The sequence below is a fragment of the Rhipicephalus microplus genome, chromosome X, assembly GCF_043290135.1.
Source record: "Rhipicephalus microplus isolate Deutch F79 chromosome X, USDA_Rmic, whole genome shotgun sequence".
Classification (NCBI taxonomy): Eukaryota; Metazoa; Arthropoda; class Arachnida; order Ixodida; family Ixodidae; genus Rhipicephalus; species Rhipicephalus microplus.
This window is the reverse complement of record NC_134710.1, coordinates 112,869,912-112,942,000: the sequence shown is the minus strand read 5'-3', so window position 1 is coordinate 112,942,000 and position 72,089 is coordinate 112,869,912. Positions and strand designations below refer to the sequence as shown.

Here is a 72,089-nt window from a genome sequence, read left to right as displayed (position 1 = left end):
TTTCCCACTAAAACACGTACTCCTGATTGTGTGTTTCCTACCGTATCTGTGCGTTTTGTGCGGAAGACGAGGCGAGAAAATAAGCGCTCAGGCATGACAAGCCACCCGCCTTCACCGTCACACGTTCCCTATCGCCATGCGGTGAAATGCATCGCTACTCACCGACTTCACGTTTGGGTTCAATCCGTAGGAGCCGGCCACGAGCTTTACTATTTCGGCGCTTCCGAATTTGGCGGCCCAGTGAAGAGCAGTCTGAAAGGAAAGGGAAATAAGTTAAAAATGACTAAACATTACAAGTGCACGTGTGTTTCATGTTGAGGAGCGCGAGGGATACATAACACAATTCCATAACTGCAACAACGAATAGGCGAACTTCTGCAAGCGTCCCCCCTCCCCCGCTCCCTCGCAGACACACACCGCGAACCGTGTCCTAGAAGTTGGAAATAACGAAGGCGCGCGGCGGTGGTACCATATATAATAGCCACTAATTGATACTACATCATCTCTGCTTGCAAAAATAACCCTGGCTCAATAGTGCTATCAACGGAATGTCGATTGTCTCGCGAACGGCGACCTATACGCGTGAAACGATCAGTTCTGGTATTCATTGTATACACCCTATTCGGCTCTGTATTGTGCACCCTATTCGGCTATGGACACCGTATTGTGTACTCTAGTTGGATCCACAATACGCGGTACGCACCAGGTCGTGAACATTTACTGAATTCATTTGACTTCGAATCGGTGACAAACTACACCTTGAATGAGGTCCGCTGACGAACGTATTGAATGATGCTTATCAGCGGGGATATTGTACAAAAAAAAAACGTAAATTAAGTTTTGGCATTTTGAGAACGAAAACAATATGGTTTTGAGGCACTCCGAAGAGGTGAGTGATTACAGATGAATTCTGACCGCCTGCGGTTGTTTAACCTAGATACAAGTACACGGGTGCTTTTGCATTAGCCGCATCGAAATTCGGCAGTCATGGCCGAGAATCAAACCCACGGTCATGAGATTAACCAGAAAAAACTCGTGGAAGTCAACATAGTTAAGCAGCATGGACCTCAGCGAAACACACACACACACACACACACACACACACACACACACACACACACACACACACACACACACACACACACACACACACACACACACACACACACAGTTCTAGAAATAAATATGCAAAAATGATGCCCATTGTGCTGATTTTGGTCGCATAACTATCTAGCGTGCTCGCAATCGTAGCGTCCAGTATGACTGTTTCATAGATGTGATCATCGCCATGCGTGTGACGGCCTGCACTGTCTCACTCATATAACGTGGAATCTCGCATGCAGTGCTTGAGCGTCACACCATTCACGTGGTTTATGTGAATGTAAACTGTGAGAGACGGCGAGTTCGCGAAAACAATGTTTATACTTGTCGAGAAAAGCATCAAACAAATAGACGTGTATATGTGGAAAAGCGAAACGCTTAAAACAGCAGTGCGGCTACGTATCTATCTTTTTTTTTTTTTTTCGAATCTAGCGCACGCGATTACCGATGTGACATGATCCACGCGACTATTCGGTACGACAGTGTACTTTTTTTTTCACAAACGAAACCAAGACGACTCAATTGCTCGCTTTATTGCACTATTTCTGCTATTCTAACACGTATTTTTTTCCCCTTTAGATGTAGATCTAAAATGTGTACGCGCTTAAAACCAGGCAAAAACGGCATCAACTCATTTTTTCGACTTGTCCTAACGTAACACTACCAGCGCGTCATTATCGGACGCGCTATAGTATCATGCAAATACGAGAAATAATGATCTTGTACAAACTACGCGGACAGCCCGTTTTCCAATTTCGTAGAGAGGGATTACAGATTGCACATGACGGGCACAGGAGCCCGAAAGGAAAACAACATGTCCCGTAGCACATCAATGGTTGTAGTTCGCCTGGCAAAGCACAAGGTATTTTCCTCGCGCGAGAACATCGTGCATATACCGTTGCTCGTCGTGTCAGCGTCGTGTGCAACGCCCACACGATGCGAGCGGCGGCGCGACGCATCTGTCACGGGCGAGCACGACCTGCACGAGGCGCAGGGCCGCATTACCATGTACAACCCCTTTGCTCCGCATATATGTCGACACTGATTATTATATAGCGAGAGGGTTTGCAGGTATACGTCGCTAATATTTCGCAAAACTGCTTCAGACAACAGTCACTGACCCCATTACACTCGCACGAAGAAACTGCGGCAAATGACGAAAAATAAATGAAAGTGCGGCTAGATGTGGGTATGCCGACGGCAAAGTTAATAGCCCGGCGAAAGAACCCGACTTCAGTATTTCAGTGTTAGCAAGCACCCTTTTGAATCTGTGCAAGAGCATGTGCAAATAAGTCATTAGTCGCATTACTAACACAGCAGACAGCCCACTCGTGAAAATGAAATTCACCGAAAAAAAAAAAGAGAGATGAGGTGTATAGCGCACACGGCGGATATTCATGAATCGTGACAGGGAATCGACTGGTCTCACAAAAGCGAAATGAGCACAATCTTGACTATTGCAGTATACTATATAACGCTTGGGGCTAAAACTTGAAAAATGAAACACGAAAAATGTTGACCACGCGAAGCGCCACGGAACGGAGATGCTAGGCGTAACACTAAGAGAATGAATGGATCACAGAACAAGGGCAACCGACATGTTATGCGGCGAAAATGACAGAATAATCCACGCATGATCTCCACTGAATGTTTATGCGACGCGCTGAGCGTGTACAGTTTTGCCGCAGGACAGTGTATATATAGCCGCGGCCTTCTTTGACACTCTTTTCGGGTGGCATCGCCACGGCGTTTCATCTCAGCGTTCGTCAGTGTCTCGAACGCGCCTCGCATCAAATTTTCGCAGTTGCAATTTCCTTGATTTATGCAAAGGTCGATGTAGGCTTAAAGCATGCACTGTCCCACAGTCATTTTCTAGGTCGTGTCGAACATTCGCTCCGCCATACTGAGATCCTACGAAAATTTCGCCAGATGTACTGACCAATGACAACGATGACAAAGACGACGACAACGAGAGAGAACAGCGAAGACGATTACGGTGGCGTGAGAGCACATGGTTTACTGACGTCCAACACAACCAACAGCCGTGCTCGCAAGAAGAACGCTGTGAATAACCACTGCATCATGCACAGCAATGCCACGTTAAATACGTAAAGGCACCACTGAAACTGTCACCGGACGACGGTTATATTCTAGTCGAATATTGATTATATATATATATATATTGTGGGCATTTGTTACTTGCATTGTCCTCATCCCTGCATGATCGCAATCACCATCATCCGCTTGTCTCTTTGTCCTCATTGCCACTCTCGTGTTCCTGTCACAAATGGTAAATGAAGTACTCCGCGCTTCTGGAACTACTCACAAGACAGCTTCAAGCTACCACCCTCAGACAAATGGTCTCACAGAAAGATTTCACCGAACCCTTGCAGACATGACAGCCGTTTACGTCCAACCCGACCACAAAAACTGGGATACTCTTTTACCATTCCTGACATTCGCTTACAACACCGCCGTTCAGCGAACAACTTGCTACTCACCGTTTTACCTCGTGTACGGACGCACCCCGACTACCTTTCTCGACGTCTCCTTCTTTAGCAGCCATGGGACTTCGTGTCAGTCTTCTAGCGAAGAATACATTTCCCGCCTGGCTCAGTCTCGCCATCAGGCTCGCATCAATACTGAAGCGAGACAGCACGAGCGAAAGATCACCTATGACGAATCCCACCGCGTTGTGTCTTTCCAACCTGGTGACGAGGTGCTGCTTTTGACACCTATTCGCACTCCTGGTCTCTGTGACAAATTCCAACCACGCTTCATCGGCCCATACATTGTTTTAGAACAGACTTCTCCAGTTAATTATCGTGTGACACCACTCGTCGCCCCAACAGACCGCCGCTACCGCAGCACAGAGATTGTCCACGTTTGTCGCATGAAACCTTTCACGCGACGTTCCCCGTCACTTTGACTTACGGCGGCCAGGATGTCCGCTTCCAAGTGGGGGGAAGTAGTGTGGGCATTTGTTACTTGCATTGTCCTCATCCCTGCATGATCGCAATCACCATCATCCGCTTGTCTCTTTGTCCTCATTGCCACTCTGGTTCATATCATCATCGTCATCGTCTGTGTACTGGCTCTGCCCGTTCGTTTTGCGAGGTCTTTCCTCAATTAAACGCTGTCGCAACCCAGACTACCAAGACTTCATAATATATATATATATATATATATATATATATATATATATATATATATATATATAGACACATACAGAATTTTAGGGGCGAAGCTCCTTATAGCGGCACCCGTTCGCTCCTCGTAGCCGTTGTAGTATGTAACAAGTATAACATTTTAACCTCCAAGGTGGTACCGGTGAGAGATTTCTTCTGTGCGTAGTTGAACAATAAAAAATAGTGCTCAATGTACATGCCAATAGCTGCTAATGGGAAATGAGAGACAGGAGCATTCGGCTTTTAGTTAACACGAACGCTGCGATCCCCATTAGCGGCCATTGGCATGTACATTGAGCCCTACCTGACAAGAAAGGGTTGCTATGTTATACTTGCTGGGCGTAACCTCCTTGGTTTTAGAAAGGTTTAGCGAGCGTTGGGCCGCCGTGCCATGAATACCATGAACTCGAGGTGGTTGAAGGTGGGAAGTAGACCCGAAGCGCAAGCCGTAAGAAAGTGTGGGTGTGCCACCTCTCGTTTAGTCCTTGGAATGTCCGCTGGATGGCGGTGCTTCTATGTGGGCAATATATGATGAAAATATGCGAGATGGTGGTACTTGGAGTGTTGAATAGATGGTCGAACGGACACACAGACAGATGCATGGCTCGACGCATGAACGGACGCAGGGGCGGATGCATGGACGAACGCAGGGGCGGATGCATGGACGAACGCAGGGGCGGATGCATGGACGAACGCAGGGGCGGATGCATGGACGAACGCAGGGGCGGATGCACGAACAGACGCACGCACGGACGGGCGGATGGACGCATGAACGGTCACACAGACGGACGCATGGACGGATGGAAGCAAGAACGAATGGACGGACGAATGCTTCGCCCCACTTTCCATCATTCACTCCGTGGATATGCTGCCAATTTTTTTATTTACTACAACGTTAAGAAACTGAGAACGTTTACAGTACGTGGAGACTTTATCGATAAACCAAAGTTCAGTGTTGGCTGTAACGTGTTACTTTTTTTTCAGTAATTTCGTAACGTACCGGTTAGCATTTCGTAACTGTCACGGGTAACATACAGTTGCGTTCAATATGACTTAACGCGACAGCAGGTGGTCTTTCGAACTAAAAAGATTCCGCATGATTTCAACTTGGCCTCACTTTCACAGTCAAATATTTTCTTACTGGGTATTCGAAGCCGTGCGCAACGCTCGAAAGGCCATGTGCTCCCATGTTGCAATTAAGCCCTATTGAGTGCGACTGTACTTACATTAACATTTTTGGTAACGTGAGGTGTCGCGTGGCTTCTTATTTATGATTTATTCAAATTATCTCGTTAGTCTCACACTGAGCTCTTTCTGCTCGTGTGCGCCGCATTTCGAGAGCTATCCTTTAGCCGCATGCAGCGGCAGACCATTATTGGACTGCAAGGCATAGGCAATAGGAATATAATCTAATACGTCCACATCCATCAACCACCTAACTACTACTTACCGCAGGTGAAGACGTATTCAATAATAGACGAGGCAAGCTGTCCGACGACAGCTTTGAATTAGCTGTTGCTTGAATTCTTTACGTGGTAGTTGTCAGCAATTTGTCCGTATAACACTAAAGCGCTGCTTATCAGTTGTTTTCACAATAAAAGTTGCTTCTATCTGCTTCTAGCTGCGGGTACACATTTCTGGTTATTGAAATGCTCAGCATGCGAGACTGACCTAGAACGCTTTCTCATAAACAATCGAAAAACTACGCGGCGATTATATATATTAAAAGGTAATAATGCTGCACACACTTTTTCCCGGGTCCATGCAATTTAATAATTTTTTTTTAATTTCTACCAGATCTGCGTTACGATTTGCAGTAGGAGGACGCCATCAAAATTACTCTAAACTTGTTGAGAGATCAGTGACGTTTTTCTTTCGAAGAGCATTAATGATCAAATCTCATTTTATGTTTCCTGTCCCTTTCGAAAATGGCTTCACCATGTGCCATGAAGAACTCGTTGTTGGGCTAGTTGGTAGAACATTAAAAAAATAATTTGAGCGCAAACACACGACACATTGACGCACACACCCAGGTATCAAACACGCACAGCGCTCACTTGCAAGGGATTTATTCATAGCACGAAGGTTTGATTATATATACACGGGGCACATGCGCGCATAAACATGTTAGGTTCAAAAAAAATCTACTGGTTTTTTTATATTTAAATTAGGGCACTGCGACTACTAGCCCAGCGCGTCCTCGATGTCAATGGAGCCAGGTTTCTAGGTATAGATAGACACGCTAACTCAGCATTGGCCACAAGTGGGGTAGCTAGACTCGACCCCGCCTCAATAAAACGGAGTCGGGCGCACGCGCGCTGCCTGCGACGGCTTAAATATTCGGAACGACGCTCCAGCGACCTGAGGCCGACGAGCACCGAGGAGGCTGGCCTCCAGCGCGGTTCACCTGACGTCCCGGCGATGTCCGCGGCATCATTCGCAGCAGCGCCGCTCCCACGACCCGCCAATACCCGAGCTGGGCCTGTCAGACGACGAGGCATCACGGCGAGAAGAGCGCGATCGCGGCGCCTGCGAGTCTATCGGGTGCGACCCGGCGCCAAAACAAATCGACGGCCAGCGCGCCGCTGACCACCCTTTCGAGAGAATAACGACCGCAGACGGGCGTCTCACGAACTAGTACGCGCCGCGGCAGTCGACAACTGGAGAACACGAAAACCAGCGTGTGGTCGGACCGAGTTCGTTTTTCCTCTTATCACGACCACGTCAAAGCTCACGGCTGCAGCCCAGGAGGGGGGGGGGGGGGACGAGGGAACAGTACGACCGGTGTAACAACCACGGGAATCGAGCCATGTCTGCAGCCCGACACCGCGATACAACTTCCTCTTTTTCAAGTGCGCGCGCCCCGTGGCCTTCTCCCCTCGCGCGGCGAGCACACAACATGGCAACACGAACGACAGTGTCAGATACGCGTCGCAACCCATTAAAGGTACCATTTTACAGCGCCGGCACTCCTTAGAGCTCAATGAAGGAAAATGAAAAGAAAGCGATATAAAATATATGTGGAGAGGGCCAGATGTACACATGACAGCTGCCTATAGACGAAAGCGCCAAAAAGACGCGGCGTTTATAAGCACACGTGTAACACAGGCCTACAGCAACGATGTGGCGACATATCGCGACAGTTCAACGCAGGAAACTGATCCGTTATGCTGTCGCAAAGTACGGCCGAGCGAAAAAAAATGCTCGTATGCAGTCTGCGCGCTTCTCGATCTCCTATCTTCCCGGCAAAAATATAATAATAGTAAACTAAAGAAAAAAAGAGGCACACGCGGCCATCAAAATAAACAGCCAGAGCGGACAGCCAGAGGGGAAAACCCTGTGGCAACAGCTTTTTCAAACTTTACCCGAGTCGGCAAGCGTCAGTGGTGCAGGCTTTAATAACGTATATAATACGCCGGGATCGAGCAACGCTGGCAAGAAAGCGGGAGACGGTGGCGGGAATAACAGAGAGAAGAAAAAAAGAAAGTCGACACTGCAGGACGGAGGTTTACAACGCAAACACGGCAGCTTGCGCCACTCAAACAGCCTCGGCGGCCTCCTCACACTCAGACGAGTGCGCAAAACTCCAGAACAAGTCATCTCGAGCCGGCAAGTAATCACAAGGCTGCGCCGACAAGTGCGCTAGGTGTCGATATAATCTTACAAGCGCGGGGCCATGAGCACGGAGAGGAGAGACGCCACATACGAAATAACCAAAACCTATCAGTCTTCGTACCTTTTTAATTTGCTCTTTTACACTGCCACCCTCCATCCCGCGCACTCGGCAAACTTGCACACGGCCATTTGCTGCGCACCGTTCTCTTAGCTGTGTTTTTTCTTTGCTATAGCTAGGGTGCGAACAGTTTCTTCCGGCGGGCAGGTTTTGGTGCAGCTGCTGCCTCACAGTACCCCCCCCCCCTTACAACTATAGCTGCTTACTCGCTTTCTTTCTCGAAGACTGCACTGCAATATCGCACGACTCTGCCCTGTTTACACCACCACTACCGTTTATTTCGTTTTCGATATCAAACCGGCATAAATTAGAAAAGAATGTACTCGCTTCACACGCGATGTAAACTCAAACCGAAAACTCCGCAGAGTTATATACACACCGTTCCTTGCAACTGCTGCGTCGGTTTACTTTACTAAGCGTTGTGCGTCCGTGCGCTTGTTTACGTTTTCTTTTTCTTTAGATTACAGCACTGAGGACACAGAAATATTTACCGGACGTAGGCCCGCCTGGACTAAAATATGTACGTCCCGCACAATCCAATACAGGACTGGTTCGCGTATTCAGATTTGGGACTTGAACGGCTGAGCTAAACGCAGACAAGCACCTCGGGCATTCTAGCTATAGTGTCCAGCGTTACTTTATCCGGACTTGTGATTTCAAGTTAATGTGCGTTTCTGAATACGACTGCCGGGGTGCCTATGAGCGTGGGTTGCTCCGCAGGCTGTTGCGAGGTGCCGGAATGACAGGGTGCATTACTGAAGCATACAGCCTCCGAGGACGCATATTCACTTTAATTCGGCAACGTTCACGGTACGTAATGCAGTGACTTTTTGATTCCCATAGAAAAAACGAAAAAAAAAACACCACCTCTTGCACATGACGTCGTCGGCGCCGTCAATAAGCGCAGAGGCGGGGGGAAGGTGGGGAGAACAGCAAAGAGAAATGCGCTGTACGAAGAAGAGGAGTTTCTCGGCACCGTTTCCTTTTTTCTGATCAACGCTAAACCCGTCTCGGCTCAGCAGCTGCCGTTGCACAAACACTCATCTTAACAATAACGTTCAGGCCAACGAGCGGCGCACACAAATTAACTGCAGCGAGGGAAACGAGGCCTTTCATGGCGGAAACGACGCGGCGGCGGAGCCGAGAGAATGGGCGTGCGATGAGAAGCGTAGACGCCCATCTCCACGAGGCATTAGCCCGCCGACGAACCGCGGTGAAAGCACGAGGGCGATCGCCGCCAGCAAAAAGAGTACCAACGCGAACAGCCGTGGACTAACGGTGGAACCAGCGTGTGTTCGCGCGCGCATGGAAGAGAGTGGTGTCAGGAAGCGGAGCTGCACGCAACAAAAGGCAGCTCTATTCTGCGCTCGTTCACAAGCGCCACGCGCGCTCCAGACGCCGATTAGCGCCTCAAAAGGCCTATCAAGACGGGAGAGTAAACAAGCGACAGGCAAACAACAGAAAGATGAAGAAGAAGCAAGACTTGAGGGGCACGAATTTTCCGCGCAACTTCGCCTTCATGCTTGGCTCGAGGGAGCCAAACAACATCCCGGAGGGCGCAAGCTGAGAATAAAAAAGGAACAGCCGCGAAGGAAGGCGCCCAGGCGGGAAACAAACACTAGCGACAGCTGGTGGACTGCGATTCGCGTAGATATAGAGATGGATGGATATCAAAAGTGATATTTTTAACGCGCGCCATCGAGCGCCGAACGGCCGGTGCGCGCGCCCTTGTGAGCGGGGTTGTGGGCCTGCTTGCAGCGATGCCTTTAATAACAGCAAATAACGGCTCAGCCATGTCGCGGCAGGAGGAAGGTGAGGGAGGCGCAGGAAAGGGCTCCGTCCGCGTGCCACTCACAACACAAAACGGGGCACACACTGGGCCCCGGGCGATGGGCTCCACCCCACGTCCGCTGCGCCGAGGGCCGGCAGAAGAAGATATTGGAATCCCGCAGCTCGGCTTGTTCCCAAGGCTGCGTCTCGGCGGTCGGGTTCAGGGCCCACTTCTCGCACGCACAACAGCGCGCGCGGAAACGAGCAAAGACGCGTCCAGACACGGGCTCGGCCTGCCGACCGAGCAAGCCCGCAGCGCGGCGGTGCATATGCATGCAAATGAAGAGCCACCGGACAAACGGCGCGTCCTGCTGACGCGCGACCACAAACTTTCCCGCCCACGGGGCAGCACTGCACAAATGCGGGGGAAGACACGAAGAGATCAGAAGAGCCACGGCCGGTTCCATGCTTTTCCGAATTGCACAAGACGTGCAAAGGCGGCAAAGACCAGACTTTCGCCTCATACAAGGGGCCACATACTTTGCACCAGAGTGCAAGTGCTCTACAATAACGGCTACGTTAATTGCACAAGCCCAGACATGTTAGCTACTTACGGTAAAACGATAATTGGGTACGCAATATAAAAAAAATTTGATCACTAAGCTAAGGATTAGAGTTCAGCTCCATAGTCGGCAGTCGCACCCTGAAGCATCACACGCGTATATATGCGTCAATACATTCAAAATATTTTCATTCGAACAGCGACACGCCAATGTGAACTTTCTACGAGGTTAATTGTACACAAACGTCTATACGCGAAAAAAAAATGAAAACGATATGTTGAAATGCAAGAGAGTAAATAGGTCAAACTCGCAGCCGTTTACTGCCACCCTCCCTTTCTTGCTGTTCTCCCGATGAGAGGACTTTTCTACGGTTGCAGGCATTACACCCACAGCGGGCAAAAGACATACAAGCCCCAACAGGGAGGCTCAACGCCAAGAATACGAGAAGTATCGCGCTCGGAGAACGCAAGGGGCCGGGTGTCCGCGGGTGTCGGGAGAACAAACGCGCGGCCGTAGCTTACACGCTGTCAAAACTGGAAACAAGCTGTCCGAGGGACAAGCAATCAGTTCGTAAATTGTCCCGCGCCCGAAACAGAAATGGTAATGCAGGCAGGGCCAGATGACGTACAGCGTGCGCCACGCAGTCAGGCAACAGCAGAAGGAGGAATGCCGGCGCTCACGGCCAGTGCTCGCAGCCGAGCACAACTTATGCGTCCGCATGCCACCGAAACGCGTGCCGGACATTCCGCGATATCGACACACCGGGGACAACCAAGCCTCGACAGCGGGCGAAAACAGGGGGGGGGGGGGGGGTCACAAGCAGCCTCTCCGGTTAATGAACCGGCCGAGAGCAAAACCACGGATGAGGGGGGGCAGCACCTGCAACATGGGCCGCAGCAGCACGTCGAGCAATCTCTCCGGCTTGTACCACGCATGTACGAGGAGCTCTCTGCCCTGGGTTCGGGGTCGTTCCTATACCCTAGTGGTCACGGAGAAAAATCCCCCCCCCCCTCCGTGTATACACGACCTCGGGCAGCTCACCTGGTGAACGAGCGGGACGCGCCAGAAGCCAACATGCACCACCGGGAAAAGAACAAAAAAAGAGCACTCACAGCCCGCAGCTGATGTGCGCGGTCGCGTCGTAATGTTTTTTTTTTTTTTTAAGCAGCATATCCGCCATCTTAGCGAGAGGCGTTACAGTCTTTTGGATACACTTTGCGTGCACTTCTCGAGCAGCAATGGTTGAGCTTATTGCAAAAATCATGTTGTAGTTAAATTAATTAGTAAGGATATCACAGGACAAGGCCACAGACCATCGAACATACTGTCAAACGGACGTCCTGGACATATGGTGATATATAGAAAAATACCAGAAATTATGGACAGGTCAACATAAATAATAATAAAGTAAATTGATTATCCTTAACACTAAACTGAATGTGTAAGTTAGTGGTAATACTATGTAATGAAACACGCGCGAAAATCAGAAGCATTTGAGTAAGCAAAGGGACAAGAAGTATTGACAATAACAATCAAACAGATAAGCGAGAGATAGAAAAAAATCTAAGAAACTCAATGCAGTAATTATGATATAGGTATGATAGTTAATTTAAAAAGTCAAACGCGTGGCATATAATGAGTGAACAGGGCGCGATTACTTAATTTTAAAAGGTAATAAATTCAATATTCTTGTTCCAGAAAAGAGGTTTGTGACATTGCCGTAATTCGCCCTTACGGCAGGCAAAAGGAGGTTATTGCAGCAAATGCTGCTGTTAAAAAAAAATGTGTTCAGCATCAATGCATGCAATGTAGGCGGCGTATATACGTGAAGAGCCTAAATATAACTATGAATAGTTTCTAACCCAATAAAAGTCGCAGCGAGATAATGTTACCTTAAGAAAACGGTGCACATGACCTACAGAGTAAAATCAAATTGAGTGGTCGAGTCCACCTGAGAGAATAGTTTTGAAGTCGGCGCAGAGGTTTAACATGCGTAGAATACGTGTAGGCTAAAAGGACATACACCATACTAAATATGAGACCGAAAATAAGAACATATACTATTGAGTGCACCATGCGAGGTGCAAAAAAAAGAAAGAAATAAAACAGTGACAATTGAATCCGAAAGGCGAAGCCCTGATAGCCATAGCAAAGCAACAGCTGCAAAAATTTTTGCAGTTTTATCGGCCCTGTAAGGTGTGGTGAACATTCACGCACAGTATAATGCGCACACAGGCACACACGAACACATCTCAATCTATAAGCGCAAAGAATGCATTTCACAACGATGGCGCGATGACCAGCTCCAACAGAAATTGTGTGCAAACGAGTTGTGTATCCTCGCTCCTTCGAAATAACCCGAGCTGCAACTTTAGAGGCACGTGGAGTTCCGGGAATGCCGGCGGAGCCAGTGCTGTGACTATCAGTGGCGCTATGACTAAAATGCGTAAGTGGATAGGCAATACCAATGCCCACCACTTGCAATGCTTAGTGACTACAGTTGGGGCATCGAGTGGGGAAAAAAAATATCAATGTGGGGCATTCTCGAGAGTCGAAGTTGATTACGATGCAAATAAAAAGTGGCGAGATGCGACTCAGTCACAGCATCACCTTAACCTGAATCAAGGCGCGCGCCCCTCCAGCATTTCCGCCTCCATAGAAAACGCCACAATAAACTATATGTACGCATAGCTGTGTATAGACGTACGCGAACTCTGAAGAACGAAAACACGCCCCGCGCCGTTGAAATGTGAATTCGAGTGCCCCTTGAAAGAAGCGGAGAGTCCTCGCGATACTCACATACTGTCGGTCGCCGAGGTCCAGCAGGGTCGAGAGGCATTCCGCAAACGTAGCACGGTGTTCCACAGCGGGGAGCACGAACAGCCACGGCCACAGCAGCAGCAGCAGAGCCGGAGGGAGGGCATGCAGGGGTTGGGAGAGAGGTGCGCGCACACGGGCGTCGGTACAAAAAAGAAATAGGCGCTGTGCTGCCTACCGGGGCTGCAGAAATTAGGCGCCTTCTAACCACCACCACCCCCAAAAAGAAAAAAAACGCGCCCTACGTGGTGCAAGCATTCGAAAACAGCGCCCGACGCCGTCAACCAGCGGTGGACGGCTTGCATGCGAGCACACACACCAGTTTGAAGGCACTGCGCCGTGTCGCCCAAGCGGCAGACAGAAATTAGGTGTCATTTTCCGTTTTGTTTCAAGAAACACTACTACTACATCAGTTGAAGAGTAGTCATTGTGCGTGCCGCAGCCAACGGTTCCGACCAGAGGACTAGGCCCACGGCTGAACTATACGGCCAGATCACTGCCACCGCAAACGAGACGCTGCAGGGCATTAGCGGCAAGTCTATAGAATTCACACGTGCACGGGTATTACAACAATATAGGAATTATACTGGCCTCAGGTATAAAGAACGGACGAATAACATGAGAACACCTCGACTGCGTGTGCGGTACGCAGGCCCCACCCATGACGACAGTGCTATGTTACAACAACCGCTTTGGAAAGCTAACGAAATATTATTGGTATTATGGATGCTAAACGACACCTAAGTGCGACTTGCGGGCGAGGACGTACGGTGACGTTCGTTTATGCTACAACGAGCACACGAGCCATCAAGTTAGCGGTTTAGAAGACACAAAAGTCACACCGCGAACGCGTTGAAAATCGTGTTGACAAGCAACCTTTTATAAGAGTACTGACACGAAGTATAGAAATTTTCGTACTAACGCTAAAAAGAAAACCGCTGGTGTGGATACCCATTTAAAAAAAAAAGCGTTATGGGGCCTCGGAACACACTTGAATATATTATAGAAAACACCACTTTAAAACAAGAAAAAAAAAAGAAAAAAAAATCATCTGTAGTTTTGATATCTAGTGGGTCGTTTCACAGCGACGTGTCAATGCAGTCGTCTGACGTAGGTCTTGGTCGTGTGTAAATTGCAACTGGAGACGTACTAGCAGCAGTACTGCCAGCCGCTCTCAGTTTCGCGTGAATAGCAATGAGTAGAGGGAAGACTCTGAAAGCGATGTAGGCAGCACGCAGACGCACAGTTCGCAAATGCCGTTCACTAACTGCGTTGGCTCGTAATGGTAACGACCATTGTGGTGGCGATAATTTGCAAATGCTGGTGAACAAAATTTGAAAAAAAAAAGAACCTAAAATATTTGACGCATGTGCACTGACTGCTGTGCGCGGATAGGTAACAGTGCATGCCAAACAAACGAAAAAAAAATGTCCCTTTTCAGATGCCTCAAAATCAAACAAATACTCCTTTAGGGGCAGTGAATTATCGCCATGGGGTCGTTTTGTGAGCTAAGGGCTCAGGCAGAACGCAGACATTTCGTGCGCCAAAGCCGTTCACGAAGCATTTCAGGCCCCGACCGCATATACAACTTATAAAACGCTACTTAACTTTATTCTGCACTCTGCCAAGTTCACTATACGCAATACCCACAACAGAAGCTGTTTCTCTAAAAGTGCGATCAGAATTTATAGTAAGTGAAATTAAAGCAACAGTTATTTCCCAGCTTCGATATCGTCAGCATATCCGCTTCCTCTAAGCTAAGACAAAAAAAATTATTTCGCACAACCACCTTCCAGCCTGAGGAGCGAGTTAACAAGGTTACCAGGGAACCGAGTTAGACATTGCCAGGAAGGCGACAAGGGTAATGGCCGGAAGCCAACGATAATAGAGAAAGCAGGCGGCGTCACGCTTGTAAAGGCATATGCTACATGAGATCGGCAACGAAATGCCACAAAGAATCATTTTGCCCATATTTTGCTTCGACGCTTTGCAACAAAGTAAACTTCACGCGGAGTTCGCCCCTCGTCACATTGGCAAGCAACGCAAACGCGACGGATACTTCTTTAACATGGCAGAAAGAGGCAGGTGTACTCACGCCCTTCGTACGGCGATCCAACAGGACACGTGGTCAACAGGCAGGGGAGGTGAGGGATGGGGAGGAAAATGAAGATGAACTGTTAAACACGATCAAGACGCAAAAAACAAAAAAACATCTAGCATTAGCCCAATGCCATCGTATTTACACGCTCCACTAGCATTCGTTGAGTATGCAAGAAAAATGAAAGCATTTTAAACACGAGCCTGGTAATTTTTAATACAAGTCTGGAATACAATTTTAACCACGCAGAGTTTTTTTTTTTTAATGCGGCCCTAAATGTAAGCGTACGAGGTTCTCCCTTCTCTTTTTTTTTTAATTTTTAGTTGCACCCTTACCGACATACTGGCGCCGAGGCCGATATGGAACCCGCGACCTAGCAGAGAACTCACTCTTTCGAATAAGTAAATCGTAATATGTACTTAAAGTGATCAGTGAGTCGGCGATGTTTTGTTCACTCGTAAGTCGAGATGTAGTATTTCCTACGCCAATAACGTCCACTTCTAATCTGGATAAGTAAATCTGTGCTACCTGCCGCCGGCGATTAAACTATCTTTTTTTTTTCATGATAAGTAAAATAACGAATAAATATAACAGACATCGCAGCCTCAACTTAACTCTATAGTATACGCTAAAACGCCACCAATACCTGTCTTGTTCCCTTGTTCTATTGAACTAACGTATTTCACGTGTTATCTTGCTACCATGCCACAACGCACACTGCTTGTCTATTTTTTGTTTGTGCAATATTTTTTATCTTTACATGGCAACATCCGATTAATTTTTTTTTCACGCTTCCTGGTCAATGCGCGTAGTGTACTTTGTGTGTTTTGCATTAGACTAGCATTGCCGGTTTTATTGTATATTCATGTAGCTATTTACTATTATTATTACTGCTGCTTTGCGAATCGTGGGCCGTGTTACTGATTGCGTGCGCTTGTGTGTCGTGACAATCTGTAAGCTTACTGAATTATTGCTTCCCTGTGTACCGCGGACCGTGTTACTGGTCGCGTGTAAACTTTGTGTTCAAACTCTGCACTGTAACACTCCTGCCCTGGCTGCCAAAAAGTGGCTGGCAGTATTGAATAAATAAAAAAAAATACCTCGTCGCCGTCTCAAAATATAAACTCCTGTTATAAGCTTTATAACGCTTTAACATAAGTATGCTGCACTTACCGATGTGAAGTCCTTTCGAAAGTGTAGAGAGAACGGCACATGGAAAGAAAAAAGAAATCAAAACCGACTTAAATGCAATCACACCATGCAACGCCCAAATAATGAATGCCCACGTGTGCACACAACACGTACCACTGAGCGTCATTCACTTTAAGGTTCAGCTAACATGTTTCGAAAATATGTTAGCATTGACGCACTTTGGAGAAAGAATGAGTGAAACTAGATCGCGCGCATTATGTATACAGCGTACACATAGCGTCCGTTTAAGTTTAGTTATTCTTGACCATTCAAGCAACCATAAGACGGAATCACTACTATTATGCGTGTGAAAATGAAACCTCCTTTAGAAATAAAAAAAGGAGAGCGTTAATAGCAACCAACTCCAGTACTTAGCACTTTATTTTGTTTTTTCCCTTTAAATTTTGCTAACGCTATACCATGAATAATTCGCCTTCGAAGGGGCCCTACAAAAAGTTTCTGCGACAGTTTTCCAAATAATCATGACATGACCTCCCTATCGACGTTTATTATCCTAATAATCAACGACCGCAATTTTTTTTTTAGAATCCGTCAATTACGAGCGCAGTTGCAGAGATATGTCGCACACTCTAAGAGGACGCTCTGCGAGTTTTAACTCTCCCGCTTTTCGTGCTAGCGAAATCGCTCAAAGCTACACAACGAATTGGGCGGGGGGGATTAGAGGGAACACTCTCTTCCATTCTACGAATTCGCGCGCAGTCGAAGCGTAAACGTAGCACGCAGTTGGCTCGCTTACCCGCGTCAACTATGCAAACCCACAATGTTCAAATCGGCCAATGACCGCGTCTTTCGGGTATGCGACGCAGTTTATTCGAGTTTATAGCATCACTTGCAGGCAGAATGGTACGCGTGGTCCCTCGCCGACTTTAAAATTCAATCGTAAACCGTCTGTCCCGTGGCGCGCTACAATCCTCATCCTCACAGGGGCCTCGAGAACCAATCGGCAGCACTTTCTCACCACATGCTCAAAAAGTGTTGCACAAAGCGCGAGACAACGGTTCAAATATTGTGTGCACAATTGGGAATAAAACACACGCGCTACGTTAACAACTCGTCGCACTGCGCTCCCCGCCGCGGTGGTCTAGTGGCTAAGGTACTCGGCTGCTGCCCCGCAGGTCGCGGGTTCGAATCCCGGCTGTGGCGGCTGCATTTCCGATGGAGGCGGAAATGTTGTAGGCCCGTGTACTCAGATTTGGGCGCACGTTAAAGAACCTTAGGTGGTCGAAATTTCCGGAGCCCTCCACTACGGCGTCTCTTATAATCATATGGTGGTTTTGGGACGTTAAACCCCACATATCAATCAATCAATCGTCGCACTGCGCTAACACAGCGCCAGTGGCTAAAGCGCCGCGCGACGATGCAAGCAAGCTCCCTCCCTTGTGGAAGAGGTTCAAACCCCGCCGCACGCATTACAGCCAGCCACCCGATGCACCCCGGCCGAAAAGGAGCCCCTCGACCGACGAGTGGCCCACGCCTGCTTCGCGGATTCATTGGCCTTCGCCCCCTCCCGCCACTCGAGGGCACCGAGCTACTTGATATCGAGTGCCAGTTTGATTAATAGCCTCGCCATGGCTGTATCTTCTGGTCGTTAAGCCGCGCACGCCCAGCCTCCCCCCCCCCCCCCCTCCCAGCACTTTTTTTTTGTTCTGGTTTTGCTGGCACGCATAAAAATACTCCCCTACATACACTTAGTTAGATCCACATCTGCAGCCGAACAGACCCCGCGCTTGTTGCAAATAAGTTACGTTAGGTCAATGCAGGGCTCGCTCCGCATCCCTGTCAATAACAAGTTGGAGGTAAGCGGCCACTGCGTGCTGCGCTAAGCCAGTGGGCGTTCGCATAATGTAAGATGAACTTAACACAGCACGCAGCGGTGAAAATGGACCCGAAAATATGAGCTGACAGAGTTGCTGGCACCTATATCCAGCAAGATGCGACAGGCTTTGAAACACGACAGAAGCAATTTCGTATAGCATCAGTTTGTGATACAAGCTTAAGACAGCTGCGTTTTAGAAATATGTATACATACGCATAGAAAGAGGAGTGCAGAGGCAGCTGAACAAAAGACAAACCGTGCAACTCTTGTCAATGCCAAGTGAATTGTCCGGACGGGCAACTTGCCACTATGAGTTGGCACAGAAGGCAGGCAAAGAGAGAAAGAAATGCAATCTCAGCGAAATTTTGTGAAAGATATAACGGGAAAAAGATAAGAAACCCCTGGGCCGAGTAAAGTGGTCACGTCACGCTGAAAAGTGTAGTCGCGCGTCGATCGACATACAGCGTTAAGATATTTGATTCACCGACCCGCACTGAGCGCGAACAAACGGCGTCCAAGCAAGGCGTCAGCGCGCAATTCTTTACCACCCTACTTTTCTTAATTTTAAAGATTTTTTTTTCTGTCTACGTTTGTCGAACTCGGGGGCCTGGTGTAGCCAGAACAGCGTTGCGGACAAGCAGCAGCAAAAGCGAGCAAGCTTCTATTGCGCACAGCTGGTCAAGGAAGAGAGCGGTCAAGCGCACGAAGGCTAGTCACGCCGGAGACAGCTGCCAAAAGTGTCACACAGTATGGGCGACGTCGGGGCGCAGCCCGCGCGCCCGTGAACATTGCTGCTTGCGGCGGCGAGCATCCCCCGACGGCGGCCGGGACCCGAAACGGTAAGGCGCACAACAAAGCGCAGGGCCCCCTCCAGGAAACAGTCACGACGCGCGGCCGAAACCGATCTCCGAATGGAACAAGACCGGTCGGCCAGCGGCGGCACGTCGCGCCTTCGTCACGCGGCGAGTATAGGCAAGAACATCGGCGATGCTGCAGCATAGAACGACTTCTAGAGGAAACTTCAGCGGCAAAAGTGGAACGCACGCGCGGCTCTTCACAGAGTTGGCCAAGCACGACTGCGGCAGACGCGAAAGGGCTTGCCCGAAACAAAGGAAGCCAGTCGAACGCACGGCGGCCACTACTCCTCCATCAAAATAGCCACGCGAACGCTCCTGGCCATCGAGCGAGCACAGGCTCACCGAAGAAGGTTTAAAAGTCAGCACGTGCCGCGGCTCCAAAACAGAGCACGTGAATCCCCCCCCCCCCCCCTCCCGCCTTCCCGGCCGCGCGGACACATCTGACAGCTCGCGCGCTTCACCACAACGTGAAATGGAGCCTCGCGCAGTGACTCGGCCAAGCACAGAGGGAGAGACACCGCCCCCGCATCGACGGTCCCGGAGGAACGGCACCAGAGGGAGACGCGCGCGCCTCTTCCTCCGCGAGCGGCAGCGCTCATCCATCACGCTGCCCGGCCGGCTCAACAATTAAGTCCTTCCTCGGTTGTTAGCAGCCTTATTTACACTGAAGCCGGCCGACCCGCTCGAAAAATAAGAGAGCGACCGGCCGTCTCCACCTGCTCCACTCGCTTTTGTTAGCCACTCGGCAGTTCCCGCTTTTAATGGCCCGGGGCGAGCGGGCTGTAGCAACTTTGCAACGATCTGGGCGAAGGCTCGCGCGCCCCGCGGAGAAAGACACGCACGTGATGAATGAGGCACGGCAAAAAAAAGAAAGAAAGAAAAGGCGCTCCGCGACCCGGAGGAGCACCCACTACCGCGATGAGCCAAAGACAGGAGCCAAGCAGGGAACGTTGAGCGCGCACACGACACGAATACGGCATGACCAGCAAGTAAAGCGCGGCAAAGGACCACTGTCGAGTGCGCGCCCGTGTCAATCCATTAGCAGCAGGCGCCTGCATGGTGAAACAATCGATCTGTTTACATCTCTCTTAAATCACTCGTAAGACTTCCTTAAGGTAGCTTTAAAATTAATAAAGCGTGCTGGCCACAAGTCATCTCGGAGAGACGGTGCTTTCCAGGGGTCTGTGAACTACGAGGAACGGTTACAAGCGCGACCAAGTTCCACAATGGTAATGTACTTTTTTTTTGCGTAAAAGGCACAGTGGTACGGGAAGCTTATTCGAGATCCCACTTGGCAAAACGTAGCAAAAAAAAAATATTTAGAATAGCACACGCGACCTCGTGTCCAGCAATGCGAGAAAAAAAAATGGGGGTGGGGGGGGGGGTAAGAGTTCACCTTCAATTTACTTGGAGTCATCGCGTGTCCGATATGTCAGCTCGTTTTCAATTTACAAGGAGCCAACGCGTATCCGATAAAGGCTTATTGCTGAAAATTCGCGAAACCATGAAAAAAGGAAGAATCACCTGTGTAACCTCGAACTTATCCGGGAAATCGGTACAATGTACTGGGGCGTCAGTATAGGCTTGCATAAAGGTACTCGGGACAGACGATCGACCCCTTCAATGGCAGATCGCTCTGAATATATAGCGGAACTCTAATCTCCGAGTCGCTTAACGTTCATAAGACACTAGGCGCTCATATGTGCGTTGAACCTTTTCAAACAATATAGATTTTTAAGCATACAATACCGGCAACTACTCGACAAACCTATACTATTCCGATGGCAACAGTATTCAAGAAAAGATACCCCTCCCCCCCTCACAGCATAACAGCCACTGCAGCATCTCGGCTGAGGACATCCTTTCTACCACGCGCATTGAACAGCAGTAGCTGCATCTCGCAAAACTGGCAACAAGAAAAGAGAAAGAGAGCGAACACACCTCACGCTCGACCGATGTCACCCTCGGTCAACGTGCGTTGCACGGGAACCCTTGCCCGCGCTCCTTCGATCCACAACACCACAAACATTGCGACGCAGGCGCGAAGGGCGCAAGCACAGCTGTCTCACAGCCGAAGAAGGTCCACGGGCAACGGACAACGGTGCGGTATTAAAACCCGTGCCCCCAGCGCATGCACCGGACTTGAGCACGACGGTGCAGGGCGGCAACCACAGAACGGCGAGCCATCGACAAAGGCAATATGAAAGCACGCGAACAGGGAGCTCCCGCCGTGGACATGCCAAGACAGCAAGGGTAATGCGGTCATTTCCATGCGCGTCCAAGGCGTATGCAAATGAAAACAGCCAGTGCAAGGAGACCGCCACACTGCGCCCGGTGGAAAGAAGCATGATGTGCAGCTACGCCCCACGCAAGGTTGGCCACAGCGGGCACTCCGAAAGCCGAGCTCGCGACTGTAGACGGAGCCGGGAGCCCTGGCCTCCCCTAAGCCACCATCTTCAGGAGCTCTCGTGCCTTGCGCCATTCCAGCTGACGACGCCCGCCCCCTCGACGCCACATGCGTTTAAAGTGTTCTAAAGTAGTGTGTGGAACGTTTATTCTATATTGCTGGGAAAATGCCACGGCAACTCAAAATTTATCACACGCCAGCAGTCGCTACACCTCAAATGCTGAAGACGCAAGCAAAGATGGCCGCTATCGCTACTATCTGTGCTCGCGCAGTCGCAAATGCCACACGATGCCGAAAAGCGCGAAATCATGACGAGCTCAACGTTTAATGATGACGTCCTACGTGTTTTATGAAGATATATAACTGGCGAGGAGCAGATAGGGTTTGTAGGAAGGGTCGCGAAGGCGAGAGAAACTGTTCTCGCCATAGAAGTCTGTTCGGTTTTGTGGCCCTAAAGTGGTCGGGCCAAGTGGGATAACTGATAGCTGAAGGATGGCTGAAGTCCTTCCCGAAAAAAGCCCATCGCCACTTCCGAAAGTTTCCAAAAAATGGCAACTGGTAATACTGCACAGCGACGAAGTTCGACTAGACTTGCCGGTGAAACCGAAACAAGTGTCTAAAGGCGCAACTGGCATACCGTAGAATGGTCATAAATGTGTCGACGATTGCAGTGATGCTATAGTTCTGTATTGATTAACATAGCATGCGTACACCATATGCGTGTTATTACAGCAAGCGCAGCTGTCACACCCACCAAGCGAAGTACACCAAGGGTTGATATTAGGACGCTCGCTCATTTTGGAACTTGCGCTTCAGTCTTGCCACAGCGTAATTCTCTTCATTTTTCGGCTATGTATTCCCTTTACTCGTAGTTCCCAAGCGATAAATATTCGAAGGCTACATATACAGCACCCTTCATCTTTATTATTATCAACTTTTCTTGTAAAAAGAGTTACTTCAGCAATAACGCAGTAGCATGATGGCTTCTCCACGTGAGACAACAGAACACAGTCAAGAGACAACACATGGTACATCGTTAATAGAACACAGCAAGTAAAATGCACAATTAGGAACGGAAGCTAATCGATTTCGTTAGCGTTATGCTTTTACGATCATTTGAAAAAACAGACTAAAAAGTAAACGGCCCACAGCTATCAACCTCATCGTTATCGTCATCGCAAATCACAGAAACAAGGACGACTACGATGATTATCAGCGCAAGCAAAAAAAAAAAAACACACATGCAGATGAATTGATTGATGTGGGGTTTAACGTCCCAGAACCACCATATGATTATGAGAGACGCCGTAGTGGAGGGCTCCGAAAATTTTGACTACCCCAGGTTCTTTAACGTGCATCTACATCTGAGCACACGGGCCTACTGCTTTTTCGCCTCCATCGAAAACACAGCCACCGCAGCCGGGATTCGATCCCGTGACCTGCGGGTCAGCAGCCGAGTACCTTAGCCACTATAGACCACCACAGCGGGGGTTAAGCACGTGAAAAAAATATATATCACAGCATATCCCCAGAGTGAATGATGATGAGTGGGACGAAGCGTCTGTCGGTCCATGCGTCCGTCTGTCCATCCGTCTGTTTTTCTATCTTTGTTTATCTGTATGTCTGCGTCCGTCTGTATGTTTGTTCGTCTGTGTCTGTTTATCTATCTGTTTGCTTTTCTGTATGTCTGTTTTTCTGTGTCTGCGTGATACTGCCGGTTACTCCTGACGCAGGACAAGGTTAGACTAAGAGGAACTTCGCCCCTAAAAAAAGGCAGACTATATCAAGGAATGCGATGTGAAAGAGTCCCCGACACTCGCTCCATTTCAGAGCATCACCCAATGAACCACCAAGTGAGCCCTGGGTTGCAAAGGCTACAGATGGATGTATGCGCACACGCTGAGACTGCATCGTGTCGCTCTCGTTTACAATCCGAGACGTTACGCATATTATTACACGGGCGCAAAGCGACGCTAGATTTACTTTTCTTACTCAAACAGCAGTCTTGTTTTCTCTTCGCCCCTGCCGGACAGCTCGGTCCAAAAGCTCGATCGCATACGGGCAGGAGAAACTGCGAGCGGCCCGCACTCTCGGGTGTAACGCATGGTCGCGTGAACTCGGGGACGGTGACGAATGCGCCTGCCTCTCCGGCAGGCTCATTGGTGCGCCGTGCACACGGCGCTCGGATTTCCCAAGATGCAAAAATGCGCAGCCTGTCTGGCGTGTACTAAAAGGCTGGCTGGATTTATCGGCGGCAGCTCGGCAGGGAAGCAGCACCGAATAGCACTTTTTTTGTGGCCTACGAAGTTGGCGTGGCAAACGAACCCGGCGGAGGCCATTGGACCCGCCAGGCATACCGATGCCGGACCGGTGTGGTCATCAGGCACCAAGAGGCTGCACGAAACGCCGCAGCGTGTTGTGCAGCCAGGGCGCTCCGATATTTTGTGTAGTAAAATGCGCTTCGTTACGACGCCTTACAGCGTATCCTTGAGTAGTAGTTCTGAGGGCACAGCCATTTAGCCAAACGTGCCAAGAAACTTTGCAGCATCTAATCGTAGCGTCACGAAAGCAAAAACCGGACCAAATTGCTGCCCCGCCGCGGTGGTCTAGTGGCTAAGGTACTCGGCTGCTGACCCGCAGGGCGCGGATTCGAATCCCTGCTGCGGCGGCTGCATTTCCGATGGAGGCGGGAATGTTGTAGGCCCGTGTGCTCAGATTTGGGTGCACGTTAAAGAACCCCAGGTGGTCTAAATTTCCGGAGCCCTCCACTACGGCGTCTCTCATAATCATATAGTGGTTTTGGGACGTTAAATCCCACATATCAATCAAATCAATCGGACCAAATTGCTACCTAGGAAGTCAGAATTGAAAATCAGCCGGAACATTTCGAGACGAAGAACGCGAAACACAACCGCACCTCGACGTAGATACGCGAGGTCTTCGAATCTCCTGCACTAAAATGCAGGCCACAAGAGTCCGCCTAAGAGCATACACGTTCTTCGAAAGAAAAATTTGCATACGAACTAGCACCAAACGTATTACATGTAGAACCCCCCCCCCCCCCCCCCTTTGTTTTCTCCACAGCATTCCTAGATAATCGCCTGTGCTACGATCTGTCTTTTATAGAGCAGAATTTTTGAAGAAGGCGGTAATTACATACAGCCTACAATAAATTCCTACGTTCAACTGACCAAGTAAGACTGATTCGTGTGGCACACGTTGCAATCAAAGAATTTAAGTAGAGACATAGTCACGCTGCCAAACCTCCGTGCACTGCATATTCATCATTATAATGAGCCACAACACACAGTGACGTTCCGCAAAAAGTTTCACAAAAGCCCTCCTATCTATCATTTCGGAACCAACTACATTGTAATGCCAATACATTAAGTGCCTTACGCGAAAATTCTAATGCATAATGTGCTGCAGTTCTTTAGAACAGCTAAGCAAACGCGACTTGGCCAACAAAGTGCTTCAATTTCAAAGAATTTCACCGATGTTCTAGTGTGAGTAAACTGATTAATTATCGCGCAAGTATTGTCAGCTACTACGGAAAAAAGAACAAAAAATAAAAACCCGCGGTGTATGGAATAACGGGTCAATCACCAATTTTAAACAGACACAGATCGTTCCACTAAACAATACCATAGCTATATAGTATACACTCTGCCCAAGACGCCTTCGAACACCGAGCAATGGCAAACAATCGGTAGTACTGACCACTTGAAAAGAATAGGATTTCAATATAATGCTTACACTATCCCACCATCTTGCCCTCGCTATTCTAGAATTCGCCACACTTCCTTTGAGGCCATTAAGATGATTGTGGCAAATTCTGCGACAACGTAGTGATAAATTACTATGACACTTGGGAAGAATGAGCCAACCAACTAAGCTTGTCCCACAGCAGACGATTAGACCTTTCGGTATTTTTCTTCGCTCTCTCTCTCTTGGTCAGCTGTTTAATGATCACCAAAATGAAAAAGGCAAACATAGAGTTCAGTATCCTCGTCCTGATTGGGAACAGCGCAAGACTAAACTTAGACTACGGAGCAAGCAACCTAATATTCTAAGCCGCGAAGACAGGATCGCGGCGTGGCGACATACAACATACGCCTACGCGTTGGCCAGTTACAAACGGAACGGTTGATAAAATATTACGAGTGCCTATGTCACCAGCGGTGCATCCTTTGCTCCTACCACGCATCGACATAACGATCGCAGACCACACGTTCAGATAAACGTACTCCACGTCACAGTTATGCGCACGCGATCGACCGACAGCGGGAATGCCGCCACAATCCCCGAGCCCCAGCCAGCCAGGTATGATCGCGGAAATGAAGGGGCACATTACGTAACGCACCCACAGCGGTCAAGTGTCCACATGCGAGTCTCACAAGGTTGAAAAGCGCGGCGCTTGTGGCAGTGGTGCCACAACAGTAGCAGGCCCACAAATGCCGGACAGCAGCTCAGACAACGTTCAACACGGCGTACAAATCATCGGCGAGCGCGGCACCTTCCCGGGCCGGCCGAAACCGGTCGCCGCCGCTGCGCCAGTGCAGCACTGACGCGGTTGACAGCGAGCAGGCAAACTGATTACCGAACGGCTCGATAATTATGCGCGCCAGAAGGATTCCCATGCCGCGAGGCGTCCCACGAACTCGCAATCACCGGCCGTCCCGGATACCGCAGCGGGGCGCGGAACCCCCGCCGGCCCGCTGTTTGTTTTAACCGCGGGGGGGCCATCCCGATGTCGCCCCTCTCCGCACGCAGAGGTGGTATGCGCGCACGCCGGCGAACCCTCCCAAGAGGTGCTCTCGGCCACGCGTATTTTCAGTGCTCAACCGCGCGCGCACAGACGAGGAATCGGCGACACCACGGCCTGCTGGGAGCCTCGCGGTTCCTACAACAAGGGGTCAACTGCAGCGCAGCTCAATAGAAGGGGCAGCGGGTATAGTACAGCCGACGCACAACACGTGCGCAGTCGGCACTCAGCTATTTATACATCGCCCATACATGGCTTCGAGACATTCGATCGGCGGCATAAACGCGAGCATTTCCGGCATTCATAACGGCTCGAAGCAAGAGAGCGTTTTTGTTCCACACTGCTTTTCAAGCTAACGAGAGGACTGCAGGTTGGCACCCCAAATGGTGAGAGGTGCACGAAATTCGCCGCAATGCTGGAGGGACGACAACGGGGACACATGACCAGTCGCAGTGACGCTAAACACAAGCGTCACCGCGGTGCATTCGCGATCATCAGCGCCTCATTCACGTATACAGTACGCACAGATTGAAATGACACACTCAGAACGCGTGGCCGCCGGCACAGATAACGCAGCTCGCGGAACCAAGATGCTATACAGTGAAAGGGAAAGTATACACGGAGCAGGACTGCCGATTCCGGTCGCCAACGGGTCGGCTGGTAGTTAACCATGTGCACACTGCCATCCTGGCGCTGCTATAGTTGGTGCGCATGCCGACCGAAACGGCTCGCCAGTGCACACTACTTATAAAGCGGCGCGAGTAGACGCTCTCGTTCTGCACCTCTCGGAGATGCGGCACGCATGCTCTGTAAGAAACACTGTTTGGCTGAGACACGCGTTCGCAGTCATGATATAGATAAACATCAGCACAGAAGGACAGCGAGTTTATTACGCGGTTTCAGTCGCAAAGAGAGGGAGAGTGTGTGAGCAGTCACGGGCCTGTGTTCATGTGACGTTAAAACAATCTCTCTTAATTTTGTTGTCCAGTCCCGACCAGCCAATACTGCCGCCATACTGCGTGGCAAATTTTCGTGGAGGCTAGAAAGAACGCGCCAGCTTCTGCCATTCTTCCTGGACGGCGGCCCACAGGCTGACGGAAAGACATTAATCATATTGTTTCCATGTCGTACGAAGAAAGCCGTGTGACTGCTTTTTTTTTTTTGTTTGTCGTGACAGAAAGCAAGAAATAAACTCGCTATGCTTTTGTGCAGCTAGATGTTTATTTTTACGGTTAACTACAGGTCGACCCATTGGAGGCGGAAATGTTGTAGGCCCGTGTATTCAGATTTGGGTGCACGTTAAAGAACCCCAGGTGGTCAAAATTTCCGGAGCTCTCCACTACGGCGTGTCTCGTAATCAAATGGTGGTTTTGGGACGTTAAACCCCACATATCAATCAATCAACAGGTCGACCCATTGGCGGCCGGAACAAGCAATCCTACTAGATGGTCTCCCCTTCCCGCTATACCACAATGCAGCACCTTGGTTCCACGAGCTGCGCTATCTGTGAAGGCGGCCACGCGTTCCGAGTGTCCTATTTCAATTCGCGAGTACTGTACATTTAGATACATTAGGCATCCGGCCGATCGATGGTGAACGCGCACTCTAGACTACGCCATACAGTTACCTTCAATCTCTGCAAGACCACTTACAGGCGTGAGCGCTCTCAAACCTCAATCTAAACGCCGATAATTTTTTCTTGAGCGATGACTCGCACGCTTTATAAACAAGCCGCGCCTACGGACAGTGAATGTGCTAGACGAAAACGCGTGGTTGCCAACACAGTAGCTCTTGACCAGTGTATTTCGTTAAACTCAAAACTGCAGTCGCATAGGTGGGTACGTCGTCAGCTATACTGGCGTCCTTGACCGGTGAAATACATGCGGTCCGCACACTCGCGTCGAGCGCCATCTTAAAGGGGTGGCTCTTCGACGCGGTATGCAGAGAAATTGTAAATGGATGGTCTACAATCATATTATGCAGCGAAAATAATTCAAAAGGCTGACCACGTGACAGCAGCCGCGGCAGGGGAACTATATCGTCAAAACTTGTCCGCTAATGAAATGCTCAAAGCAAACTCCCACAGACGGCCGCTGCTGGAGCGAAATTTCACAAACGCACCACATGATCATTCTTAACTTGCTCATACTCGGCCAGGGTGACACACTCGAACACAAGACACAACGTTAAGGTGCACGCACGCACTCGGCAGATGCGAGCTTTGGGGATCAACGTGCCATTAGTAACTAAGGACAGAACCCGGCACAGGCAAAGAATGGGGCGTCCCCGCTTACCTCGAAACGGTAGAGGTCGGGGTCCTCACGAAGAAGTCGCACAAGCGAGTGGTAGTCTGTCTGCGACGCCCTGAGCAGCCACTCTCGTCGACGAGGGTCCAACTGAAAGACATTGCCACGCTTCCGTTTCAAGCCGAACGATATGGTAGGCATCGCGGAATGAAACGGACTTTGCCGCGCGCTCGCTGACTAGACAGCTAGATGCGGCACGAAGACACTGAAGTGCATACCTAACGCTTCCCACCGTCATTTCCATACCGTTTCATTTCGGCTGAAACGAACGAAAAGCGCACGAATTGTTGCACGTGACGTCGAAGCAGGCTTTCAAGGTACTTGCCTGCTTTGATGTGAACGCTTTGCGCGCAGTATTCGACGGCAAGACTATAATGTGCGCACACACATATAGACGACCAACGAAGATGAAAAAAAAAAAGTGGGTGAAAAAATAACTTGCCGTGAGCCGGAATCGAACCTACGACCTCCGAATACCGGGTTCGATGCTCTACCACTGAGCTATCACGGATTTTTTTTTCTTTATTGTACCGAGCTATCACGGCAGCTATTCCCCCAGCCACTTTATTGGGTTTATATGTGAATTTAAACGTGAGAGTGTAAGTCAGCGCCACCTGTAGCCATGGCGGCGAGTGTGGTACACTCTTTTTTTATGAGCCTGTCTGGTGTGAACTTATTACGATCTGGCAGCTGACCAATAGTCCCTCGTATAAAGCCTAACGGCAACAAGTCTGCCAGTACGAGACCCTCGTTAATGAATAAGGGAAAGAAATGTATACCTAAGGTCGCAGGTTCGATTGCTGCTCACGGCAAGTTATTTTTTCACCCAGTTTTCTTTCTTATTATATATATATATATATATATATATATATATATATATATATATATATATATATATATATATATATATATATATATATATATATATATATATAGGCAGGCATGGTGGTTGAGTGGCCGTAGCGTTGCATATAGTCAAGTAGATCCTCCATGAGAGGTCACAACGGCGAAATAAACCACGTTGTGACCGCTCACGGAGGATATATATATATATATATATATATATATATATATATATATATATATATATATATATATATATATATATATATATATATATATATATGCCCCGTATCGCAGCTCCACGTTTCGTCTTCATCGCCTGCCCGCAGGCGCTTACATTAATTAGGTCAAGCAAAGCAGTTGTGACATGCTTTTCAAAAGCGGCGTCAGTAAAGTTAAACATCAACAAAATGCTTCAGTGGCTTAATTTTAGTAATCAAAGCGGTGCCGCATGGCGGCGCGCTCGTAGCCTCTCGCGGCACAAATAACAGAACCATTCAATCTCTGCTCAGGCGCCTAATCACTTCGAACACCGCCTATCAGCAGGATAGCTCAGCGCACGCTGACAGAATGCGCCGCGCGCCCCGTTATCGAGCGCTGACGAAGATTCTCGCAGCTAGCTGACGTTCAATTGTGCTGAACATGATTCGATGACTGAGGCGCAGTTACGATTTAAACGCACAAACGTTCTCAAACACTCCGCAAGAACTTCGGGGAAGGCATACATCAGAACCAGTCATTAAACGAATGTAGACTATAGAAGTATGAGCGGAATGACAGCTTGCTTGTATTCTTTGAACATTTGGTTGAATTCTGTTAACCCATCACAGCATAGAGTCGTAAACTGCAACACAAAAAAAAAAAACTGCCAGGAAAGCATGTACTTGTAAGATCTGAATCTTCCGAGACCAGTAAATAACAATGCTTGCTGCAACGACGTGAGTGAACCAGAGCATATTGTGAAGGCTAGTAGCATGACGTAGTGCACCGTCCTATCGTAACTGCAACAAAGGACGCTACGTGTACAAGCGCAGCTGGCGAATACGTGCACAGTGATTGGCGAAGCGCCCGCGCTATAGTGTCCATGGCCCCTAAAGCACTCCGAGATCCAAGGCTATAGAGAGCAATTTCTTTCTCGCCTTCACTGCCCTTCGCATGGACGCTTCCTCCCCACCAATTTCTTCACAAAAACCCGTGGACTGGACAAGGCCCGCACCAAGCGTTGAGCCTATCAGGATCTAACGCTTTTTTAATCTCCGCTTGCGCAGTCGGAGACGCACAAAATGAAGTGAAATCGCGCGCACGGCCGCCTCGTGCGAGGCAAGGCAGAACGTGAGCGCGACTGCGTGGCAAAGCAAGGTAGGAGATACATGAAAACTGATATACCTCGTTTATAGCTGATATCCCTCGTTTATCGACCAATCGAGTCTTTTTTTTTTCGGATGGCTTCACGGGAACAGACTGCTGGCGTTCCGAACACAGCCCAAAAGACGGGAAACGCCTGGATACGCGCTAGTTCTACTCATTTTTAGTATTTGCAGGGGTTGTTTCGGGGGTCCTTCAAGGGACACTAAAGTTAAATAACAATTTTTGTCAAAGTGAAAGCTCAATGTACGACAACGTCTAAAACGATAATATTATCAACAGCAGTGTCCTACTTACCGAGAAATTAAGGTAAAATGCACGAGCACACACACTCCACGAGTAGGACATTCGCAAAGTGATCCTGATGACCCGGCTACAATTAATCACTAGTAATCGAACTGCACTAAATTAAGAACCTTCCGTGCATCAAGAGTTGGTTCGTTTCTGTTTAATTCACTGTAAAAAAGAAGCGCCGCGGACGTTACTAGCGAGGCCCTGTTGAACTAAGCACGTCTGCCATCTCGGAGGCCAAGGCTAAAAATTGTTCAATGACCGTTGTTGCTGCTGTGGCTCCCGCGGCTTTCGCTCTGCTGCTACTAGTGTTGGCGGCTGCGCTGTAAAGCCGGGAAACATTGTGCACGGCAACAATGACGTAAGATGGCCACTTTCAGGCGGGAGATTTGAAGTGCGCTAACGCAATGCGGACCACTAAAACGCGATTTTATATGATTATAAGTACTTACTTGGTACAAAAGTAGCACTACCATGTTTCTGGACCACTATTTCAGCAGCCAGAATTCATCGACTTACTATTTGCCTTTGGCGTCCCAGGGATTTAAATGTTCACAGAGGCCAAGCAAGCCGAGCCAAATCCACCAAGCGCAGACTCCCGTTACAGGGAGACATTATAGAAGACAAGGCCATGGTCGCTAGGATTTCCTCTTGAGGGTGCGAATTGTTGCAATAGCGGTTGGGGGAGAAGGAGAGCGCCGGTGTAGCTTGGGTGCGGGCATGTGCTAGTGAGGCTCGAGGGCGGCAAGTGCCCCTTTCGCACCCCCCCCCCCCCCCCTGCCGACGCCCATGACCTCGGGAAGCGTTGGATGGCGAAAGAGGTGGCAAGCTGCGCGCAGTATAGCGGCCCCTGCCTCATCGTCAAGGTCACAACAACGGAAGGCCTACGCCGAAATGCCGAAAGTACGCGATCGTTACTCCCGATGAATTAAGTAACTGACCCTACTTACCGGTCACCACACAGTTTCACACACTACTGCTGGTGAGCTTCTTGATGTTTATAGTATTTTTGCCTTGGAAGACCACTGTGGATGGCTGGGGAAGAGATGCGATTGAAGAGGAAACGGACCTGGTATAGTTATCGGGGAGGCTTATTACTTAATCTACCGCCTGAGAGCTGACTCTTTGACTGGTGTATGCCTGAGGCAGGGTGGCCACAGGTGACGCCATGGTGCAAGTGGCTGGAGCTTCGGAGGTCATCGCACGCGTCTTTTCATGCTCGGTCCACGGCGCGGCTGTCCGCGCGACTGGCGCCGCAGAAACATGACAATCTGCGGTGTGCGCAAATGAAAGGACGAGTTCGGTTTGCACATAGCTATGTGTACTGTGTCGGAATTTGCCTCATCACAGTTTTCCGGGATGCGGTGAGGCCGGAGGCAGGCTCCATTGCGTGCTGCCGGTGCTCTTTATCGCGCAAGCAGCGAGCGTTGTGACCGCGAGTGTACGCAGTCGAGTGAGCTGCCCGAATCGGGCGTAGGTTCTTATTTATTATAGCGAAAGCCTTAGCTGTCTCATCAAACGCGAAATGCGACCATGGATGACCCGCGGCGTCGGTACGATGGACGCAAAAAAAGAAAAGTCGGCATCACGTGATGACGTCACAGGCCAGCCACAGTTGTGGCGTCACCGTGCTGCAACATCACATGATGCCGTCATCACATTATGTAGTAGCATAGTTCCTGAATAGATTATACGGACTATGGCAGCAGCAGCACAGAGGCAATGCCAGAGCAGGGGAGATGCAGAAAGCTTTAGGAAGGCTAACAGGGGCATGATCGACTGAGCAGAAGAAAAAAACATGGCTTCAATTTCCCTTTGAGTTGGCGTAAGTGAAGGCTTTTAAGGAACCCCATGATATTTGTTCCTCAGGGCCGCGGGAACGTTCTAGACAGCGCTGAATAATTGCCAATAAATTTTTAGATGTCAGCTATCATACTGTAGTACTCGCAATTATGCGGCGCACGCACACGTGCGTAATTAAGAAACAAAATATTTCATTGGGAGTTTTTATCAAGATGCAATTTTAGGCAACTTCTTGAGTTTAGGCAGATATTTGTGGTACTTCTGGTGGCTGCAGATCGGGATGAAAATTTTGCCACTTATAGCTTAACTAGCAAAGTGTGCAATTATCTACTTCAAAACCTGATACTAATTATATATTTATTATAAACTTAAGGTAAACTAGTATATTGGCGCATCATTTTAAGACTTCTCCGATTACAATTTATCTCGTTCAATGAAATGTCTTACAGTTAATGATATGAGCAATTATTGGCTCATAACCATATGGTTTAGTGGCATAAAAAGTGTGCCCAAAAATAGCTATATTTTCCACACTGTCACTAGACTGTCCCTGTACAATACGAAAACTATGGAACTTACCATGAAACCGATTATATATTTGAAATTAGCATAAAAGCCTCTGAAAACCAAAAAAATATCATTCTCCTAGGTTGAAGATTCAAAGTCCCTGAAACACTTTTTCAAATAACCATGTAATGAACTCACCGGAAGAGCTTATAGCCTCACGAATTCAACGCCGCAAAAATTTCAAGAATCCATCCAGTGCAAGTAAATTTACAAAAATTTGTCACATACTGAAATTGCATTCTCTCTTCTTTCGCACCGACGAAGGCGCTGGAAGCTAAGCAGGGAGGGATAACATGGGCCAAGAAAACACGTCACGCGCGCCTCGCGACCTTCAGCACTTTTTTTTTTCTTTTTTTTTTCTTAGAATGCACGGCTTTTTTAGTGTGATCGCGCACGCGCGGACAAGTCGCGGCTTCCTGCGGCGACCTCTGTAACGACCGAGCGCACCATGTTTAAATAAGCCAATGGCTTATAAATAGGCTTTCTACGAGTGATTTTTGAGCGTCTTCCGTCATTTGTCGAGAGAAGAGAAAGCTATTTTTATCTCACTTTGATCATTTATTGTGAATTATAGGCCGCGCGCTGCGGTATTATATTTGACTCACGTGTTGTCGAAGGTCTCAACTACCGATCGACAGCGTTTTCTGACCATGCTCAAGAAGTGTTGCAGGGCCCTTTAAAACTTTTTTTTACGAGTAGCAGTTCCCCTTAAAGGCTGCATTACTGCAATTACACTATACAAACGACAAATTTTACGATGCAGTAGGCCTCGGAAAGAAAAATAAAAATATACTGATAGCAAAAACAAAAGAAAACAATCGTGAAATGTGTGTGTGTGTGCGCGCACACACACACACACACACACACCAGTTAGTACAGCAAACAGAAAAAAAACATTTCGAACAACTGCCTAATTGCTATTGAGCGACAAATTCAAACAGCGGTCACTATTTAACAGATGTTTTTCACTGAAAACCAGTAAATAATCAACATACTAGATATAACTATGTGTCTGGCACTCACCGTGTTTACTGACGTGGTGTCATCATCAGGCGCCTGCAAGGAGGAACACCATGGCAAATCATAAATCTCACGAAGCAACAAATACAGCTGAAATCTCAGACGCAAAATATGCATGCATTGCACATGCATGCACAGAATATCAGTATTGGTGCGGGTCTCGTAGCCATGGAGGAAAACAAAAAAAAAAAGGTAGAAGGGAGCATCGCGTGAAAATTGTGAAGCCCAGGCATAAAAAAAAGGAAACGGGAGAATGCTGAGGAGTGAGCCCCGCGTATGGAGAACGAGGAAGGTGAGAGGAAGTGGCGTCCGAGGAGGTTGGCTCGTGGACCGATTAAGGATATAAAACAGAAGCATCACGAGAAACGAGCATGAACGCGAGCAGCAAGCGTCTTCAGATGGTGTTGGCTTGCGGACGCTAGGCGTGCACCCCCCCCCCCCTTTTTTTCCCCATGCTCGCAGCGAAAACAAAGCCTGTCCTTTGTTTTTTTCCTACACCATCTTCGCCTATTCAAGAGACAATACCTATTGACACAATTCAGTTTGCGAGAATACATTGGTACACTTCATACCTCCACCACTCGCACGATCTTATCCAACTCAACTTAATTACGTTTTTTTTTTCACTTACAATATTTAACGTAAGGGTCCCAAGTATACTCTAAAGCTGAATAAAGCATGTGTCAAGAGGCTGCGCGTCTAAGCTGAATGATTAGTTCTCGTAAAGCCCAAGTCATGAACGCCAACAGCAGCAATCTCTGTGGCAGTGTTCACAAAGCTCAGCTTAAGTAAAACTTAACTAGAAATGTTTGACGTTCGAGCCCGAAAACCGAGATCGTACTGACAACAGGGGATGGACCGATGTCACACTAAAAAACATTTTGCACCCCTGCGGGCTTATCTTGAGTCTATTCACGCCAGTTACATTTACCACGATGGTATTATGAACGAACAATAGAAAGTACGGGCGATATACGCTGCTAGAGATATCGCTACACGACGTCAAAAGCTAATAAAAAAAATTTTATGTGCACACGAATCACGCGAGAGATTACCACGCAGTTCTCGTTTAACCTCTGCCACCAGTGCAACACACTACGCAGGAATAAAACCAATTGAATATCGATGAGAGTTCTCGTGGCGAGGCTGCTCATCCACTTAAACGAAACACCAACTGTGCTCTTAAGACGATAGTTATAGCGCGAGAACAGAACGACGACAAAGGGACGCGAAGCAGACGACTCGGACACTGTGCTTTCTAAACGCAGCTAAAAGTCCTGTAAAAAAATTAATAAACCATAAGCATATATGGCTCTCTTTCTTACATAATTATATCGCCCTTCTTCGAGGTCATTGTCACATTACTACATCAAGTTTACGGTTGGCTTGCTTTGTCGTCGTTCTGTTCTCGCGCTATAACTATCGTCATGTCATGCCAGTTAGCCCAAACCACCACACTTCAAAATTTGCTCTCGCTACACAAGCCGCCCGCCACGTCCTTGGTCATGGACGCCATTTTTCTTCTTCTTCTCTTCTTCATATCTTTAATGCAACCCCCCCCCCCTACAGGCGCTGAGCCGTGCTCCCAATTAGGGTAGCAGAAGTTGCTTCTTTTCGTTTCCTGAACCTCTCTCAACCTCTGAACCTCTCTTTCTCTCAACCTCTGAAATTTAATTCCGGCTTCGCGCCAGCACTTAACGAAACGCCGGTATACCTACAGAACTGACAACGATGTCCGCGTAAAAAGAACAGCGCACAAGGACTGTAAAAGACGGGATACGTATGACGGTGTGCCCACCCGGTTGCCAATGACGTTGCCAAACCAACGAAGCTTCCCGGTATACTCACAGCGCGTGCTCCGGGCCCATCCCGTCGTTTGCAGGCCGTGTTCCCCACGGCACCGGATGGTAGGGCCGGTTTTCCAGGGACGCCGCAGTTTTCGGCCATGCGATTGATTATCTGGGTCTTTTCTTTGACCGTTCCGGGGCTCACTGCAACGTCCTGGATGCTCTCTTTTTTCACGCCTGCGTTTCCCTGCCAAGTAAAAAAAAAACACGACTCAGGCACAGTGCTTTCTGAGCGGAGCTCAAAGTTCGGTAAAAAAATAATGAACCATAAGCTTATATGGTTCTATTTCTTACATAATTAAATCGCCCTTCTTCGAGGTAACTGTCACATTACTACATTAAGTTTACGGGTGGCTTCCAGTGCAAGTGCGGAAGCGTAGCACAGTTTCCGAGCTTCCACTATATAGCCTCGCATTGCAAATCAGCAATTAAGAATATCACACTGCGAAACGTACACGAAGAAACAAATTTGCAGTTCGCTTCAGAAGAAGACTACGGTAGAAGGTGAAGTCGACATTGGCGGTGCAGAAACCTCACAGGGGTGAACGCGCGGCTGTACGACCCAAAATATGCTCAACAGTAGAATGTCTAAATTGAACCCGGTTACGGTAAGCAGGGGCCCGATTTCAGGCCGCGATAACCGCGTCCTGAAATGCGAGCAGAAAGTGAGAGCCTATAGTGCGTATATTTGTTAAAGCAATAAAGTAAATCAGGAGCCCTCCCCCTTTCACGCCGGCCTATACATGTGTAGGTTTCGGCCATCACGTCCACTACACTGACTCGGCAACGGTGTTGCTAAACAACAGGCCAGACATTTCCTTCTTTCACGGGCAGTATACATTAAGCGCGCTGCAACGGTATTAAATATAGTGCGCAGAGAAAGGTCCGAGCATGTGTTATCTGTAGCAGCCGGTAACATAACGATTACACGAAGCGAATCCTCGTTCTGTAATACCCAACCGTATGCAGCCAACTGCTGTAAAGAATGAACGGATAACGTAAATGGCGCTATCTGTAGCCTTTCATATAACTGAGGTAAAGATTTGATAAAGACAAAGGAAAATGGAGAGAATTACAACGTACCACTGGTGTAACACGAACCTAAAAACGGGCTCCCCAACCAGTGCTGGTCATTGCGTAGCACGTATTTCGACTATGATTATGCACTTAGATGGTTGCGAATGTTTAATGGTCAGCTGTCATCTCAAGGTTGGCGTCCTCGTACGTCGTTGTTCGCGTTATAACCGTCAAACCGTATAAATTGACTTTTTCAGCACTTATTGTTAGTCTTCCCAGAATTCTAGTGAATGCTGATTATATTTGTGTGCAGTTCCCTCGCAATCGCAGCGAGAAGCCATTTTTATCATCTTTCTTTTTGATTGACGTTCATTATAATTACACATCCGTTATATTCAAACAGCTGTGTTTATATCCTCGTGTACTTATATCATAATTTTCTTTAATCCTGTAACCATTCTGAATGATTAGGTACCAGCGCATTCTGTACGACAAATGCTTGTCGGTGTGTTCATGTTTTTGCTGCCAGGGTGGCACGACCAAGTCCGGTGTTTTTTGTTGTTTTTTTTTTCAGCCTTTAGTCGTGTCCCCCAAGGCGTATTGTAACAACTTCGACTTGAATAAAATGAAATGAATGAATAAAACACGATGCAGAAGCAACTCACCCAAACCATCATCTTTCGCGTTCTACGTGACGCCATTAGACAAAAAGAATGTTTAACATACGCCGCCAGTGTTATGCGAGTGACACTATATATCGCTATTACTGGCAAGGTGACACCTACATAATACATACACTCTCCACAGGAAATTAATGGTGCAACGGTGGCCAACATTGCACACTTACTAAAGCACAGCATGCTCAATAAGGATGTTCCAAGTGAGTATCACACAAGGAATGAGCTTCTCTTTTGTTCGCTTTCTTTTCCCTTTGTATCGCAATCAATACGCTTCAATTAAAACCTACATTAGCGACAAGCTGCATTCCTGGTTGGCTCTACATGGCTGCGTGTAAAAGACGCGGTGCGTGCGCGCGCACAATTTCCGTCTCGGCGTCGTCTCTTCTGAACTAGTCGCAATACGAAAGCTGGACATCGGTGCCAAGGTGCGCCTTCGACGCTCGAACTGGGGCGATTTCAGCGCAGACAAGACAAAAATGGGTGAAGGGGGGGCAGCAGTGTTTTCAGCCGTATAGGCAGGTAAACAAGGGGGGGGGGGGATGATCGACAAGCATGGAAAAGAGTCAACGGCCTTTGCGTCTGCGCCATGCATTGCTGCCCAATCCCGGGAAACAAGCGGTTCTGTCTCGCGCGAATACCGCATGTTGCGCAGCCTAACCCCGACCGTGGCAGCCCACGACACACCTCCCTTGCCTTCTCCTCCGGGCCAGCGCGAATCTTACGCTCACAGCGCGAGAAATAAATACCGTAGGTCAGAAGGCCAATGCTTTCGTACGCTACCGAAGGCCACAATGTTGTCAGCACAGAACCGGATGAAGCTATATAGAGTACGAGGGAGACAAAAAGGGGTTCGTTAGCAACAGCTGTCCCGATACGCGCGTCCAGTCCGCTTCCCTTTATCGCGCTACCAGCGGGGCACCGATCCTGCTGCCCGCATACCTGCCGCCGTGCTCCGACGACAACCGCCTTCGCCCAACGCGCCGATACGCCTATAGCGTGACGCGCTACGGAAGCCCTATCTACAGGACGACAGCAAATATTTTGCCGGTCTCAGAGCCAGCCGCCTATAGCAGTATCTATGGGTCGAAAATGTGCGCATAATTAGCCCGTCTCATCGGCGCCACCGCTGTCCGTCGCCGAAAGAGATAAATACCAAACAGTTATTAGGGAAGGAACAGCCGACACGAACCACCGTATCCGGAATTAAAAAAAAAGATTTGATGTCAAATCGTTAACATCATATTCAGAAAATAGCAAACTCGTATGCCAGCGAACCAATGGACAACTTATCAGAAAAGCTGAGATTTTCAAACAACATAAACAAAAAAAAAAGTGGTGAGAAGAGAAGAGAGAGCCTTTCACGCCGGTGATGGAGCCGTACGATGGAATCGCGATGCAAATGTAAAGGGTTCCCAGCAACGACACACGCCAAGCGGAGGGTACATGCGACTCCGCATTACAGAAAGGCGCACGACATCGTCAACACCGGATTGAGCAGACAGGGAAAGCCCGTTCAATGTGACCGCGTGGTTCGCTTTTTGCCCACTAATCTCACAATGCGATACAGCCTATCCGACAAGGCTAACGTTGGCGCTGAAGCTATGGCACTTCTATACCAAAGTTCGAGCAGCATCGTCGTCATTTCGCTATTTCTCACGTTTCACAAACAATAATAGAAAACGTGAAACGCTTAAAAACTTAGTAATAAAGCCAAATTAGAGCATATTACGCTCCACCAAATACCAAAAGCTCGAGGACTTTCGGGATTCGAGAGTACTCTACAAAGAACACGCACCAATATCAGTACATCTCGGTAAGCAAAACAGTGATACCTATGCAAGCAGACTGGTTGGTGGTGGCGGGGTCGAGTCTGCTGGCGGACGTGAAAGAACTTGTCAGTTGTTCGGTATACGTGGTCGACTACCAGATCCCAGCAAACGATTCCGCAGCGACCTATCCATCGGACGATCAGTGCGTCGCCAGCCAAGCGCGTCCCCTGTGCGCTCATCGACAATTGGGCACGCGTCAGCTATTCCAGGCCGGCCTATTGACAAACGTTTGCCATTTGCATGGTCGACGTATCTAGCGGAACCACCTAGCTAGGTGAACCGCAAACGGATGGAAGCAGGTATGTACAGACCAAGGAAAGCGCTGTCGTGGGGCACAGTACAAAGGGCTAAAGGCGACTGCCGGTTACACAGGGGTCACGCACGACTTTGCTATACTGGCATTTGGCAAAGAAAAAAAAATGAAAATGCTCATACAAAGTTCGCTCAGATGAATATTTTATCTTTGAACCGGCCTAGATCACCAAGTATATATTATATCTAGTCGAAATGAACAAACCAAGCAGTACCTTAACTATACGCTATAGGTTAGGTCTCAAACTAGATCACTTGACACCCACGGAGCTGACGACAGCAACGAGACAGAGATTCTCAAGCAGAACTACCCGTGCTATACTTCATATCATATGTCTCACTTCCATTCAATTGTTGGGGTTTTAACGTCCCAAAACCACGCTATTTGAAATGCCATTGTGGAGGTCTCCGGAAACCACTTCGGGTTCTTTTAACAAGCACCTAAATATAGACCCTCTGGCCTCAGGCATTTTCTCTAATGTTACACAGAAAATGCTCCATTATATTCCCTTTTCTGGAACATCCCCTTTTGCAGAACCGAACACGAACGACAAATGTTACAGTATAGCGTTTGCCTCACTCGCTCAACACACTGCTAAGTAGTGAAATCAAGTTAGAGAAACGCGGCGCAAGGGACATTCAAAAAACACTTCCTGTAATTATTCTACGCGAAAACACTTGCTGTACGAGATGAAGAATGCTCCATTTGCATGTTATTCTCGTTTGTTGTTTTTCCGTTTCTTTGGATCAATCAATGGAAAAAAAAATGTTTACTCTATAGCGATCGAGTATCAGTACTTATTTATAATTACACATACTATGTACCTTTTTCATCGTGAATATTGTGCGAAAAATTGGGGGACCCTTGCGCTTCGCCTTTAAGAGTTGAACGCGATAACGATATTCTGTTCCTATCGTGCGTACTTCACAATATTTTTCAACTGTCAATACCTCTCTTTTTTTTTCATGCATGTAACGCACTAATTAATTTTATTAACATTCGCACTGATTTTACGACGGTACTTGTCATATTTCGTTGTGACGTATGTAACGCGCTTGTTTGATTTTGTAAAGCAGTATTTGCACATACTTGTGTGTCTTTATTGTACGCTTTGTATATAAGAGGGCTTGGGCTTTCCTCGAGCGGACTATATCGCTTTTCGCCCAAGCCTGTCCACATCTTCACGACGTAAATAAACTTTCATTTGACTTGATCTGAATTTCGGCTCCACCGAAAATGCGACCACCCCGGCCTGTATTCGATCCCACGACCGTCGGGTCTGTCTCATTTCTGTCTCTAGAGCCATCGTGCGTCTTCACTTTTGCGACATCCACGGAATCGGCGCACATTTCGAAAGCATGAACCAACAGTCAATACTTAATTAGGGCATGAGACGTATGTCCAGTCAACATGGCTCAAGAACGCAGTTAAACAGCAGGAACCAGAAATGCGTTTAACAGATACCAAAACACTTACAGAAACGTTTTGAGGTGTGCCGGCGTTGATGCACAAACATGGCGAATATGCTGGCCTATATCCTATACCTAAAGCAATGCTACACCAACCTAATGGCAAGAAGATTTATTTGTAAAACGCATGCGTGTTCCTGAACGTAAATGAGCGTTTCCGCCATCCCTTTTACGCACCTACTGCAAGCAAAGGAGAGCCCAAAATGCCATAATTATTCTTTCATTCATTATGCACATCCTTAAGCACCTTGCTATATCAACTGAGACGCGCAGAACGTGAGGCGCTGTTCATTTGACGTTGTTATGTGGGGTTTAACGTCCCAAAGCCACCATATGATTATGAGAGACGCCGTAGTGGAGGGCTCCGGAAATTTCGACCGCCTGGGGTTCTTTAACGTGCACCCAAATCTGAGCACACGGGCCTACGACATTTCCGCCTCCATCGGAAATGCAGCCGTCACAGCCGGGATTCGATCCCGCGACTTGCGGGTCAGCAGCCGATTACCTTAGCCACTAGACCACCGCAGCGGGGTTGTCCACTAGGCGAAACGGCTGCATACTTTACAAGGAACAAAGTGTGCGGAAAACGTTTGAGTAACCTGGCTATATTTACTCAAAACAACAAATATTTCGCACGACTGTTATAACCCCAGTAGTTAAGAAAATAAGCTGCATTCTTTTTTTTAATGTTTTTATATTTACCGGCGAAAAACGCGCTGCCTTGCTGAAACACGGCTAGTAAGTACATGCTGTAACACAGAGGCGGTGCCAGGGAGAGGTATTGCGAGCACCCCCCCCCCCCCCCCCCACCCTAAAAAATGTCCGCTTGACCCCCCTCCCCCCCTTTCATGAGCAAGCACATAGTCAAAATACAGCGTATATATTTCCCAGCCTACTTGCCCTCCTGAAGGAAATCACTTGTCGTCTGTGCCCCCCTCCCCCGAAAAAAATCCCTGGCATCGTTCCTGCTGTAAGAGCTAGAAAAATGGCCGGACACGTCTGAAAGGCCCACAGTCTCATTAAGTGACGGGCAGCCCTATCACCCACGAAAACAATGACCGCTCTTTGCACAAACTCGTTCTCACAAAACTCAGCTTCTGTCACGAGTCTATTACTTTGTCCCGTCGCCTTTAGCGTCAGAAAATCAAAGTTCTATAATGAACAAACGGTGCGTTCATTCGAGACATTACATGACGAGCGTTGCCAAGACCGATGCGGTACTCACGATCGAATTTGACTTCAAAAAAACAGCAGAGAACACAAGACATCTGTAACTTATCTGGAACTACACACTGCGAACATCAATAACGCCGACATAAAGAAAGCATCCCAACGTAAACAGCGAGACGGAACAACGCTGCTGATTGCAATAAAGAACACATCGTTATAACTTTGCGAAAAGTTTTAGCCCTGTATAAACAACAATGCACATATCCAGAGATTAGCGGTACCAACCGGTATTACATTTAGTCTATAGAGAATGCCAGCGTTTCGGATGACGAGTGCAGTCGCCAAAGACTGTTTGCGTGCAACTTCGGGAATAAAAATAATGAATTATGCTGGAATACTGCTTAATCGTAATAAAACAAGTGCTTCGGACAACCCAGGCACACTATGCATTCGCGTAAAGTGTATCGTAAACAATGACGGCCTGCTATTGCGATTGAAGAAGCGAGACGATACCCCTTCAAAATAGCTGCGCCTCCAACTACCAACCGTTTCGCGTCCTCACAATCTCCAATATTACTCGGGCCACAATGAAGATATGCAGAACCGTGACGAATGAACGACGCTTTTCGAGCAGGTTCATAATGAAAGGAAACTACTCGAAGAGAGCCGCATGGGAACTTTGTTTCCTCCACGAGCCTCATTTTGCGGCGGCTGGTCCGGATGCTCCTTTGCGTTGGCTTCCCGCGAAAGCAAAGTACAGGTTGATGCAACTCTTTCCCTGGATATAATATTTTTTAAAAAAGTAAAAAAAAACACCTAATAAGGCTTGAGAGTTAGCTACAGGGTAATGTACGACTCGAAAACTAAGGCGAGAGATAAAGAAACGAGAAAAATTTTTAAAAAGAAGCGTCAATAACCCCCCGTGCGCAGCAAATTATCCCACACAGACTACAAAAAATAAAGCTTAAACAGCAGATACCCCTATTGCGAGTCGGTGGTCTTGGGTGTCGCGCAATGCCTCGTTTCGCTTCGGGCTTAGCGCTATACAAGATACACGGAGCCCATGAAGCACTTTGGCACTAAGGCAAACGCCAATTAGAAAAGGCCGGCATGAGGCAAACCAACGGGAAAACTGATACATACGACGTCACGGGCCCTGCGACGCAAGCACGCACCGCAGCCGAGGCGCGGAAACCTGCGAAGGAACGCACCAGCGCAGCCGACGCACATCCTGCGCATCGCTCGCTGCGCTACGAGGCTCAATCGGAGGCAGATGTTCAAAGCTGCGCGTGGCGGCGCAGGAAAAGGCAGCCAGGTAGCGGTATAACTCGCGGAGTTTACACAAGTGGCCCCGCAGCCAGGTCGCCAGACCGCGATGCTCGCTGCCTGCGCCAATACCACGAGTCCGCGCGCTTCCGCCGGCCAGTTGTCCCCTCTCCGCAGCTTTTCATGTCCGTGCCATGGCGATACCAGGACGAGGTATACAGTACGTGTCGTGTCGGATACTAATGTTTGGATGCTACGGACCACGCGAACGTTAAGAACAAGTGGCCCACAACATAACAGGAACTCACGAAAGCGACACCTAAACGAGCGAGAATAATGGTTACTCTTGCGCGCGTCTCCCCAAATCAATGCGTCATGTTCCCCATCGGCTCAAGCGAATTCGTTGACAGAAGAATATAATTAGCTCCATTATCAAATGTACAAACAAAAATAAACCAATAGCCGGAAATAAGCACCTCTTACCAACTTCAATCTTATGCCACACGCAAAACGTAACGCATTTCATTCCGATTGTATTTCTTGATTTGATATGTGGGGTTTAACGTCCCAAAACCACCATATGATTATAAGAGACGCCGTAGTAGAGGGCTCCGGAAATTTCGACCACCTGGGGTTCTTTAACGAGCACCCAAATCTGAGCACACGGGCCTACAACATTTCCGCCTCCATCGGAAATGCAGCCGCCGCAGCTGGGGTTAGATCCCGCGACCTGTGGGTCAGCAGCCGAGTACCTTAGCCACTAGACCACCGCGGCGGGGCCCGATTGTATTTCTGCGATTACGTGCAAGCGAACAAGTTGTACCAATAAAAATACTAATTAACTAACTCACTAATAAAATTTAATGTACCAACGAAGCCCGTAGCTAGAAATCTTTTTCGAGGTGTTACTTCTCGGTAAAACACCCCCCTCCACACGATTGCCGAAGGGCCCGGACCACCGAAAGCATCCCCCCCTGGCAACAAGTCTCATTTTAACTTTTGCGTACATATAATTTGAAAATATACAGGCTTGCGAATGTTGATGCCATTTAAACTAAGTAGAAATCGGGAGAATAGGACTATATATAGTTCTGATAATTTTTCAAAAGCATACCTTCGAGATGACTGCCGTTCACTGTCACTTAATACACCAGCTTTCTACTTCAGTTAATTAACTATTCCCTTGGACATGCGCATGGATCAAACCTAGATGGGAACAAAACATGCGGCGCCTTTTTTTTTTTCCTTTTAGAAGCGAAGCTCCTCTTAGTCTAACCTTGTCACTGGTCACGCGTAGACTATAAAACAAAGAAGGCAAAAGAAATGGATGGTCATTTCTCGTCTCATTTCCTAGATGGCGTTACTCTGCCGCTACTCTCCGATTGGCTGCTGCGCGCGCTTTCCCCAAGTACGCGGAGAACGAGTGCCTCTCTCAGTCTCCGGCGGATCGTTGGTGCGGCATGGACGAAGCAGAGCGGCGGGCACGTTGAACAAGTTTGCGCTCGGCTTCCTTGGCTGGCATCTCGTCGGTGTTACTCGCGCGCCGTCTGTATTCTCGAACGCGATCGGACGCATGTACGGACGGACGAACGCTTCGCACCGCTCATAATCCTTCACTCTATGGATATGCTGCAATTTTTTTTTCAAACAGTCAACTTCACTTTATTTAGAGTTGAGAAAAACGCAGTTTGGTTCTGACAATATGGTCGGGCTTGCTTGAACAATTTTTTGCCAACGTGTCCCTGTGAGATGGGGCTACAGTGGGCAGCACCTTCACCGCACTATTGTGTGTAGGTGGCCGGTGGCGAACATAGAAATGTACGCAGCGGCAATTTTCTGTGAGCGGTGCGAGCCGATTGTCGGCATATGACATACGTTAACTGCAGCCTACTCGTGATAAGTATGCAGTCCATTACCGAATTGATGAACGAAGCGGGCCAAACGTTGATATTACTAGTGAGAGAAACGCAATCTGCCAGTGAAAAGGATGCTGATGCTTGGCGACTGTCTCCATTTCCGCACTGTCCCGTGTCTTGTATTTTAAATGCGAATGCATTTTTAGTCGGGCTACGTCTTGAGTCCATCGGGATCCGTCCACCACCCTCTCCCATAGCAACCGCTGCGGGCGCGAGCACTTATCCTCACCCCTAGCAACCGGAGCACGTGTTGCGAGAGAGTTTAGGAGAGGGTAGGTACAGTGCTTCGCCCACTCCTTTTCTCGCCGTTCACTCTCTCTCCTCTCTGCGCCCCATTTTCCTGTCTCCTCACGCCTCACTCTCTTATGTCTTCTATCCACTTTTCTCCCATTCCCCATCCCCGCAAGCGCTGCGCCGTGCTCCCAACCGGGATGCTCAAATTTGGCGCCTTCTTTCTCTTCTAACCACCACCACCACCACTCTTGACCATTCGCTGTCTGGGTGCGCCTCTCAAGAACATCAGTAAATGTGTGCTCGAGACGCCGCTGTGAAACGCCAACGCCAAGCCGAGAACGCTGCTTGTTTCGTTCACTTCACAGTATTTTTTTAACCGTGCATGCAAAAGCTGGAAACGTATACCACGTTTGAAAAACCCCACGTACGGCGAACGGCGCTATTGGCTGCACGGTGTAAGTTAAAAAAAAAAAGAAAACATTATTCTTCTACCGCCGGGTGGTCACGTGCGAAGCGCCGTTAAGAACGCTACGCAATGTATTCGCCTTTCCTCACGATTCGCTTCGGGGAGGTGGGGGCATTTTTTTTATTTGCAAGTGCTGAGCTTGTGTCTCACCTACTACGCACTGCTGTAGAGCGACGGACTTCTTTACTTGCTTCACGCATGCTGGTCTTGGATACTACAAAAAAAAATATCACTGCCATATCCACAAAGTGAATGATGTTGGAGGAACCTGCTCGGAAGTGCACGGGGCGTTTCTTGGCGAGAACATTTCTGAAGGAAGGCTTGTTAACGAGCCGGCGCATGACGTGCACGTCGAAGGCAGCGTTGTTGGGCACGTTCCGCGGCCGCAACTGCACAGTGTTGGCCTCGTCGATCGGCACGTTAACCACCTGCCCCTTTTTGCCACACTGGCCGCTGCCGTGAGCAAAATGCCAAACGCTCATAAATGGCAGACGTGGAGCTATCATGCGTTCTCCAACGGGGCTGAGAGCAGGTGAGTGGCTTGGGAGAATATCGGTACCCGTGCGTAACACTGATCGTAGGAACTTGTCACGTGCTACCGTGCCTACCAAGCCAACACACACACACACACACACACACACACACACACACATACATATATATATATATATATCATTTACATTATAATTGGCTAATAACTTCCCCTATACCTTCCTTGGCATTATTATCTGTTAGATCTCATTTTTATTCTGTAAAAACACGAAACAACGAGCCCTCAAGTATACACTTGTTTCCCTGATTCATTAACGAGGGTCTCGTACTGGCAGACTTGGTGCCTCTAGGTTGTATACGGGGGACTATTGGTCAGCTGCCAGTTAGTAATAAGTTCACGTGCTACGTGACGCCAAACAGGCTCATAAAGAGTGTACCACACTCGCCGCCATGGCTACTAGTGGCGCTGACTGACACTCCCACGTTTAAATTGACATATATACCCAATAAAGTGGCTGGGGGGATAGCTGTCGTGGTAGCTCAGTGGTAGAGCATCGAACGCGTTATTCGAAGGTCGCAGGTTCGGATCCTGCCCACGGCAAGTTATCTTTTCACCCACTTTTCTTTCTTCTCACTTACATTACAATTGGCCTAATAACTTCTCCTATACCTTCCTTGGCATTATTGTCTGTTATATTTCATTAATATTGTATAAAACACAAAAAAAACGAGCCCTTAGGTATACACTTGTTTCCCTTATATATATATATATATACCTTATATTCCTGGGCCATGAGAATCGCGAATACGCATCCGCACTTTCAGCGCGCTTGTTCTTCCTCCAATAACGGTATAAAAAGGCGACACTTCAACATGCAGCGTTCCCCAATTAAATATCCACATGACAGTGATGCAACAAAAGTTCGGTAATTAAATGGGACAAAGTGTTTTCTAAGCGAATAATGTCTGCCACCTCTACCAGTTGTAACAACGCCGCAAAAGCACTCAAAATGGTGTTGAACATAAATAAAAGAACTTTTCATGCGAAATTATACGACATAGGTGTGAGGCACGCTGTCCGGGTTAACATTTTACCATCTGAATTCTTTAAAAGCAAACCCAAGTCTAAATGCACACACACACGTGTGTGTGTGTGTGTGTGTGTGTGTGTGTGTGTGTGTGTGTGTGTGTGTGTGTGTGTGTGTGTGTGTGTGTGTGTGTGTGAGAGAGAGAGAGAGAGAGCACACGTGCGAGAGCGCATCTTCACCTCTCTACCACCACTGGTTTGCATGAATATACATATGGCCTAGCTCCTATTTACTTCCTCTCAGATGTGCTGGTTCTCTACTCTGTGAGCTACAGCAGCAGGCAGTAAAAAGAAAAACGACACCTAAATAATTTCAGTGCAATAACGAATGAATGAATGGCTTCTTGTAGAAAAAAAAAGTAAACCTCGCAGCATCTTTTCTCCAAATTCCTAGCTTAGTACAGCTGCTTTGTCTTTCGCTCCCTCAATTACCACGAACACGAATTCAACTACTAAAACTTCAAAACGAAAGCACATTTTCGACGAAGTCCCCACTTCCTGCCGAAGCCAGAAATGTCAGATGAAAAAAAGCGAAAGAGAGAGAGAGAGCCTTTGCCATCTACAGCACACTGCCCAAATGAACAGTATGCATGGAAATATTTATCAATGCTGAAAACAAACATTGCACACAGTTTTTGTGCAGCAAAGCATGTGGGGCGACATGCAACAGACTAATATTAAATATAATTTTCCACCAAAATATGAAAGGCAGTACTGAGGTGGTTCAGCCAGTTCAGCATTTCGGATTTTTTTCTTTCTTTACTGGAATAAAAGCCGTTTTGAAGCAATCTTGCAAAAGGAAAAAATGGTGCATTGTATCATTTTGAATATATATGCAAACTAATATTTGAGGCAGATTCTTATTACTGCATTAACAAGAAGGTTGCTGCTCTACAGCAAATAAAGAGACAAGACTAATAGTCAATTGGAAAGCAGTCGTCAATCACACTCGCCTTTATATGGAAGTAAACCATGCTATATTGCAAACCAACTTTGATTTCGTTAGTCATGAAACCAGTCTTTATTAAAGTGCACGCGAAACCACACACTTTTTTTTTAATATCAATGTTGAAATTATGCAACAAGGCAGAATAGACACAAAAATTACGACTGCACAACGATGTTGCATAGTCAAGAATTAAACAGAAATTGACAGCAAAGCAAGCCCTTCTGTGTTCTTATCACAAGATAAACGAGGGTATCGTTCTGGCAGACTTGGTGCCTTCAGGTAGTATACGAGGGATTGTTGGTCAGCCGCCAGCTCATAATAAGATCACGTACTGCGTTACGCAAAAACAGGCAGAAAAAGTGTTCAACGCTGGCCATCATGGCAGCTGATGGCACTGACACTCCCATGTTTAATTCACATATATACACAATCAAGTGAATGGTGGGATAGCCGCCATGGTAGCTCAGTTGGCAGAGCACCGGAAGCGTTATTCAAAGGTCGCAGGTTTGGTCCCTGCCCAAGACAAGCTATCTTTTGATCCACTTTTCTTTGTTCCCGTTTACACTACAATTACCTCATATAACATCCCCTCTCCTTTACTTAGCATGATTGTCTATTAGATCTCATTATTACTGTGTCTAACAAAGAAAACACAAACCCTTAAGTGTACACTTCTTTCCTACGTAAGATATACCTTGGTCAGATTCACCTCAACACACACACCATGTATTCTGGTGAAGCATGATTTAAGTGGTAGGAGAAGACATGGCATGTTTGGTTTCTGCAATCACCAGGTGTAAAAACATAATCTCAACCACAAAAATCAACCTAATCAGAAAACCTGACTACCAAGAAAGCAATTTTATTGCAGATGAGAACATTATGTTCGTCACTGCCTAGGGCTCACTACGTCTTGTCATCAGCTCGACTTACTAATATGGCAAAGGGCTTATCACGTTTAATAACGATTTGCTATATTTAGGCATGCAAATAACTGTATAATACCAATATCGAGTAAGGCAGCACAATGCATGCACAATATTGAGTCAGCATTCAGACACTTCTAGCACTATGCTGCTAGATAAAGCCGTAGTTTACTTTCTGTCACCTCAATCGGTTTGCACAAATCATAGATTGCTTCATTTCCCACTTACTAAAATTAAATAACAATATTACCAGAAGCGATTGCCCTGCAACAATGTTGTACCATTAATTAGCCACCGTTCGAACTTCCCACTGCCACCAAAAGCACATTTTGGCAACCAATTTTGAATGTTCCTGAGCGAGTGGCCAGGCGGATACATCAGGCTTGTTCAGCGATTCCACTTTTTGCACACCATTGCTACCTAGCAATAAAAGTTGTCAATTTTTAACCATGGGCTCATGAAGCATGGCCTGTAACACTTTGGTTATAAAATGAATTGGCACTGCTTCCCTTATTCCACATATGCTAAAAAAGATATTCATATTAGTGCCTCAAGCTGCTTTACTTTCTGCTGAAGACCAACAAGCTTCCTGTATGCAATAAGAATTACTTGAGAACCCTAGAATGTGGAACAGACTAACTTAGCTGTTTGCAAATAACTGCTATTCAGCTTCTTTCTTCCTTTTACAAACTGTTATTAGATAAGCCAACATGTTTGTATACAAGAAACCCGTCTGAAGACAGACGAAGCAAAGACATGATGACGGCGCAACAGGTTTACTATGCTCTATTGAAAAAAATGTCAAAAAATTTTCAGATACAATCTTGGCACTCGGCAAGATCCTACACAATTTTCAGAGTACCAGCCACCACAAGTAAAGGACTACAAGAAGTGGGCTGATACCCACAATTGGAACTGATCTCTATCCAGTGTCAAACAGCGTCCCAAAGTGGAGGAACAAGAGATGAAGCTGGCATGCTCTCACTTTTATAATGTTGCAATTTTAAGTCAACTGATATGAAGAAAAGGAGGTAGGATTCTCAATATTTTACACTGTCCACACAGTGGCATGCATGCGTGTTCTCTCATTTCAGTAGATAAATTGTTACTTGGTAGCTTGACACAAATACCCATCATCTTAAGGAACTAATTCACTTTATCATGAGAGATGTATCTAGGTATTTCTGGATTAATGGGTAAAGCACCAAACTGCTATGCAGAGACACCTTGGTTGACTCCTCCGTAAGAAGAAGTCCGAAATGAGGCACAGCAGTAAAGCAGCACAATGTTCCCGATACAACAAAAGGATAGCCTTTGATTAAAATAGAACTATTCAAATTTCAAAGACGAATTAACTAGTGCCCTCCAAGCTTTCACAGGAAGTGACATATAGTAAGGAAGGAGTTCTGCAGAAAAATGTGTGGAAATGGCAACCATTTTTTAGGTGTCATGTAAATTATGTATGAATGAAAGAAGGAAAGAACTAACAGACAATAGCCAAGGAAAGTATAGGGTATGTTAGCATTTGCCGTAATCATGATACTAATGTGAAGAAATTTGAATGAACTAAAGGATAACTTGCCACCAGCAGGGACCGAACGTTCAAGCTTCAAATTATGTGTGCGATGCTGTACCAATCGATCATTTTCATAACCAGCAAGCACACTCCCCTGCACAGCACATTCACTCAACCAATGGCAGCACTTGTCGTGTTTTCAGCAAGGATGAAGTCCCAGGTGCTTGTGCTGGAGCTTGTGTATCATATGTGTTTACTTCAAGAGAGCTGAGTCCTCATTTTCTGCATAATGGCACAAGCAAACTGAACTTGAACACGTTTGCAGAAGTAACTAGCGGCCATTATTATTGGTGATAACATTTTTGGCAGTACTGCGGAAGCTACAGAAATGAAACACTTGCCGGCACATGTCTAGACAATAGCATTCATTTTAATTTTCCGATTTTCAGAGTTACGTAAGTAGTTTAAGTAAATACAGTTTTCTTCAATATAGAAATATAAGTATGGCAAGCAGTTGTGGTATAAACATGGCGTACCCGATGCTGAGTGGGCCGCGTGTGGCCGAAAACTCGTCATTTCATTTTTTGAGACAGATATACTTGAAATGCAACAAGTGGCTGTCAAAACAGACTAAGCAAGTTCTCTGCAATGTCTATGCTGGAATAAGGTGCCATCAGCTTGAATTGACGAGGAATGCTGTGTGCTGGACTGTCGCAGTGCGCCCCAGAGTGAGTGAACAAACAATGACCCAAATTGAAACTGATGCCCTGCGGGCCCCAGTTGCTTCCCCCAAGTGCAAGAAACTGTGTTTCTCAGGCACAGCTGACAAACGCAAGACTGGAAACATGGGGCTGCCGCCAACAATATGACACGCTTGGGTTGGCGGCATTGCACTGCTAAGTGCACAGTTACTGCATGGGTAATGAAGTGCCTATTGCCAAGAAGCTCCACAATGACATAATCAGTGACCCTGACATGGACATGTCCAACATACCAGGGTTTGAGACTATAAATGTTCCCAATCAATCACGTGAGATGTATACTCGCGTATCTGGACTAGAGTATGTCCACCATAGGTTGGCGAACTCACTCAGACTCAGATCAGTCTTAGTGAATACAGGTGAGTAATATTTTTGCAAGTTTGAGTCCGATTGAGTCCGGTTCAAGAAACTTTTTACAAGTGTGAGCCTGAGTGAGTCCAGCAAAAGAAAATTTTGGCGAGTCTGAGTGAGCCCTAAGCATAAAATATATTTCACAGGTGAGACAATTTTTGCTGACCTATGTGCTCCACGTCACTTTTCTCGACTGAACACAAATACAAAGAAGCTAAGCTTTACTCTTAGAAAGGCCGCGAAATGCTCTGAAAACCTTTCAAGAAGAAAACAACATTTTGAATATCGGTATATATACATAGTAATTCGATGCATCTATGTAACTGATCAGAATGTCACTCTCCCGTTCACATTTTGCATATATACATTTTTCTCAATGCATTAGCGCAGCGAGCAAGCAAAACCAAAACTGGAACTGAAACCGGCTGCAAGTTGCCGGCCTACTTGCGTAGTAATCCAAATGTGCGGATGGCCCACCTCAGTAGCTTTCGCTCCAAAGCCAAGATAAGTAGTCACTGAGTATACCTGGGCTAAGCGAATCGCCGGAAAGCTAGCTCTGCAATACAAAAAGGGCTATTTGAGCTGCAGCGACAATCGCACTGCCATTCACATTATTCAGTATAGCTGTGCATTTAAACCTGGGCACATTAGTCCGCCCTGCTCGTAGCTATGACGACTAGTGTGGAACACACCTTTTTAGCCTGCAGGCATTGCATGGCGCATGATCTTTTTATAAGCTGGCAGCTGACCAATATTCCTTCACATACTACTTGAAGGTATTAGGTCTCCCAGAATGAGACTTTTGCAATGAATTAACAAAAGAAAAGAAGATAAATAAATGTAAATTATGCGCGTGACATCAGTGAAAAAAGTGAGAAAGGGTGGAATAAACAAGCATATAGCAGTCGATGCAGTCATTATTTTAGCATTGAAGAAAGAAGACAAAGCTTAAGGTCCTGTCGTTTTATTTTTTTCTATGCTAACGTCCTCTTTTTCATTTTTTATCCATCAACACGCACTTTTACAAAGCCACCCAACTTGCCACTCTTGTCAAAAAGGGTTCGTTGACATTCAGTCTTGACACTTTATGATTTCTAAAAACTTCAATTATGTCATGAAACTATAGAATTTCAATGATTCATTACAAAACATTCAATGATTCACTGAAATTGTGCGTCATCATCAATGATGATGCAGGCACCTTGTTTGACATTAGTTTGCTGGAATGTGGCACTCTGTTAAAAGTAAGCACTTTTGGGCTGCCACTTGAGTTTATTGTTGCTTCTCTGGCTCACATAAATGTAATACCTAGCAGACAATTGCCAGTGCATGAACCATGACCAAGCTTGTCTGCTTGCAACGACTGCAACTGATGCAGAGCCTGTAGCAACTACCCGTTTGAATGCCTACCATCGGACACATCAAACGGAGGCAATCTGACATGCTTAGGAACTTGCTCATTTTTTATTAACTATATATTTCCCTTCACCTTCAGGATCTTTTTACTCCACCCTTTCCTCTCTCTTTCAATGTTTCAATGGTCCAGTGCCTCAGGTCCCCGTTCTTAGCAGACCTGTTCTTACTGGCTGATCAACGCCAGTCTAAGCTATCTGCCTTCAAGCTGTCAAATGCATATTTGTTGCCTCTGCTCAACCATTCTACAAACAGGCTCCTTAATGACAGCTTACTGTCACCCTCATCCCAGTTCTATGCCATTGAATAGGCAGAATATATAAAGACATAAAACATAACAGAAAATTTTTAGTATCATAGCCCTCGATAAAAAGATAAAAGCAGAAAAGCCATGAGGGGAAAAGGACACGAATTGACCAGCATGTTTACTTTGAAAGTTGTTCATAGATTAACGCTACAATTATACATGCCAAAAAATTATCAGCTGCATCAGCATTAATTAAATTTGTATTGTTTAACAATTGATCGAGCATAATGTGTATAACAAAGCATTGAAGCTGCTTACTACAGATACAGTAGTTGAGGTCCTTATTCATATAGGAACTTCCGTTTGAACACGCATGTAAACAAGCTTGTCAACCAAACCCATCAGAATGCAGCACAATAGTGGCAAAGAAGTAAGCAAGCAAGTATAAACATGGCTTAGCAGCAGAGTGCCCTAACCTCAAAATCCTGAATGCAGATCGTTGTAGTGTATCTGCTATGACGATAACTGTGCCATGTGGTACTCATACTTTTTGTTGAGTCACAATAATTTTATGTAAGTTAAAAAATTGTGCTTAGTGTTATATTTCTATTGGTGAAATTATGATATATTTGCACAGTCTTGTATTTTATACTCACTTGAAAAAAACTTCAATAATCATTCAGCATAATAAATGAAGCATCAATTCTGAGAAGAAAATTAATGCAAGATCATAAAAACTAAAAATTTATGTATTTGGACATCCCTGTCAGTCGCAGTTTATAGCGCACACATAGATTTTAAAAATAACGTGTTACAGCTGCCACTTTACTAGCGCTCTACATCATTACTTTCAGGGTTGCCCTCATTTACTGCTGAAACGATAAGTCATAAGACATGCCCCTCTAGGGCCCATCTGAAATATGTACACTTTCCGCAGGAATGCTTGCCTCCAGTCACCCCTGGTGGACCATTTCTGACTGATAGCTTGAAAATAGGATCACGGATGCATCTTCCTATTGTACTCATATACTACTTAACTATTTAGCAACAACACATTAGCACAGCATATTTACTGCTACGGTTTACCTCCTTCAATGTCATAAAGGCACAACTTAAATTTTATAGACCTTATGCAAAATCACTGTTATTTGTCGGAGGTTTGATGAAGCTACCGATTTCGCACCATGTTGGATGCTTGTGTACTAATCTTATTGCTGCCGCTTCTGTAGCTTCTTGCTTGTATCTGCTTTGAGAGTGTCCGATCTGGGCACAAGAGCATCTCTGATTTAATGATTTGATTTGTATGGTTCAACGTCCCAAAACCACCATATGATTATAATAGACGCCGCAGTGAAGGGCTCCGGAAATTTCGACCACTTGGGGTTCTTTAACGTGCACCCAAATCTGAGCACACCGGCCTGCAACATTTCCACCTCCATCGAAAATGCAGCCAGGAATTATAGGAAATAAAGCGTTGATAGCTATTTGAATATCATGAGTGTAGTGTAGAATGTGGTTGGTATAGGAGGCTTTAGCGTGAGACATGGCGAGACACGCGATGAAAAGTGCTGCGCATCCATTTCAAAGTGTATTTCATAAGGGGCAGTCTACATAGGTCGACCAGATGTATAATGCATTAAATATTTAGCGACTTTTCCTCTATTTATTATATGGAAATAAAAAATATTTCACTGTAGTCATCGACGCATGTTATGTACATACTAATTATTGCACAATTAAGATGTAAAATATTTCTGCCTCTCACACATGTGAAAAACTAACATGAAAAGTGTCAGCTGCTTTAAGAAGCAGGTGCCGATTAATTGCTATTTTTATGAATATCCTTCTGCAACGTGTTTATGATTAACACGATATGCTAACAATATTCGTGTTCCCATCGGCGCTTTCGGGGCCTCCGATGCCTTACAATTCAACCCAATCTAGCAAGACAGTTTTGGGAGGCTAAATGAGCGCTTGAAAAACTACCTCAGCACGTAACCAGTGATAGTGCACCCATGGTTGAATGTAACATGCATCTGTTGGAACAGCCTTTCTTAAATCTTACAACTTTCATACAAAGCGTGCCACACACAAGCACCTGCTACCATTTCATAACTTACAGGTATGAATGGGGGACTTTTCAAAAAGGATGGGGGGTCAGCTTCAGTGAGCAGCTGATCTGTGCTCTTCTTGACATTTAAATGAAAAGAAAGCAAGGGGGTGCAGTGAGGACATCTGGGCCCCCCCTCTGAATTTATTAGCAGTGATAGCACATGAAGTCCTTGAAAAATATGCATAGTAAGACAATTTGTGTGCAATGCATCCGACCAAGGGCTACCTATTAAACTCTTCAACCAAAAAACTACAATCATGCTCCAGTCAATGGTGTAGACAGGAGTAGCAGACAAAGCCCGTACTCCCCCCAGCCCCCATTGTTTTTCTTTTCTGCCATAGAATACAGAGTGCAAAATGACACTCGACCACGCTCACCTGCCCAGGCCCCAATTTGGATCAATTGCGTGCGCCCCGCCCCCCTCCCGAGTTATGCCACTGGTTCCAGCCAAATTGGTTCGTTAGCTGAGAATCAATTACACATACAATTACTAGCTGTCAGCCATCAGTTGTTGTCACAGCGCAATAAACCCAATAATGGTGTCAACAGCAGCACAGGCTTGCCCTAGCAGCAGAGATCGATGCAGCTTTGAAGCTTATACAGGCAGCCGGTTTGTCTGTGCCTGCAGGCACATGGCGCGAAAACGGTTTCGTTCCGGCATGACACGAAAGAGTTTTTTCTAATGAGCGCCGATAGTGTAGCACACCGCATCTATTAAAAATTGCGATTGTAAACATCAGTCGTAAGCAGCAGGCAGAGCAACGAAACGTTCTGCTGCTTCTCGTAGGCCGCCAGGAAATCTAATAAGTCAGTTTCCTGCAAAGATTTTTTTTTAGCATCCCGATTTCCTCAACCTGAGTGTCGCGCCACATGAAAATATCTCGCCACACATTGAAACATATGCTCCCAGGGTGCACATGTGGAAAGCACCCCGCCTTCAACATGACAGAATTGTGAAAAGTGGCTGCTAGATGGCAGAAGATTTTGCTAAAGGTCTATTGGCCACTGCACCAGAATATCGAGAGAACCATCATACAAGCATTTCGATGAGGTCCCAAACATGGCTTCCCACCATGAGTATATTGCTTCCGTTGAGTCAGCGCAAGTCATCTGCAGTCTCAGTTGGTGACGACAATCTCGAACTGACTAATCAATTACCAATAGAGTTACCATTTAAAATTGCATTGTGGAATACCATGGACACATTTGTTAACTTAATATCTACCAACATACGGTACCGTAAATCAAAACTTCAGCAAATTGCTGAATTCAAACTAGTGAAGTCATGCTCCAGCAAATGAATGCCTCGATTCATTTGAATGCTTCAAATCAAGAATTGGCGTACTTGAATTCTTCAGCACGTGGTGTGCCAGAGCGATCACTTTGTTTCTTGCAGCCTCTCAAGTTTTGTTTGGCTTGTGTTCTTGGATAAGCATGTGATCTAACCTTTTTTTTTGTAACCTATATATATGTGTGTCTTAACAATAATGAATTCGTTGAAAGTCTATTCTGATTCTCGACGTTTCTGTGTGCATTGTCTAAATTTTTGCACTGAGCAGTTTAATAATGGAATACCAACAAGCCCAATCTCACACCACTTTCCTCAACAACCTCTTTTTTTTAGCAGTAGATGATGCTGCTGCATTTTATATCACAATGGTTGGAAAAATCGTGGGTGGCAGAACATCTCATCTATTGCGGGGCTTCCGTGAGCAGTGACACAATGAGCACAGCACATGGGTGTGGTCAAGCTGTGGATCTGGAGCAGCAGGTATTATGTGCTTGCCGACCAAAACTGTGCATCGCAGCGGTGGGCATCTTGCAAGAGCAGTGCATGTGACATGAAGCTCTGTCTGCATATTGCAATGTCGTTACATCGCCACAACCACATGCTGTATGGTCGCTTGCATGTGAAACTGGCTTCAGATTCCCCACAATAAATAAGAAAGGACTAGTAGAATTTTTTACCTTGCTGTCCTTATTCCATTTGCTTGCACTCATTGCAGTGGACTGCGATAGGCAAGGCGTTGTTTCAAGCTAATTGTTATTTTATAACTACACGTTTTATAATGCAGAACGTCTTACAAAAAGGGCAAAGAAATATGACAGGCACAAGCTCTTGTGCCTGTCGTGTTTTGTCTTTTGTGCAAGAAGTTCTGTACTATAAAGCTTGTAATTACATCATAAGCAATTAGAACGACTGCCAGTTGGGCATGTTGGTGTACATTCATGACGGTGAAGCACTAGAAAAAAGGAAGACTTTTGAGAACCACTGGATACGGCATAATTAGCAACTGAAAGTTTTGTTTGAAATGAAATTTTCAGCTGCTTGTAGCGCCTTGTCTTGTGTTTTTCATAAGTCTGTTTTTTACAAGTGTTTCACTGTCATATAATGAGCAACTTGCTAAATAACAAGCAGTAATAATATCTGCAATTTTACGAGCCCAAGCCTTTATGTGCTTACGTAGCACCCAGTAGTGGAGGGTTCTGGAAATTTGGACCACCTAGGGTTCTTCAATAGTACGCTGATATTACACAGTATGCAAGCTTTTAGCATTTGGATTTCATCAAAGTGCGACTGAGATCAAACCAGCAACTTTTGAGTCAGTAGCCAAGTTCGGCAGCCCCTTTGCCACCATGGTGGCAAAAAGCAGTACAAGAGCTCTCAACAAATTGAGCTCGAACATAAATGTACAGCGAAATTCCTATAGAAATTCAATATTTCACTAATCTTTCACATTTTCACGGAGGCATCATAGAATGTGCGGAGTTTTTTCAACATAAAATCGAACTGCACTGAAATATATTTTTTTCCCAGAAGCCCCAACATGAAAAGTACACTTACCTCAAGCTCCTTCTCGACGCTGAATTGCCGTACTCTTTCCTCCACTTGCGAACCGCGACGGCCATGATTTTTTCGGCCCCTTGGAGGTGGCAGGGGCATGTCAGGCCTTTTTGGGCTTCCACCAATAGAGTGTTTTTTTTGCGGTAACGGAGGTGGAACATCTTCATAGCAGTTGTCGTCAACTAACAGGCAGGGGCTTGAGTGGATACGGCTAACACCGATCGGAGAACGAGGAGGGTATTCACTTGCAGCTCTCGGACAGTCCGGAGAGTAATGCCTCCATTGTGGTTGCTGCGCAGTGTGGCCTGGTGGAGGTGATGAGTACTCTCTAGGTTGGTCCTGAGACATTAATCCACTACAATTGTCGGTTTCTTCTATAGATGGGTACGATGGAAGTGACAGGTCATGCCTGCTGTTATGAAGTTCTTCAAGGTACTCATTGCGAAGTATGAGAAATTTGGTTCCCTGTAAAAACGCCACAAAAAACTCATTCAAATACACAAAAAAGAAAAATAATAATTGGAAGATCTACTCTTTTAAAATGTTAATCAATTATCCATTCTTTCAGAAAACATGAACCTGCCCCAATAGATGGAATTATAATGTTGCATCACAATCAAAGCAACTGGATACATCAGAAATTCAGACAGCAGTTTCAAAGGTGTATGAAAGCAATTAGTAAGTGCTGAAAGCATTCGAAAATTCCTTTAATATACTACAAAATGCAAATGAATATCGTGAATCAATATGTCCCCTAAATTTACATATTCAATATATACAAGGACGAGAACAAGCTGTAAAATAATGAATAGCTTAGTTTGACAAAGAGAAATGACAAGTGAATATTGTTGCACATGACATGATCGTCCATAAATGGTTTCAAAGACAAGTGATAAAAGACTGCTGAGCAGGTAATTCCTGAGCCAACATTTTCGACAAGAGAGCTTGTCTTTGCCAGGAAGCCAAACCTCCTTGTCAAAACATTTAAATCCAGTGACATTCCCCATTAATTTGGGGGAAGTGACTACTTGTCACTTCAAGCCTTCCTCTATTTTTCTCTGCTTCTCTCTTGTTAGCAATGCTAAGTGCCACTCCTACAAAAGGTCAACAATACACCTCTAATGCAAACACGCAACAACTAGTGTATGAAAGCCGTCTTCTAACAAGTTGAACACCTTTTTAAAGAAGAAGCAGTGAAGATCTGTTTTCAACTGCTCCTTTTGAACCTGCTATCCAAATCATGGTGCTACCTTTCAGAACATAACCAGTGAAAACAAACTCATGGACCTTGAAACATCACGTAAGAAGTCATCTCATTACACATTTAAAAAAAAAAACTTAACACCATGTTCACAACAATATGCCCATAGTTCCCTCGATTCTGTGGGTACCAGTAAACATAACCGTATCAAATATTAAACCCATCGAACTGCTTGTGAGAGTAGAGGGAAAAAAATGCATTCCTGAGTTCACTGGGCAAGCAAGCTTAAATCACGGGTTTATGTACAAGCATGGAAGCCTGGAAAAGTTACTCATGCAACGTTATGGTGGTATTCACAGCATAAGATCCACTGAGGAAAAAGACAAAAGAGAGTAAGAAGAGTGCCGACAACACACATGGATGCTCAGGCCCTCTTTTCAGTTTTGTCCGTCTTTTTCCTCTTTGTCAATTTTGAGCTGTGCCTACCACTATAGCACACTTATTTGCATTTAGCCAGTTGTGTGTACTCAGTAAAGTAATTATTGTGTTCTCCACTTGAAACATCATAATGAGCAAACAAAAAATGGCCACATGGGGGCCTTGGAGAAAACTTTTCAAATGTCGTAGTAATTTTTTTGCAGACAGCAAACTTAATATAGTCATATGAAATGCTTCCAGCCTTTATATTAGAAGCACAATCCACTAGTTTACACTTAACAGAACGACGACAAATGTTCAGCAAGGTAAGCATATATCATTATGCCCATATATTCAAGCACTCAATCCCAATCTAATGCCTTCCTTCGGCAAGGTGTGCCTTCCTTCCTTAAACAGGCACAATACCGCTTGAGTCGGTACCACATTATTTATCATGGCAGTACTAGCTGCAAACCCGAAAAAAGTACAGTTTCCTTAAATCACACTAATTCAAATAGCCACCAAACTAATGAAAGTGGCTCACAAATGACGTTATGCAGCTATCCAGAACTACGTGCACACATTCAGCAACAATAATGGGAGCGGGGCCGCAGGAAGGAAAGTATAGTGTTTACGAGATACTTCTTGGGATGCTTTGCTGCAAACAAAGTGATACTATAAATAGCACGCACCACCAGCAATAATTCAGAACCGAATGTGTCTACTGCAATTTCCATGTTATCGTAGGCACTGGAGAGTTGCTCATTAACGTTTGATACCACGACAGCACACCGCAGTTTCTCTAAGCCATGGTAGCTCGGCTACGAGACAGATCTAACGAAAATCGAGGAGCTCACCTCAAAACAAACTCGTATTTAAAACGTCCCATACGTGGAGTTTCCTTTAGGACGGTAATTACGGTTAGGGGGTCAAGGACCAAAATACACTGCCCATCGTCGATTTCCTCAGACGATTTGAAGTAAAACGTCTTGAATTTACTCACATTTTCTTCTTTCACACACGCGAGCCTATTGATGAAGTCCTTGAACTTCCGTCGGATGCTATCTGTAAGAGAACAAGTTCGTATCACGGATTGCCGAGATCGCCGAGCAATGACAACACAACGGTGCAATCTGGCACATCACGATTGTTTCTCCGCCTTTAACGTCATTTGTTAGAGACTGTACTTAAAGAGTCGCGAAATACGTAATGCCTTATCAATAATATTCGCACACGGGTTGGCCTCACGGAAATACGGCAGATAGAAACGTCCGATAATGGCAGCAGCCTAAGTTTGCTTACCTTTGTGAACAGGGTCGTTCAGGTAATGCCTGAAGTGTTTCACGAGTTCCGGGTTTGTAACTTTGCCTCCTTTGTCTATTAAGTACTGCTTTACTAGTTCAAAGTTAAATGCCTCTATGCTTGTCATTGTGAATAGAAGTGGCGCCTCTAAAAGACACCTGTTAGAGGCCCTCTCCAGCCCTCTCTGCCTTGGAAGACAACCGACCGCGTTTACCGTTGCTCACGTGTTGCCAGACGTGTGCAAGAAAGTTTGGTCGCGCGCGACCGAGAAACAGATTCTCTATGGCCAAATCTAGCCGATGAGCGTGGAGAAGCAAGTTACGGTTTCGGTATCCGTACTAGCTGGTGCGCCCGCCAAAGCAAGCTTCAGTCAGGACGACGGTGTGAAAAATAAAAGTATTTTTACACCATGGTCAGGACTAGCACTGCATTTCGTCCAATATCTCTTTTGCCGACAATACAGCCAGCACTAAGAAACTTCGCTGTATTGTAGGGCTAGATTCATTTCGAACACTACACATATTGACTGTTCCCTGCCGTATTAATTAGTTCGACGGAAAAAAAGAAAGCATGGAGATAGGGAGAAAGAGAAAAAACAATAAAGGATGGCGTAGATTTTTTTATTTCCATTTCTATTTTTCAAAGGCACCAAGTTACCCAGGGGGACAAACTGAAGGCATGGACAAGCAAACGAATGTTTCCAAACCTTTTCTAATACTGAAGTCACAAATTCCTATTAATGAATCGGGGACCTACTTACACATTCCATCTGTGTAATTATTTCCTTGGAATCAGACTGATGTAAGTTGAAGTTATTCAGGTAATTCAGTAAATACGCGATCACTACTTCTCTAATGTAACCCGTTTAATAGCACCAGTGTTTAGGACAGTGGTTGCAGACACACTTCAGGTAGGCCCCGCCACAGTGGTCTAGCGGCTAAGGTACTCGGCTGCTGACCCGCAGGTCGTGGGATCCAATCCCGGCTGTGGCGGCTGCATTTCCGATGGAGGCGGAGATGTTGTAGGTCCGTGTACTCAGATTTGGGTGCACGTTAAAGAAGCCAAGGTGGTCAAAATTTGCGGAGCCCTCCACTACGGCGTCTCTCATAATCATATGGTGGTTTTGGGACGTTAAACGTCACAAATCAATCAATCAATGCACTTCAGCTAGCAAGCTACCGTCACGAAATTTAACTCGTAATGGCCGCGTCAGCGAATATTGTAGCGGAGGGAAGGGGGGTACGCTAATGTTTCACACACACACATATATATATATATATATATATATATATATATATATATATATATATATATATATATATATATATATACATATACAGCTGATCTCAAGGTAATAATTGTTTGAAATATTATAATTTTCATTACGTTCAGATCAGCGTCATGTCAATGAAGACCCGAATAGGCTCTATACTTATGCTAACATTTTCATGGGCATTCTAGAGAAAAATCATCTGTTCAGCACTGACCTGCAGCATCTATGTTTTGTAGACGGTTTATAAATTATATATTCTTAATTTGGACGTATGGGGAGGACACGCTTTTAAAATTTATAGATAGATTCAATAATTTCCATCCGTCAATCAAGCTTTCGTACAGTTATTCGATAAATTCTGTTAACTGTCGGGATGTCACTGTCGCGCATTCCGATGGAAAACTGCTCACAAAATTATACCGCAAACCTACTCATATAGCAACCAGATTCTCCATTTCCAGAGCAGTCATGTGCGACATTGTAAGAGAGGTATATAGCTTATAGTCAGGCTCGGCGTTTTAAGTGATGGTGTTCCGACCGCGAAGATTTCTTATCTAACTGCGAGCAACTTAAAAACGCTCTGATTAAATGACGGTATCCGGTGGGCTTGTTCGATGACGCTATAGACCGAGAAGACCAATTGAATATAGAGCCGACATTCGTAGCGGTGACCGTTTGCCTGAACACTGCGCTAGCACTAATCGCATATTAACTCACTCAGCATCAGTGCCAAAGGTTCTTTCTATACTCAAACTCCACCACAACATCCTTGCCCAAAGTGAGCGTCTGCAAAACATATTTCCTGAACTAGCTCACCTAGTTTGCCAGCGCTCGAACAATCTCCGTGCGCTAACAACGTCAAAATTTAACGAACCCAACACATCTGGTTGTGCGCCTTGCAACAGACCACGCTGCAAGGTTTGTCTACATATGCAAACCATCCAGGACGCCGTTAGTAAGTCGTCAAACTTCTCCCTTAAAATTCGCGGCTCCTGTAATTACGATAGCTCTAGCGTTATATACATGCTCGAATGCGCCGTCTGCCAATTAAGAACAATATATTGGCCAAACATAAACATCGTTCCTAATACGCTTCAACAACCACAGATCGCATACCAATACACTACCTAACCTAGAACGACGACGAAAATTCCACACGAGCCACATGTTCCGATCGCCGGTGGTCGTTTAGCCGTACTCCTCGTAAGCCTATAGCGACGCCGTCGGCCAGCCGACACGGTGACATCGGCGGGACGCCTGACTGCTTCCCCGGCTTTCCTGCATAAGCGCCGCTACTGTGTTTGTGTTTGCGGACTCGTGTACCAGCACTGCGAATGCTGGTTCGGCCGACATGATCGAATGCCAGCTGATAGCTCGCATTCTCGAACTAAAGGGATGTTGAAGATTAAATGGATCCATTTTAAAAGATCGCTGCGCTTCGGTGCTATAAATTAGCCCACGTAAGTTTTAACGTTATGGCGTCAAAAGTTATTGTGTTTTTTTTTTTCAAGCTGGCATACGCCGCCCACCGGCACTACATAGGAGGTAAATATACTGCGCTATGTATATCCGGTATTTCGTTCCGCGCAGTGTAGCGCAGGCGGTCAGTGTTTGCGGTATGTTACTTTGAAATAATAGTTCGTATATGTGTAGATATGTGTCGATGTTGGATTACGAATATACTGCGTTTTTTCGTGCTGATTTAATTGTGATAAACATAAAGTATACTCCACATGTGCAGGGTCGCCATTTTTTTTTTTTGCATTCGTCCAGACGCTTCAACTGTTAGTTCCACTGAAGTATTCTACGAGAACCAACATTTAAACCAAGTGGAGTAAGTGCTAGGGGGTAACACTTGAACCCTTGCAGTTGCTCCCGCAGTTAGTCCAAATTGTTTCAAAATCTGTGGCAGCGCATTTAGTTCCCTAAAGGACCAAATGCATGCCCCTCTTCAGTCCTTTTCGGCTTAGAATATAATATATGCCTGGATGCCCATTCAGTAAAATATAAAGTTTTTCTTCCACCACCATGGGGTAACCTCAAGAAAGAAAGAAAAAAGAATGACACGCTTGACATCAGTATTGCGTGCGTAGCATACCTGAACAGAGCGTTATTAATCGAAATCGGCTAGAAAATAACTTCAGTGTCATTTGGCAAAGTCATTTGACACAGCCGTAAAAAAATATGGGACCAAGACAGTCATGTGCGGGCACGGACCGCGCGCTTTAATCATCTTGTTTGTAACTTCTTTATTGTACCCACAATATCTTACAAATATCTAGGTGTTCATATTTCAAATAACCTGACATGGAACCATCATCTGAAGTACATCATCGCCAAAGCTAACCGTAAACTCGGGTATTTTCGCAGAAACTTCTACATGGCACCTTCATCCCTTAAGAAGCTTCTTTACAGTACCTACATTCGTCCATCACTCGAATACGCATCATCCTTCTGGGATCCTGGTTGCACTACACTAACACATGAATTGGAAGCAGTTCAGAGTCGTTCAGTTTGCTTTATCTTGTCCAATTATACCCGCACGGCCAGGGTTACACTAATTAAATCTCAGCTCAACCTTCCTGAACTCGCCATTCGGCGTAAAATAGCCCAGCTAAGTCTCTTTCATAAGCTTTATTATCATAACAATATCCTTCGCGAACATTTCGTTGAACCCCCCTCATTCATATCACCCAAAATCGATCATCGACAAAAAGTTCATGTTCCTCAATGCAGAACCAAAACCCATTTGCACGCTTTTATTCCAAGAACTACATCTCAATGGAATCTACTCGATCCTACGATCAGCTACCGCAATCATCGACACATCACGTTTTAAGGTTTTTTACAAAGCATGTTTGGCGCTACTTGATTTCTGCTTTAGGTTATATATATATATATATATATATATATATATATATATATATATATATATATATATATATATATATATATATATATATATATATATATATATATATATATATATATATATATATATATATATATATATATATATATATATATATATATGTGTGTGTGTGTGTGTGTGTGTGTGTGTGTGTGTGTGTGTGTGTGTGTGTGTGTGTGTGTGTGTGTCATGTCCTTTTTGTTTTTTGTTGTTTTTGGGATTGTTTATTGTTCTTTGCTTAGTTCTTGAACATGTACTACCTGAATTATCGCTACTGCTACGTTGTCTTTGTTGGCGTAGTTTATATAGAACGTAGTTCTGTATTATTCTGCCAATTATTGAAATTTCATTCTTGTATATAGTTATCAAGTGTTGTTTCCCATTTTTGACATGTAACATGCCCCTCCCCTCTGTAATGTGAAAACCCTGAAGGTATAATAAATAAACAAAATAAATAAATACAAGTATTTTGCATTGTATGTCACTCATATTGGTGATCTTTCAATTATCGGAACCTAAACGGAAAACACTCTTCACATCTGGTATAGCCCGATCATTCTTTCACACTATAAAAATGCTACTCCGGGTCTTCTTGAATGAAACTTACATCTTCGTTTGAAAAAAAAAAAAGATAGCTTATTTGTAGTGACTGTCTAGAAAGCAGTTTATTAGTGTAAGACATGTAAATTTTTAATAAATGCCAAATATCAGCAAACTAGAAAAATACGGCGCTAGAAATTTTAACAAAGTGTGTAACTGTATAAATTGCACCGCACAGAACACTTTACAGCAGAAAATTTCGAAATATGAATATACGACTTGTGTGCATATGTTACAATAGTTTGAAAGACTCGTGCTCACATATTAGTGCCGACGTTAAAAAAATAAGTTAGCTTATGGGAATTCTAATATCTAAAGCTAAGAATGGGTCATCAACAATCATACTCGGTTTTCCCACTCAAAACTTAAAGGGAGAGGTGAGACAACATATCGGGACCCCTCTATCTCTTCTTATTCACCTATGTATATTGCAAAATTTTTCTCCGGTGTAGATGCAATCTGAGTCACTTTTCACAAAGGGATGTTGTTTACCAGGGATGACTCACAGAGTTGGAGACTTGATAGTAAATATTTATCCTTTTTTTGGGTGTCTGTCCAAAGTACCAACGTGTCTTATTCATCATTTAGGAGTATATACAGATGTCAGCAAGCTTAACAGAACACTACGCAGCGTATTCTGAAACAGTTTGATTAGCGCTAGCACCGCATAGCTTTGGGTTCTGTTGCCCAGATGTTACCCATGCACGCCGACATACTATACAAGCATACCGAGGTATTAATATCTCGGCAACCACGGCCCGCGCTTCGCGCTCGCTCGCTGTATTTCGTGCCAACCGGTTGGGACCCCGCGATCTCCGACGACAGCGCAGCTCTGGCCGACTAGGCTCGCCCTATACGCCATCTCCTGATGCCGGCAAGAGCTCTCGCCAGGTGGTGCCCCGTCCTCGGACTCCTGCGACCGTGTCCATCTTTCATATCTTCCCCTTACTTCCGTAAGGCGCTGCCCCTGCGCCACGCTCTATCCTTCCCCCTCTCTCTATATCTGTATACCTTTCAATCCTATCCTTTTAATCCCTCCTTACCCCCATCCCTCGTGAGCTACTGTTGAGGTGTCCTCCCCCTGAGAGACAGTTACGGGGCTCACTTTTCTTTTCATTTAAGAATCATCCCCCCCCCCCCCTCGCGCTTCGCGGCTGGCGTCAGTCAAACTAGTCCAGTCCAAATGCGCTTGCGACAGTTGAGTTGTGAATTTTTCTCTTAAATACTGTGTGATTGAGAGACATCCAATTCGCTCCAGTGCAGGTCGAAACATTATTGTATCGCATTTAGCAGAAAACAAGAGAAAAGCAAAACAATTTGAAGTAATAAATTGATTACCGGAGCAACATATCTTAAAAACGTGCAGATTAGTGTGTGTGTTGAGAGCCTGTGTGTGTGCGTGAGAGAGAGGGAGAGAGAAGGAAGGAGAGAGGCTTATGCACACACGCGATATTTTATGAAGTGGTAATGCTCGCTTCTTTGGGTATCCTTCCCAAGCTTCCCAAAGTACGTTGCATTTGCCGTTTTTTTTTTTTTTTGCCTACACACGCGTGCACTGAACACAGTACAAGCGCTAACATGTCACGGTTACGCTTATCGTACGATCGCCGCATTCTTATGACCCGTGCTTTCCAGTTTGAAATCAATACTAAGAACCTAGTAGGTCGCAACGAATATTGTTAATCTTAACTTCCTGTCACCACACTATCCCCTCGAGTTCATGCTAATTTGGTGGAAAAAAAACATGATTTTCAATTATATCTGTCTGGAACGTGTTTCCGTACTTTCATTAAATTCGCCCATACCACATCATCGTTTAAAAATCAATTACATGCTCTAACTATTTAGCGTGTTCATCTCTTTTAAATATGTTATTATTTTACTTTTCTCTCTTTTTCAAAAGTTATTTTTGATTCAATTATCCTATGCCTGCTGTTTTTTTTTTACTATAACGCATTTGTTGGTAGCAGGGGCGAAATGTTTTATGATAAGGGACTTACTCTTCTTCGAATGTAGCTTGTAATTATAGTCTGATAAATATTTCAATGTTTTATGCATCAACACTGCTAGCGCTTTTCTGGTAGGTTGCTATGTGGTGTTTAACGTCTCAAAATTACCATATGATTATTAGAGATGCCGTAGTGGAGATCCGCGGAAATATTGACCACCTGGGGTTCTTTAACGTGCACCCAAATCTGAGCACACGTGCCTACAGCATTTTCGCCTCAACCGAAAATCGCTAGTACTTTTTTGTGCTGTTACAAATGTTCCTAATTGCTCAAACTACCTCCTTTATAGTTTTTTCCCCTGGTATACGTTTTCAGTTCATGTAGTTTTTAAGGGGAGTCTGCTTCGCAGAATATTTCCACAGACGCTCCAGTGAGAAAACGGTACATGTACTGATATCCTATGTTGTTGCTGTTGTTCTCATTGTCTTTGTCGCTGTTGTTGCAGCATTGCCTCACATAGTGTTCAGGTCCTTATCCCCTCCTTTGTCATTTCCAGCTTACCTCGCACTATGCAGTTTATAAACAGTCTATATAGTCGCTGCAGCTTTATATTTTCCGTATTGCAATGGTACTATGCCCTACCGTTCTGACTTTTTCCTATATGTTTGATCTATTTTTGAGAACCTATTTGCTCCCGCAGACCTTCCTTAATAATTTTTATATATTAAAGATGATAGTATTTCTTGGCGGCCTTCGATGGAAAAATATTGGTCCGTCTGTCTGTCTGTACATTTGTCTGTTTCCCATCCGCAGCGCCCACGAATAATGCTCAATATTTAGCGGTCATACTTGTGCGATTGTCACATAAAAAGCAATCCTTGCGCATATCTGAGGTACCATAACAACACGTCGATGTTTTGTATGTGTACCTTTATACTAGAGAAGGCACACACAAGTAATTCTAAGGACCGTATTGTTTATAACGCTGCGCTGGCCGAGCATTGCGATGCTCAAAAAATTGGCCCCGTATCTCGATCTTAATCTGCAAATGTCGTCAAAAGACGACAGTCTTGCGAGTGGAGAGAGTGAACAAAACATTTATTTATGTTCTGCGCAAGAAACTCAGTGGATGATATTCTGGAGGCGCTGCGTTAGAGTGCCTCGATCGTGCAGCGGAGGAGAACGAACGCATCAAGTCACGTCACACGTGAGACATGAGCGCCATCTGGCAGTTTTCTTAGAAAACGAAGCGCGTGGCTCTGAGACGGGTGTGCGCGCTCGTCTCAGAGGTGATAAGGAGTAGAACGCAAGGTGACGGGTAGGGGCCGCCACTGTGTCTTCTTAGCAAAGCGTTGGAAACACTCGCCTTTCCGTGCAAGCGTCGCATGGTCAGCGCAGCGTGATAAGCGCTGCGGTCCTTAGAATTACTTGTGTATGCCTTTTCTAGTAAAAGATGAACATGCAGAACATATACGTCTTGTTATGGTGCCTCAGATATGCGCAATAATTGCTTTTTTAATTGACAGTCGCACATCTATGAACGCTGATTCTTGAGCAACATCGGTGGGCGCTGTGGATAGGGTCGGCCGTTCTGAGTATCAGTGGCTGGTGCTGTTTAGAGTACCCGGTTCACGGTAACGGTGGACAAACAGACAAACAGACCAAAGTTTTTGCGTCGAAGGTCCCCAAGAAAGATTATCGTCTGTCATATTGTCTTTAAAAACTGTGCCTGTAACGTCGCTCTCTTTTCAATTGGGAGCTTCCTGCCAGCACGCAATCTCGGAGGCCATGCCCCCTGCCAGGTGTTGTGACCGGTCACCGCGTCAGACAACGCTGGCGTCAGACCACTCGCCTACGCACCGCTCAGCCACGTGACAATACCGTACCGCTATATCACGTGACATCACAGCTGCTCAGAGGACATGTGGGAACATTGCTGTGTTCACCGAAAGCAGCCGCCAGAGGCGCTCGCCTGCTTACCGGAGGAGGAGGCTAAAATTCGAGGGTTGGGAAGCACGTTAGCGGCTCACGTTCCAGGCATAGGTTTTCTAGGAGTCGTTGAACACGCACTAAATCAGGCTCTCTATTTCTTTATATGGTGGTTCATGGCACTGTATACACGGCCAAAATCTACTCTTGGTCCTGTAAAATGTTGCGTACCGTAGGACGTATAGGTGTATACCAGGCAGAATGACGCGTACTCTCCGTGGCCTTGTTGCAGTCACTGTCGGATATTCTACCGCCGTTTATCAAAGCACATTCCCTGTATTCTGTGCAACTGCAAGTATGCATTTATTACATTAATTTTTATTTTACGGCTGTCCCATTGTTTCTTTATCTTTGCTTCTCTATCTACACTGTTTTGTAAATTCTGAAGTTTCTCTTTGACTGGATAGCGTTAAAGAGCTCGTTTCGCAAACATTCTGGCGTCGGCGTCCTTGGTTGTGAGCGAAAAATTATTCATCTTGTGCATGACCAAAAAAATCGAGAAAGATGCAAACAACATATATGATAAAAAAATTTTGGGTCCAAGTGGGGATTCGAGTTGGGGGTCCGTGTTCTACCACATAGCCACGCCTCTGATCGTGAATACAGTGAAAACAACTTCCTCTGATTGGAAATGCAGCGAAAGTAACTTCCTTTCTTTAGTAAACACACGCGTTCTATATACATGCATGCATCACAATACAACATGAAATATTGCGGTAAAAATGCACGGTACAAGCGTACATTGTCATCGGGCTTCAGAACATGTGATTATCATAACTTCACCGTTCAAAGCCGGTCACCCACTACAAAAGCCACATATGTTACTGCGCCTATTTCCTTAAGGCCAGGTATAGTGGGCGCATAACAAGTCCGAAAATATTTTATGCGCTAAGTGTTTGAAGTACGCACTATAGGGACGTGACATCGCTATCGCGTTCAACTTTTAAAGGCGTAGTTTTAAGGTCCCTTATTTTTTTTTATTCTCATTTAACTGTACCAGTATAAAAAATTACTTGCT

General features: G+C 46.1%; 1 protein-coding gene and 1 non-coding gene across 2 annotated transcripts; both read right to left on the bottom strand.

Annotated features, from left to right (window-relative positions):
• Positions 1-16,419: 16,419 nt before the first annotated feature.
• LOC119176792 (uncharacterized) lies at positions 16,420-62,570 on the bottom strand. The gene is made up of 7 exons (XM_075876404.1): positions 62,350-62,570; positions 62,051-62,112; positions 59,430-59,894; positions 36,371-36,556; positions 34,526-34,558; positions 28,622-28,723; positions 16,420-16,455 (listed from the first exon to the last, which is right to left on the bottom strand). Exons 1-7 carry the CDS (start codon positions 62,474-62,476, stop codon positions 16,420-16,422), a joined length of 1,011 nt encoding a protein of 336 aa, XP_075732519.1. The 5' UTR covers positions 62,477-62,570.
• Positions 29,073-29,144, bottom strand: TRNAP-CGG (transfer RNA proline (anticodon CGG)). The gene has a single exon. It is a non-coding gene; the product is annotated as a tRNA-Pro (tRNA).
• Positions 62,571-72,089: the final 9,519 nt, after the last annotated feature.

Excerpts from the sequence above, each read along its gene's own strand:
- LOC119176792 (XM_075876404.1), bottom strand. The coding sequence starts at position 62,476 with ATGACAAGCATAGAGGCATTTAACTTTGAACTAGTAAAGCAGTACTTA. Across the intron at positions 62,113-62,349 it reads GAACGACCCTGTTCACAAAG|ATAGCATCCGACGGAAGTTC; the intron begins GTAAGCAAACTT and ends GTTCTCTTACAG. Across the intron at positions 34,559-36,370 it reads ATGGGCCCGGAGCACGCGCT|GCGCCTGATGATGACACCAC; the intron begins GTGAGTATACCG and ends TCCTCCTTGCAG.